Here is a 72,089-nt window from a genome sequence, read left to right on the forward strand (position 1 = left end):
TTAATATTTGTTTTACAACAAAATAAAAAGTCATAACGATTTGAAATAGAAAATTATTCATATAGCCTTAATTATTTAAATTGGTTCAGCAAACAAATTTATTTCTTAAATATCTTAGTTATTAATTTTCATAATATTATTAGATTAGTATTATTTTATTCTGAATAAGCTTCTTTAAACATAAATAATTGTTTTATGACAAAACAAAAAGGTTATAATGATTTTATCTATTTCAAATCGTTATTACCTTTTTTTTTTATCATAAACTAATTGTTTCTATTCATAAAAGCTTATTTGGAATAAAATAATACTAATTTATTAAAATTTCAAAAATTAATAAGTAAAAAATTAAAAAAATAAATCTATTTGCCTAGCAAGTTAAAATAGTCATGACTATTTAAACAATTATTTATTTCAAATCGTTATGATCTCTTGTTTGTCATAAAGCATATGTTTCTGTTCATACAAGTTTATTTGAAATAAAATAATACTAATTTATTAATATTCCAAAAATTAATAAGTTGAAAATTTAAAAAATAAATCTATTTACTGAATAAGTTCAAATAATCATGTCCATTGGAACTATTATCTATTTCAAATCGTTATGAAGTTTTGTTTACAAATTGTTTTTATTCATACAAAATTATTCAAAATAAAATAATACTAATTTATTGATATTTCAAAAATTAATAAGAGATTTAAAAACTAAACCTACTTCTTGAACCAATTCAAATAGTTATGACTATTTAAACAATTATTTATCTCAAATCATTATGATTTTTGTTTCGTCATAAAAAAATTGTTTCTGTTTATACAAGCTTATTTGGAGTAAAATATTGCTAAAATAATAATATTTTAAAAATTAATAACCAAGAGATTTAAAAAATAAATATGTTTGTAGAACTAGTTTAAATAGTTAAGATTATTTGAACAATTTTCTATTTCAAATTGTTATGGCCTTTTGTTTAGTCATAAAATAATTGTTTTAGTTCATATAGACTTATTTCAAATAAAATAATACTATTTTATTAACATTCAAAAAATTAATAAGCAAGAAATTAAAAAAAAAAAATCTATTTATTGAACATTGATTTTATCATAAAACAATTGTTTTAGTTCATAATAGCTTATCCAACATAAAATAATATTACTTTATTAATATTTCAAAAATTGAAAAGTTAGAGATTTAAAAAATAAATTAGTTTAAATAATTATAGCCATTTTGTTAGCCTTGAATTGATCCTTATTTTGAAATGAAAAAACATTAAAGATAAAAAAACTTGATCAAAATTTTGGAAAAGATTTATTTAGTACATATTTTTAAGTTTTATATTTTGGTACTAAATAAATAATATGATTTTTAAAGTTTAAACAAACCTTTCTTGGTTTCATATTTCTCAAACCAAATATCTCTTTAAAGATTATTTATTTGAGCTTAAATGAAAGTCCAATTGTTGTTTTTAAAGTGAATTTATTTATTTTGGACTTAATACAATTTTTATAAGATTGGTTTTGAGAAAAAGATTAACTTAAGAAAGCTGTTTTACCAGAACAAAGTTTTCCAACATTGAATTTATTTTATTTTTTTGTATTAATTCACAAAGTTTTAATATTTGAATTTTATATGGTTCGAAAGCTCTTTGAGTCTATTTTCTAATGGATTAAACAAAATCAAAAACCAAATTTTCTAAGAAAAGATTTTGAATTTTTAATAGACACTTAGCAGTTATTAGAAAAACTGCACAAGGGGTAACTTTGAAAATTCACTATAATTCGTACTCAATGAATTAGGTGGTGAATTTTATATGGATAGAAAACCCTTTAAATATAGTTTCTAAATCTTCAAACCTTTTATGATTAAGATTTATATAACTCAAGGTATGATCAAATTAGTAAGTAGAGTGCAAAATAGGAGATAACCACCCAGCCATTGATAGGATCGATCCCCTCATGGAAAGGATCGATCGGGTCGTGTTTTTTAAGCATGAAATGGCATAAAACTTGAACCAATTGATCCCCTTAAGGAAGAGATCAATCAGGTCTGGGCGGAATCACACCAATGGCTATTTTTTTCATGCATTCAATGGCTACTTTCACTTCCCAAGCTTCCCCAATGGCTACTTCTTCAATTTATCTATAAATTGGGCACTCCAACACACCAAGAGGATTGATAAATCAAGAGAGCAAGAGCCAACGAGCTATATTTGCATTCTATAAAAAAATCAAGAGTTTTTAGAGCTTCAAAGTCCATATCTTTGTATTTATTGTATCCAATTTTTATTTGTTGTTCATTCATCATTTTCTTATACTTAAACTTAGCAAACACTTAGCCTTAGAGAAGTTGTTCTATTGTTTGCAAAATTACCTTTGATATACAAGGGTGGAAGAGAACAAGAGGTGAGGTATCCTCTTGAGAGCTTTGTAGTGAGATTGGGTAAAATACTACAAAGGGTAGAGGTTTCTATCTTAAGCCTTAGAAAGAAAAAGATAGGTTGTATTTTCAATTCAAGAATAGTGGAGTGAAGCCTTGGTATACACAACCTAGAAGAGAGGACGTAGGTGCCTTGTGAAAAATGACCAAACCTTTATAAATCATTGTGTTTGATTTCTCTATCCCTATTTGTTTACAATTTATTATTGCTTATATTTGATTTTAGGTTCATTAATTGTTATTGTTTGCATTATATTTTCATCAAAAGTGCTTAGTGTTTTAATTTTCATTCAACTAAATTGAAATAATTGTTTGGGAAGAATTTGGAGATATCCAATTCACCCCCCTCTTGGTCATCATCTCACCTATAAACCTAACACATTTTAACAATTATCTATTTCAAACCATTATTAACTTTTGTTTTGTCATAAAACAATTGTTCTTCATCATACAAGCCAATTCAGAATAAAATAATACTAATTTATTAATATTTCAAAATTTTATATGTATGAGATTTAAAAAATAAATATGCTTATTGAACCAGTTCAAATAATTATAACTATTTAAAAAATTATATATTTCAAATAGTTATAATCTTTTGTTTCATCATAAAATAATTATTTATGTTCATACAAGTTTATTTGAAATAAAGTAATCTAATCTAATAATATTATGAAAATTAATAACTAAGAGATTTAACTGCCATGTGAACAATTCTCTATTTCAAATCGTTATGACCTTTTGTTTTATCATAAAATAAATGTTTTTATTCATATAAGTTTATTTATAATAAAATAATATGAATTTATTAATATTTTGATAATTAATAAGAGATTTAAAAAATAAATCTGTATAAAATTAGTTCAATTAGTTATAACAATTTGAACAATTATTTATTTCAAACTGTTATGACCATTTGTTTTGTCATAAAACAAATTTTCTATTGATAAAATCCTATTTGGAATAAAGTAATGCTAATTTATTAATATTCTAAAAATTAATAAATAATGGATTTAAAAAATGAATCTATTGGCATGACCGGTACAAATAGTTATAATTTTTTGAACAATTATCTATTTCAAATCATTATAACCTTTTGTTTTGTCACAAAACAATTGTTTTGTTCATACAATTGATTAGGAATAACATAATTTTAATTTATTAATATTTCAAAAATTAATAAGTAAGAGATTTAAAAACTAAATCTGTTTATCAAACAAGTTCAAATAGTTATGACTATTTAAATAGTTATCTATTTCAAATCACTATAACCTTTTGTTTTGTTATAAAATATTTTTTTTGTATTCATAAATGCTTGTTTCAATTAAAATAATACAAATTTATTAATAATTTGACAACTAATAAGTAAATGATTTAAAATATGAATTTGTTTATCAAATAAGTTTAAATAGTTATGACTATTTGAACAATTATATAATTCAAATCGTTATGACTTTTGTTTTGTCAAATAGTCATAACTATTTGAGCTTGCTCGATAAATAAATTTATTTTTTAAATCTTTTATTTATTAATATTTGGAATATTAGTAGATTAGTATTATTTTATATCAAATAAGTTTATATGAACAGAAATAATTGGTTTATGACAAAACAAAAAGTCATAGCTATTTGAAATAGATAATTGTTCAAATAGTTATAACTATTTGAATGTGTTCAGAAAATAGATTTATTTTTTAAATTTCTACTTAGTAATTTTTGAAATATTAATAAATTTATATTATTTTATTTGAAATAAGCTTGAATGAACAAAAACAATTGTTTTATGATAAAACAAAAGGTCATAATGATTTCAAATAGATAATTGTTCAATTAGTTATAACTATTTGAACTTGTACGGTAAATAGATTCATTTTTTAAATCTCTTACTAATTAATTTTGGGAATATTAATAAATTAGTATTATTTTATTTTGAATAAGTTTATATGAATTGATACAATTGTTTTATGGCAAAACAAAAGGTCGTAACGATTTGAAATAAATAATTACTCAAATAGTTGTGACTATTTAAACTTGTTTGGTAAACATATTTATTTAAAATTTTTTTCTTATTAATTGTCGAAATATTAATAAATTAATATTATTTTAATATGAATAAGCTTGTATGAACAAAAACAATTGTTATATGAGAAAACTAAAAGTCATAACGATTTAAAATAAATAATTATTAAATAATCATAACTGTTTAAACTTATTCGATAAATAGATCTATTTTTTAAATCTTTTACTTATTAATTGTTTAAATATTAATAGGCTAAAACACTAGGGACAGTTGCAAGGGTTGACGTAATAAGCATGAGAGAAATGTCCAGACTGCCCAGCTTGGACCAAGCTTGCAACATGCCCTCACTGCACCTAGGTGGACCCAGGGGAGATTGGCAGATCCAGAATCTTCTAGAGGCATCCAGGATCAGTAGCATTCAGTGGGAGGATCTGGTCAACCCTAAGAATCAAGAGAGGGTCCTTAGAATCAGGATTTTATCTGTGTATTAATGTGTAAATCCCTTAATTCTTGGAATCATATAATCTTTTGATTTTAGGAAGCAGCCATAATTAGTACTAGGGCCTCAACTATAAATAAAGTGTTACCCCACCCTTTGTTGTACATCATCAGACACATTTTGTCTACAGTAATATACAACATATTCCAACATTCTCTTATTTTCTCAAACTTGCATATTCTGCCTTTCTGTTTGGTTTAGTGCCCGCATGCTTGGTTCATAGGCTGGCTCAGACATAAGGAGCTCATTCCTAGTCTAAGGCTATATGGATTTTGGTTTAAAGGTCCAAGCCTATGATAGTTGGTATCAGAGTAGGTTCTGTGTAGGTTCTATTCGGTGATGTTTAGATCACACTCAAGGCATTTGCAAAAATGGCATCCCAAAGTAATGTTGCTAGCCAACAACCAAAGGCCTGGGAGTAAGGCTGTGGAAGGGGGAAGAAAGCTAGTTCGAAGGACATCTAGTCTACCATGGATAGGAGGCTGTCTAAGGTGGAGGTGACAGTGGGCGATGTGAAGGAGAAGCTTGACAAGGTTGAGACTCACATCGAGGCATTGGACTCTATGGAGGAAAAGCTCAAAAACGAGTTGCAAGTGGTTCTGAATGAGGCCGTTGACATGAACACTTAGAGGAATAAAGCCTTGGAGGCCCAGGTGGAGACCATGCACAAAGAGATAGAGGAGCCTAAAGGGGAGTTTGCTGCTTGCAAGATAGCCATTGGGAATGGCATGATTATTAGAGTGTCTAATACCTGTGTGGAGATTCCTAAGCCTAAGGAGTTCAAGGGGACTAAGATAGCCAAGAAAGTAGACAATTATCTATGGAGGATGAAGTAGTACTTCTAGGCCATGAGTATACAGGACGATGCTACTAAGGTAAGCACCATTTTGATGTATCTTACCGATGTTGCCTTATTAAGGTGGAGGCATAGGTGACACTGACCCTGAAGATGGATGGTTTGTTGAAGAAAGGGTAATGGCCTAGACATGAGCATGGACACCCTACACTTGTGCACTGTACATCTAAAATGGTCCATTAAGTGTGAGAAGAGGGTAAAGACCACATGGTGTAGAGAAGAGGGTAATGGCATTAAGCATAGAGGCGCTGCATGGTTCAACAAGGTAGGACCACAAAAGCCTATGTGATGCAAGTGCTGCATGCCCCAAAGGGCCAATTAAGCATGAAGAAAGGGTAATGACATGTCACCAACTAAGGCACTACTTAATTTGACAAGCATTGGTTTCATAGGAACCATATTGGGATTATGACCAGAATAAAGGATGACTATGATGTTGTACTAAGAACCATCATGTACTAAGAACCATTGTGTGCCAAAGACCATCAAGACGAGAATGGGACATCAATCTGATAAGTGCGAGAGAATGTCATGGTCTGCACACAAAGTCCTCAGCCAAGTTAGTTGATAGACTTAGCTTTTTCAAGTTGGTGTAGGTGAAAGACCTAGAAAGATTGAGACCAAGGTCTTAAGGGCACATACTAGGCTCAGTGAGCAAGCTAGGGCCTAGGCTAAGGTGCAAAAGTATGGTGAGGTGAGCAGCCTAGTACCGAGAATAGGGATTACTCATTAGAAAGATTTGGAATGCCTCAGAAGAATGGCATGAGAAGGTGGCACAAAAGGCTTTAGATTAACCTAAAGATAGGCTAGGCACAGAAGTGCAGAAAAGGCTAGAGAAGCCTAGAGGTAGGCCATGTACATAGCCATTAAAGGTTCTAGAAGGGCCATGTGTAGGAATAGCAATAGGTACTTTAGTGCCCAGATGAAGAAGTTTTGGAAGGCCCTAGCTCTAAGTAAAACAGTGATTAAATGGGAAATGTTCTAGAACCTCCTAGGCATGGGCACTCAACTAGTGTGCTCAGACATTTCCAAACATGAGGCTCAACAGGGAGCCTAGAACCAGCTAGATTTTACAAAGGCCTTAGCCAACCTAAGAAGTGTCGAAGGACTATACAATGGACTAAAGGCATATGATGGCCACACACTTGGATCAATAAAGGCCATAAGTGCTAAAGAGACTTAAGTATAAATAAGGGTCTTTCTTCTCATTTGTAAGAAGTTAGCAACAATAAGAAAGAAGTTAAAAGAACCAAGTTTTAAACTTAGCCATACATAGAGATTTAGGGATATACGTAGGAGTCATTGTAAGGACAATGAGTAATTCCTAGCTTTATCTCTCCTTCCTAGCTTTATCTCAAGCTATTAGAGAGCCAATGGAGTGATAGCATAAACGTTCAGCATAAAGTTGGAAAAAAAGGCAAACTTAGGTAGATGGAAGGTAGTTTCCAACCTAAGGTTGCACGGGTGCTAAACTTTAGCCCCCTACCCATGATACATGTATTAGCTTGGCTACGCTAAGGCATTTTTGTGGTTAATGAGAAGGGACCACGAGGTTGCCAAATACCCAAAAGACTTGGCTAGACCAAGCTTGCAACCACTACTTTTGCTTGCACCACCTTAAAAAGCCATTACCCATTTAGGGGCTTAGTCTAGGGTCTAGGGCAACATCAACTATAGGCATGGGTATGAACTTGGCAGAGCTAAGCCTGTTTCTCATGCATGCCAATCGATTAGGGTGATGGACAGTTACAGGTCACTGAAGCAATCGGTTACCTAACAACATAGCTAGAAGGCATGCATGGCTTGGATTTTACTCCAAAGATGTTGCCGTGGATGTATGCAATGACAATCTCATCACACACACCTTTTCCCTTCATGAGGAGGAGAAGGGGGCCTAAACAATCAACCTCTAAAAAGCATGAGAGATTTTACAAATATTTTGATAGTAGACATTAAAGTGTCTAAAATAGAGACACTTTTTCAAATAGGCATATCCTGCACTAAGGGTCCATAGGTGCCAATAGTGGTCGAGGCATGTGTTTGTACCAAGGCCTAGTATGTACCGATAGTGTTTGAGGTAACTGCTTGTACCAAGGGCCATCTTGTGCTGATGCTGATCGAGGTATATGTTTGTACCAAATCCAAATTATGCCAATGCTAATCGAGGAATGTGACTGCATCAAGGGCCGGATCGATGCATGTACCTATACTAAGGGCCAGCATGTGTCAATGGTGATCAAGGCAAGTGCCCATACCAAGGGCCAGCTTATGCTAATGGTGATCAAGGCAAGTGCCCGTAGTAATGGCTAACTTGTGCTGGTGATGGTTAAGGCATGTGCCCACACCATGCAGTAGCATGTGTTATTGATGGTTGAGGCCTTAGCCAAAGTTTGATTTTAGGCCATGATGCACATGTTAGGCTTAGGCATGTGATGGCACTACATTCTTTTGTCTATAACACCATCACTAAAGCATGATCAAAGAACTTGATCGGTGGCATAGGGGGTTTTAATAATTAGGGGTGGTAGGCTAGAAGGCGAGTGCATGATGTGTGATGGGTGCTGTTCGTAACCCTTATATTGGCCCCTTATCCCCCAAGGAACCTTGACAACTCTCCCCCCTTAATAAGCATAAGAGCTTTTACAAGTTCACATCTAATAACAATTCAAATGTTTGAAATGGGGATGTTTTTTTCAAATGGTCACAAAATCTTCCATATTTTGATTTTTTGGCTAAATTTTTTTGTAGATGCCAACAAAAATACAAAGATCATGTATACCAAAATTTGGGCCAAAACTCTTAAAATAATTTTAAAAAATCCTAAATCGTAAATAATTTTAAAAATCATGAAAAATAGAAAATGGTTCATTTTGCCATGAAACTTCCTATGAAGGCTTCGGAGACCATTATATGAATTTACAAGCCATAAAAATGGCATTGGCATGGCAAAAATATAAAGATGTGCATGAATCTACCTACTATCTGATCTTGGTTTATATGGTACATAGCCCAAGAAACTACCATCTACATGCCTAGCTATTGTGTGGCCTTAGGTAGGAAACATCATCCGTATGCCTAAGTCAGCCCTTAACTGACTCTTTGTGCTATGCACTTATGCTGAAACTCGACAAACCTCTCAGGAGTTTAGGAGAAAGCTAGGAAGGAAATGGTTAAGGCAAGAGTAATTTATTTACTTGATGGGGTATGTACACTTACTCTTAGAACATAGTCCTTATGTGTTCTCTACAAAGGCTCTCAAGGCCTAAGTCCCTAATGCTTTATACTCTTGCTTCTCTTATTGTTACTTGATTATGGCTTATGAACAAATTAGGGGGAGCTCACCTATTTATACTTAAGCCACCTTAGCATTTATGGTTAGAATGAATCCAAGTGTATGTCCATTAAAGGCCTTCTAGATAGTTATAGAGTGCCCAGGCTTTAATAAGGTTGACTAAGGCCTTTCTAGAGATCTGTTAATTTCAGTTTCCTTGTTAAGCCCCTTGGTTTGGAAAAGTTCAATCACTTTCCTTGAGTGCTCATACCTAGCTAGTTTTAGAGCCTTCTCTATTTGGTGCCACTCTACCTGCAACTAGAGCTTTCTAAAGGCTTCCTCATCTAGGCTCTATACTGCTCATCATTGTGCGTGTGCCTAATCCTTCTGAAACCTTTAGTGGCCTTACACCTTGCTTGCCTTCAAGCTTCTCTAGCCCTTTCATGCCCACCCATTTGACCTATCTCCAAGTTGATCTAAAAGATTCCATACACATAAGCCTAGCCTATCTCTAGGTGGTTCTAGGCCTTTTTGTGCCTGACTGCTTATGCCACATCTTAAGGCTTTCTAGAAACTTCCAATGAGTAGCCTTCATCCTTATCATTGTGCAACTTACCTTGAGTGCAGTCATACACTCTAGCTTTGGCTTGACCCATACACTTGGGTAAAGTAAGTGCCTTTACAACCTTTATTTCAATCCTTCCTAGTTCATTGCCCATATCATCATAAACAAGTCTCATCACATGACCCTCTTGGTCTTAAACTTTTGCGTGATCTGTGACACATGCATTAAGGGTCATTTGATGTTGATACTGGTTGAGGCATGTGCATGTGTCATGGTCTGCAAGGTAGTCTAGGTCCAAGGGTTCTCTTTGAGTAGATGAGCAGTCCCTATTCTTATAGGATGGGGTCTAATAGCCATGGGGACCAGGCCTTAAGGCTTAATGAGGCCTAAGTCATAAGGAACTAGCACAGAATAATGGTATGGGTAGTGTTCAAGACTCTAGAGGCTTAGGAATAATGTTCATGTATGACAAAATTGAGCCAGGCCTAAGTGTGGTTGCTAATGAGTGCTTATATAAATTTACAAGCCATAAAAATGGCATTGGCACAGTAGAAATATAAAGATGTGCTTGAACCCACCAACTGCTTGATCATGGTATGAAAGGTGCATGGCTTGGGTTTAGGATACTCTCACGTGGTGCATAACCCAACATGTGCTAGTGGTGGTCAAAACATATGCCGAGACCAATGGCTAACATGTCCCAACGGTGGTTAAGGCATGTGCATGTGTCACAGTCTACAAGCTGGTCTAGGCCTAAGGATTTTTTCTAAGTCATGGAACAGTTCTAGCTCTAACGAGATAGGTTTCGACAATTAAAAGGACCAAGCCTTGAGGCCTGTAGGAGGCACAAGTCATAGGGAACCAACCCAAAATAGTGGTATGGGTAGTGATCAAGACTCTGGAGGCTCGGGCATGGTGTTCATGTTTGGCAAAATTGAGCTTAGCCTTAGTGTGGGTATTGGTGAGTGCTTATATGAATTTACGAGCCATAAAAATGTCATTAGGATAGTAGAAATTTGAAGATATGCTTGATCCTACCTACTACCTGGTAATTATGCGCATGGTGCATGGCTTGGGCACAGGATAACCTTGCATAGTGCATAGCCCAGCATGTTGCAATTGTGTTTAAGTGAACTACCTACATAAAAGAGCAACATTTGTCATTGATGGTTGAAGCATGCACTAAGACCAAGGAACTAGCATAAAATAGTGGTATGAGTAGTGATCAAGACTCCAAAGGCTTATACACAGTGTTCAAATTTGGCAAAATTAAGCCATGCCCAAGTGCGGGCATTAATGAGCAATGCATAGGCACATAGTCAGAACCAGGTGCGGGCATTGATGATCGAGGTGTGAGTGCATGGTCAGGCCTAGGTGGGGGTGCATGGTCATACCTAGGTATGCATCCACTTGAACATAGTCGTAGGAGGATCATATTTGAGGGCTTCTAGAAGGCCTAACATAGCAACACAATCTTTGACAAGCTAGAATTATGTTGAGTACTTGAGTTTTGTAGGCTGACTTAGGTAGATGGGGTCAATTTGCATAGAGTTTAGCTTGAGATTGGAGCTTATAACCCATACACCAAGCATCATTTAGTGTCAATGGTAATCAAGGGGCAGACAAGTGCCTTGGGTGGGAGGTTTATGGTACACATGCTACACCAAGTGTCAGTATTTACCAAAGAGGTGTTTAAGGCAACAACCCACAACAAAGGCCCACTTATATCGATGATGGTTAAGGCAAGTGCCAACATCTAGCTTTGGTGTCTAAGGTAACATCTCACACCTAGGGCCTAGCAGCTGTAGATGGTGTTGGATGCGATTGCCTGCACCAACCAAGAGCTAAATGCTATTGATGGTCTCGAGGCAACAACTTGCATTGGGGCCAACATGTGCCAATGAAGGTCAAGGCAAGTGCCTGCACCAAAAGTGAGCCCATCACTGTAATAAATATCAAGAGCATTCAATTATTGTTTACTTGTATGCTCAAGGAAGGGACATCATCACCGGACTAAATCAATTGCAATAGAGAACACCATTCATCCTGAAACCTAGTAAGGTGTGGTGAAAAAAAAAAATAAAGTCAGAGGACTTCAGTGGCTATGGTGGGGGGAGGGGTGAATCAAAGCAACAAAAAGGTTGAATCTTAGTGGATCATGGCAACAAGGCCATTATGCCACTTACAACACCCTATCTTGTATTTAAGTCATCTACAAAGGATTTTTCCCACCATTCGATGGGCATTGAGCTCCAAGGAGGCCTATATGGCTTGTTTGCTATGTCATAGGTGCACCTATGACATGTGCCCTTCAAGGCATAGGCCTCTACTATTGGTCGATAGTTGGGCAATAGATGCATGTGTCTTTTCTAACCTAGATTCTAATGTAGAGGCATTCAATCATAATCAAATGCATGGTAGCTTCATGCCACTAGCTTTTCAACCAAGTGGGATAACCAAATGCACGAATCAACGATTCCTCTCGTATTAGGTTGAATTATTTTTGTGATGCTACCATTAGTATGGTAAAACTAACCTATCGCATGATGGTGTAAACCTAGGTCACATTCCTTCTTGGTGGGTGAACAATCCAACACTTGGTGAATTTTGCTTCACAATGATAGGAAGAGCCAACATTGAAGGATCAAAAAGCAACATAACTATGAACACTTGTCTATCATAAGCCAGTTATCCTTTTGATAACTTTTTTGACACCTCTAGCTTCAAATTATGAAGGTCTATAGGATTAACAAGCCACAATTTCATAGTTTATTCCTACTGGAAATCAAAATCAAATAAGCTTTTATCCTTTTGTTCCATATAAGATTTCTATTCTCATTGAGCTTATCTTAGGACACCTGCATTATCTTTTAATAGATGTGTTACCCCAGCCAAACTCCCCACCTGACAATGTCTTTTACCCTAATCGATCGATCAAAGTTGGCCTTAAGCCAAATAAAAGGGGTTATGCCCTACCTCTGATTCATGAATAAGTAAAATAATGTTAAAAGTTGTGGTATTTCAATTTTGACTTAGGGTTCCCACTTATCCTACACCTCTCAATTCATTTCAAAATGTTGGACTAAAGTCAAGCTGAATAGGGTTTTCTTTCCCTGTTGATTTTGCCAAGCTCATTCTTTTGATTGTGGTTTCATTGGATAGTAGATAGGGACAATGGGAATTGTGTTAATCCATTCATGTGCTCACTAATTAGATGACGAGGCATTTGGCTACCATAAGAGAGTCATAGCTAGTCCTGTCATTTACCCTCACTTCGTTGAGTTCTTCACTTTGACATTTAGAGCACTGGGTAGAAATCACATTACATAAGTATTTGTAGGGACCATTGTAATGCTTTGTTTAATTAAATAGTTAGATTCCCCTTATCCGTATCAATTCTAAGTCGACTATTCATTGCCTGGGGAAAGCCTTCAAGGAAGCCTTTCCAAGTCCATCCTTGATCAACACACAACGACCCATTGTTACCATGAGAGTAGCTCGAGTAGTGCATCAATAGCCAATGAGTTTGGGATTACGACCCCATGCTTGGCCTTCAAAGCCAGTCCATTTCTTGAGGTTATGGATCCATTTTGCTGACTTCCCTTGCCTATATTGTTCCATTGACTAAAGGTTGTTCTCTTTGGAGAGTGATGCGATTATGAATATGACCGGGCATGGAGAGCACTTAGTCTTCTAGATTTTTAAGGGTCACTGAGGGTACACCAAACATCATGTGACTTGTGATGCTCTTTCGATTTCTAGACCTTACCTCTGGCTGAGTCATTTCTAGGGTAGGCTGGCTATAAATAAAAAAGATAACTCTTTCCAAGGCTTTCTCCAACACCTTTAGACTACCTAATATTGCTGTCAGCCTATGGATCTTAGTTCAAGAATTTTACCTCAATTCCCTTTTAAAAGCTCACATTGGACGTATTATCGGATAGGCTTCCCCCATCTTTTAGGATTGACTAACCCATGTGCAAGTGCAATTCACATGGAACCTTTCCCCTTTTTAGCATTTAATGTTCTTATTTGAATATTTGTTACTACCACCAAGATTTGCACCGAGGCTACTCCATGGGGCTCATGCCCCTGGCTTTGTAGTAACCATCATGCCCTTCTACTCATTGGGGCCTGGTGTTTGCCTTTACTCTAATAGTTGCATATAGGTCACACATTTAAATGCCATCCATTTTTTAGGCTAGTTGATTCGATAAGTAAGTTGTTACACACTCAGTGGATTTTAACTTTCATGAACCCTATCCAACTATCTTAATCGACCAACACCCTTTATGGGTTCTAGGTCAGCATGCAGTTGGGCACCATAACTCAGCTTTCAGTTCATCCCTTATTGCCAGTTTTGTTTACCAAAAATGGCCCACTTAGAGCTCTCGATTCTGTGGCACGACTCAATGAAGTAGCTGCACCATCCTACCTATTTAAAGTTTGAGAGTATGTTGAAGGCATTGCACCCTTGATGCCTCTAATAATTAGCTTTACCCGATAGAACTTGCTAAAGGCTCTTACTATCTTAAGGTAAACTTCAGAGGGAACTAGCTACTAGATGGTTTGATTAGTCTTTCACCCTTAAACCCTAGTCAGATGAATGATTTGCATGTTAATATCACTGAAGGCCTCTATTAGATTTTTCTCTAACTTTACCCTACTCGAGCATAGTTCACCATTTTTCAGTGCCAATAGGCATGCTTACACTCGAACCCTTCTCAGAAGATCAAGGTCAGTCAGTGGTGCACTCATGAGGGATCTCACCAATTAGCTTTCTTGCACCTTATGGGTTATCTAGCTTGTTGACTTGCACACATGTCTGACTCTTTGGTTCATGTTTCAAGATAGGCCGGATGGGGAGCCTACGGGCCAATGTCAGGAGCATACGAGTGCCAAGGCACATTGAGATGACTTGTGTTGCATTCCACAATTACAAAAATGACATCTTCATAGGCATATCAAAAGCCTAGGCTTAGGTCACCACCATGACCCGCATTGGTCCATGCTTCGAGTCGATCTACAGATCTACTCTCGCCATTCCATGTCTAACCAAAGTGCATAGCCAACCCCCATTTACTTCCTTCATAACAATTTCAAGCACTATTTAAATCTCTTTTCAAAGACCTTTTCATCTTTCCTTTATGGTACTTTTTTGCTATTGGTCACTCACCTGCATTTAGCGTTGGATAAAATTTACTGCTCGATTTGGGTTGCATTCCCAAGCAACCTGACTTACAGACTGCACCTCATTATAGGATAGGGTCTAGGCATAATAGGGCTCTTACCTATTTTGGTGCCCCTTTTCAGGGGACTTAGGCCTCGTCTACCACTAAAGATGCTTCTCTAGACTACAATTTGGATACTAGGGGTGCCTGATTCTCAAGCTAGGCTCTTTCTAGTTTGCTTGCCATTACTAGGGGAATCCTGGTAAGTTTTTTTTCCACCACTTATTGATATGCTTAAACTCAATAGGTAATCTCACCTGACCTAGGGTGGTGATGCAAGCATTGACTGAGTGATGCAAGGGGCCTGATGGGGTCTAGATAGACAATGAGTGCATGTCATAGGAGATGAGGCAGATCAAGAGCTTTACCATTGATGGTTGGTGCTATCATTGCCAAAGACTCACTTTTGGGCCAACCATGATCGATGAGATCATGGGAGGCCATCTTCTATGCCTTCACCAAAAAGCCCAATGGGTAAGGGGTGTAAAGGCAACAATGCATGGCACCCAGGTAGACATGCCCTTGGCTTAATGGAATGGGAAGCAACTTGCATTCAAAGATTCAATGATTTATGGGATTCTGCAATTCACACCAAGTATCGCATTTTGCTATATTCTTCATTGATGAAAGAACCAATATATCTATTACAAATAGTCATTTTGGTTTTTCATGATAGAAAGAGTCATGGTGTCGCCCTCACAAACATCGCAAATGAGATGGCAATGGCACACATGCTTTTTTTCATTAGGGTTCCTTGGTGTGATTCATGTCAGGGGTTCATTATTCAGCCATAGGCAATGATACCAATCATGTCACCCACTTAGAAGGCAAAACGAATCAACCGCTACATATGCATGAGGCTAAAAGGGGTTTAGGGCATAAAGGCACCCTCATCCCTAGGTGTTTCATTAATGCGTTTGTATGTCATTCGATGAATAAGTTTCGACAATGATCCTTTTATAGTTTCACCTATGAAAACCTTGATATGACTTCTCCTTCCTCTAAATGATAATATTCAATAGACTTCTTACAACATCTTTGGCAACGAAGCATCCATATCACCATGATCCAAACACTTCACCAGACCATTCAATCGGTAAGAGCAATATGTGGTGTCTACAAAGGCAAGAACATAGTCAACATGAGTTGAATACTCATGCTTACTAGGAATTTCTTGTTGAAACTAACAATTGCAATGAACTATCCCCATCATGATGAAATTTCAAAGATTACCCGAGTGTGTCAACCAAGGCTATAGACTTGTTTAATACATCAGTGTAGTGTATGAGTAGCCTAGAACATCTATGGGTGTCATAGACCTGTTATTCCCTCAAACTTCCTTAGCCTAAACGGCCATAGTCCCTCTAAGAAGCTAGCCATGAAGAATCACCTCTGTGTTGCTAGTTAGTAGGTTGAGATCTTGTTCATTAATAGAATTAACTAGACAAATCACTCCACCAACTAAGAACGGCCATGCACCACCACCCATAGAATCAATAAAAAGCTCTCAATTTGTCAATCCTTACTATGTGTAGACTAGGTTAGTTTCCCTAGGTTGACTGAAATTAAGCTATAGGCTCTACTCCTAATGGTGCCCTTCTATCAATTTTTTTAAGTTTTAGCCCTATGACCATATTCCCTCTGAAACCCAAAGACTTTGATTTCTCATAAGGTACTAGTAGAGTCCTAAAAATAACATCTATTGATCCCTAGTTGGCATCATTTATGGTAGAGACTAGGATGGTATCTGATCATGTTTTAGCCCTTAACTTTCATTCTTGATTAATAAAAATATCAATGGTAAATGCTTTTGTAGTTGTTCATCTCTTATAAATCTAAGAATTTCACCTTGGACTATGAAATACAAATGTCCCTGATCATCTCTGTTAATCATTACTTTGATCTCGAAGGCCAATGCAATAAGACTAAAATCCTATGATGTTATCCCGTGCTAATGCATACAAGCAAGGGCCTGCTTTAAGCACTCTAGTTTCTTCAAAGTAGCAGTGTCAGAGGAATGACCCAGTAGTTAAGGCCAAGGGCACATTGCCAATGGTAGGGACAAGTAAATCGATGCATATTGTGAGGCAGACCAGATGACTTAACCCTAGCTCTAACTATGAGCTTTTTAACTGCAACAATTTAAATTTGTGCTATTGGAGCTAGAATTACTATGGCTATTGGCACTAGACTTGCCCTCGCTAAGGGATTTAGATTGTACTCATTCCAATTGCTAGACTCATAAAGCTCAATATTATTATTTATTGTCACTAACTCCCTATGTCAAGATTGGGTAATTTCTGCTCCTATTGCCTTCCTTGGATGTGGTAGCTATTTCTCAAGCTCCCTCTCCAGAATCAAACCCTAACTCTCTATCACCCATCACCACTATAATAGACCACAATCCTAGCATTGAAACTTCATAAGGCAAAAATTTGAATGATGTGTTGCTAGCACAGCACAAAGGCCATGCAATCCATGAAGTTATCATGAATCATCAAAATAATGGGCAAAGCTCGCGTCGACCTTTTATCTAATAAATGCATACCTTTTAGAAGTTGGGGTTTCTACACGTATTAGCTCTAGTATTACTATGGTTATCTGAGTAGTAGATACGATCAAATAAACTATAACTAATTTAATAAGCCATTCGCAGTTTCACAATATGAATTAGTTCATAACACCACATAGGCCTCAATGCACCAATTAAGCAGCAAAGAGAGCCAACATGGAGCACAAATGTCTTGCATGTTAAACACATAAAATGCATAGCATTAAATGAGCAAGGTCGAGAGCCCATGCCCACAAAATGTTCCACATCTAAGAGCATTATCGAACACCAGTGCATCAATATAGCCATGGCGGTTTGGGTGGCATAATTGGGTCACGAGGCATGATTGAGTTTTGACTCGTAGCCTCTAAGGACATACGATTGATGAGGGATGGCAAGACATCCTGTTTCCATTGATTTAGTATGCGGCATAGGATCCTAATAGCACCCCGAAGGTATGATGACCATAAAGGGATAGATTGAAATGGATGATGGGTCAATAGTTTGATGCATCAAGCTTGGAGCCTGCCAATATGCACAACCATAGCACCACTCTTATGCCTATTACTACAAGGTAGCATCCACACACACTAGTCTATAACCCACCCAATCGATTATTCAATGAGTAAGCAGATGAAACAAGGCACGAGGCCATGTCAAAATTGCTTGGCATGGGAAAAACACAAGCAATGTCCATGAGATTGCCCCTACTATCCAATAGGCAACAATGGCATAATTGGGTCATGAGTTATGATTAAGGTCTGACTCATAGCCCCTAATGACATAAGATTGATAAGGGATGACAAGATATTCGATTTCCATTAATTTCAGCATACGGCATAGAATCCTAATTGTACCCCCAAGTTATGATGACCATATAGGGGTAGATTGAAATGGATGATGCATAAAGCTCAAAGCTTGCCAACATGCACAACCATTGCACCACTTTTATGCCTATTACTACAAGTGGTAGCATCCATGCACGCTGGTCTATAACCACCCAATCAATTATTCGATGAGCGAGCAGATGAAACAACGTACGAGGCCATGGCACAATTGCTTGGCATGGGAAAAGCACAAGCAATGCCCATGAGATTGCCCCTGCCATCCAATAGGCAACAATGGCATGCATCCCTAATGCTTAGTCTGGCCAGGACTGTACACACAAGCTCTGTTGTCACCATCCAAAAAAGACATTGGTCGATTCATAAACTTGTTCCTAGGGCCTTGGGCAGCATCAGCTGCATGCATGGGCTCGATTAGGCCTAGGCATTTTTGTGATCGATGAAAAAAGACCATGATATTGCCAAAGACCTGATAGACTAGGCTAGACCAAGCCTGTAACCGTAGCTTCTGCTTGCACTAACCCAAAGTGCCATTACCTAATTCAAGGCTTGGTTTGGGGTTTAAGGTAGCATCAACTGTAGGCATAGGCTTGAGCTTGGCATAACTAAGCCTTTTTTACGTATGCATGCCAATCGATCGAGGCCATGGGTGCCTACGAGTCACCAAAGCAACCAATCATCAGACAACATGGCCAAAAGGCATGCATGGCCTAGATTTTCCTGTAAGGATGTTGCCGTAAATGTACATAATGATAGGCCCATCATGAACACCTAAAGAGCATGAGAGATTTTATAGATGTACTGGTAGTAAACATTAAAGGGTCTAAAATGGGGGCACTTTTTTCAAACAGGCATATCCTACACCAAAGGTCTGTATGTGCCGATGGTGGTCAAGGCATGTGCCTTCACCAAGGCCTAGCATATGCTAATGGTGTTTGAAGCAAGTGCTAGTAGCAAGGGCCAACATGTGTCGATGGTGTTTGAGGCAACTACCTACACTAAGGGCCATCTTCTACCAATGCCAATTAAGGCATGTGCTCACATTTGGTCCAGATTGTGCCAATGCTAATCAAGGTATATGCTTGCACCAAGGGTTGGCATGTGCTCACACTTAGAGCTAGCATGTGCCAATGGTGGTCGAGGTAATGCCCATACCAAAGGCCTCTAGCCAACTCTAGTGGAGCCATGCAATATAGGCCTTTAGCTAGTAGCTTAACTATTAGGAGAAGCTTAATCTCATGGTCCATTGATCTTCAAAGAGATAAAACCTTGGAAAATTGCTCTAGCATCACATTCTCAAACTTTTCCAATACTTTTTACACCCATCAAGTATCAATTCTAGCTTAATCCCATCATTGTAAATTTGTATGGCAACATAAAATGGCTTCTCTCTCTTTACCTTTTTCTTGAATTGTATGCTGAAATCATTTTCTTCCCACTCTTCCCACTTTTAGAGAAGATCGTGACTAGCATAATATGCGACCACTCCTCAAAGAATAATAAAAACCTAGCAGTGGGGATTGAGATTGCTTGAGCCAACATCATAAAGTCCAATCCTAGGACAACATCAAAGTCATCTATGAGGATACTATGAAGTCTACATTTCCTTTTTATAGCCTTAACTTGGTCATCACACTCTTAGAGCTTCCACTAATTGCAAAGGTTGGTGAGTTAACCACTTTCATTTGCCAATAGTCCTTATTAACCTTGAAACCACACCTTTTGTGCTTCCTCTAGTGTGATAAAGGTATTAGTTGCACCCTTATCTATCATGGCCTTTGTGGTTTTACCATCGAGTACTAGGTCCACATACATCAGACCTCTCTCAAGTTTTTTTTTTATCATGTTTAGTTGGGTACAATGAGCACTAAGAAACCATATTGAGCCCATCCTTATAGGTTCCTCTTTAACTTTTTTGATAGTTTTAGGCACTTTGAAAGACTTTTGAGAAAGGATCTTAGAGTATTAAAGGCATCTCTATATGGGCATTTAGCCACCAAATGTGGCCTTTGGCATAGGAAACAAGCTAGTGGTTGCTTCAACTTGAAATTCAATGAATTGTTTAACTTGGGTTGGGTATTGTCTCGACTAGGAGGCCTCTTATCTGATCCCCCATAGAAGGGTCAGTCCATTTTGGCCATCTTTCCCTTATTTCCAAAGTTAGAGTTACTACCACCTGATGGAAGGTTCATTCATTTTTAGGGCCCATTGTTACAGTCATTAAGATGTTTATTGGTAGCCATCACTATGGCCACATCTTGCACCTTTTGTGTTTGCAATTTTATCTTGGCCTAAGGTTTAAGGCCTTCAAGGAAATAAAACATCTTGTCTTTTTTAGAGATGTCTTTAATGTCCAACATTAGGGTAGGAAAGCTCCTCACAAACTCTTGTACCATTCTATTTACATAAATTCTTGAAGCTTCCTTTGGGCTATATACTTCACATTCTCAAGAAAGAATTGGTTTTTCAACTCTTGCTTAAGATCCACCCAAGTTTTGATAGGGCATTCATCATTTACAAATTTTGAATGCCAACATAGCTTGGCATCCCTATCAAGGTACATGAAGCCATTGCAACCTTATCCTCCTTTGATTTTATGTGTACATTTCAAAATTATTTTTCTATGTCAAATAGGAAGTTTGCAAGCTCTTTGGCATCTCTTGGCCCCTCATAACATCAAGGCTCCAACACTTTGGCCCTTTTCCCTTTCTCTATTGAGCTAGAACTTAACCTAGCCATAGCCATTTGTAGCACACTCACTTGGGCCCTAAGCTTCTCAAATTCTCTCTAAAGGAAACTCAAGGCATCTCTGGTCTCCTCACCCAATCTATGTAGAGTATTAGACAACTCCCATTGGGATGTCTCAATCTACCTCAGTCAACCATAAGTTACCACATTAGGTTTAAAGGTAACCATTGTGGCTTTAAGCTTTTCAATCCTTTGTCAGTCATTAAATCCACCACTTGTAGCCATCTCTAGCACTTTTCAATAGTGCTCTAATACCACATGTCATAGACTAAGCTTTCTCTCAATGAAGCAATAGACCATACAACACTTGGATGGATGTTTCCACACAAGTCAACCAAAGATAGTTCAATATCCTAGCCAATGATGTAGCCTAGTAATATGCCAACTGCTCACCCTCTTTAAAGAGCTTAAGAGATTTTATAGCTATGCTACCTCGAACCATTACAATGTTTGAAATGGGGACATTTTTCCTAGCACATGAAATCTAACCTCCTCTTTGGCACATCCTATGCTTGGTCATGGCCCTATATTTGGGTGGCTCATGACATCCTATGCCTAGTTATGGCCCTCTACAAGGTTGAATCATGACATACGAGCAGTGGTCAAGACTTTATAGGCTTAGGCACAGTGTTCAAGTTTGGTAAAAATGATCTAGGCCTATGTGCAGACGCTAGTGAGCACTAATATGAATTTACAAGCCATAAAAAAGGTACTGGCTTTGTAAAAATATGAAAATGCACTTGATCCCACCTATAGCTCAATCGTGGTGTACAATAAGGGGCTAGGATACCTATTCATGGTGCATGGCCTAGCATGTGCCAAAGGTGTTCAAGGGAACTACCGCACAAAGTGCCAGCATGTACCAATGGTGGTCAAAGCATATGTCAAGACCAAGGGCCAACAGGTCTTGATGGTGGTTGAGGCATGTGCATGTGTCATAGTCTACACACTGGTCTAGGCCTAGGGGTTCTCTTCGAGTTAAAGAGCCATTCTAGTTCTAGCAGGACAAGGTCCAACAGCTATTGAACCAGGCCTTAAGGCCTACTAGAGGCTCAAGTCATGGGGAACTAGCCCAAAATAGTGGTATGGGTAGCAATCAAGACTCCAAAGGTTCTGGCACATTATTCATGTTTAGTAGAATTGAGCCAGGCCCAAGTTTGAGCACTGGTGAACACTTTTATGAATTTACAAACCATAAAAATGGCATTAGCATGGCAAAAATATAACCTAAACCGACCTACAGCCTGGGCCCAAGATACCTGTGGTAGTGCACAGCCTATCATATGCTAATGGTCATTAAAACATGTGCCAAGACTAAGGGCCAACACGTCGTAACAGTGCTCGAGGCATGTGCATATGTCATGGTCTATAAGTTGGTCCAAGCCCTGAGGTTCTCTCTAACTTAATGAGCAATTCCAGCTCTAGCAAGACAAGGTTTGACAACCAAAAAGACCAGGCCTTGAAGCCTAGTAGAGGCCCAAGTCATGGGAAACTAGCTTAGAACAATGGTATGGGTAGTGATCAAGACTCTAGAGGCTTAGGCATGGTGTTCATGTTTGGCATAATTGAGCCAAGCCTAGGTGCAGGTACTGATGAACTCTTATATTAATTTACAAGCCATAAAAATAGCATTGGCATTGCAGAAATAAGAAGATGTGCCTAAACCCACCCATTACCAAGTTGTGGTAGACATGGTGTGTTGCCCGAGGCTGGGATACCCACGTGTGATGCACGGCTCAACATGTGCTGATGGTGGTCCAAGCATATGCCAAGACCAAGGGCCAACATGTCTCGATGATGGTCAAGGCATGTGCATATGTCACAGTCTACAAGTAGGTCTAGGCTTGAGGGTTTTTTCCAAGTTAAAAAATAGTTCTAGCTCTAGTGGGTTAAGGTCTAACAGCTATAAGGACTAGGCCTTGAGGCTTATTAGAGGCTTAGGTCTTAGGGGACTAGCCTAAAACAATGTTATGGGCAGTGATCAAGACTCTAAAGGCTCAAGCATGATGTTAAGGCTTGGCAGAATTGAGCCAGGACTATGTGTGGGCACTAGTGAGGGATGCGTGGGCACACAATCAGACCCAGGTGTTGGCACTAATGATCAAGGTGCAGGTGCATGGTCAAACCTAAATGCAGGCACTGATGACTAAGTCATGAGTGCACATTTAGAACCAAATGTGTGCACACCTGAACATAGTCTTGGGAGGATCACAGTTGTGGGCTTCTTGAAGGCCCAGTACTATAGCATAATTTTTCACAAGCTAGAATTATGCTAAGCACTAGAGTTTTGTAGGTTGAGTTTGGCAGATGAAATCAATTCCCTGTCCAAGGTCGCATAAAGTTTGACTTAAGACTAAAGCCAGTGACACATACACCAAGTGTCATTTGGTGCTGATGGTGATCGAGGGGTAGACAAGTGCCTTAGGTGAGAGGTTCATGGTACATATGCTGTACCAAATGCTAGCATCTACCAAAAAGGTGTCTGAGGCAACAATCCGTACGAAGGGCTTGCTTGTGCTAATAGTGGTTGAGGCAAGTGCTAGCATTTGGTGATGGTGTCTAAGGCAACATCCCACATTAAGGGGCCAGCATCTACTGATGGTGCTCAAGGCAACAATGGGCCAGCATTTGTTAATGGTGTTGGATGCAATTGCCTGCACCAACCAAGGGCCAGATGCTGTTGATGGTGTTTAAGGCAATAACCTAGACCAAGGGCTAGGGTGTGCCGATGGAGTTCAAGGTAAGTGCTTGCACCAAGGTAAGCCTGTCACTATAACAAATACCAAGGGCATTTAGTTATCATGTACTTAGATGCTTAAGATAGGAATGTCATCACCTGACTAAATCAGTTGCAATGGAGAACACCATTCATCCCTAACCTTAGAGGGATATGGTGTAAAACAATCAAGTGAGAGGACTTCAGTGAGTGTCATTGGGGGAGGGATGAATCAAAGTGACAAAGGGTTGAATCTTAATGGATTGTGGTTCCAAGGCCACTTGGCTGCTTACAACACCCCATCACATATTTAAGTCATTTGCGAAGACCACACTTTCTGTTCTAGTTGAGCTCATCTTAGGGCACTTGCATTATCTTTTAACAGATGTGCCACCCTAGCCAAACTCCCCACCTGATAATGTCTTTTGCCCATATTGATCAATTAAGGCTGATCTTGGGTCTAAAAGAAAAGGTTGTGCCAAGCCTTCGATTCATGAAATATGTAAAATAACATTAAAAGTAGTTGAATTTCAATTTTTCCTAAAGGATCCCATTTGTACTACACCTCTTAAGTCATTTAGAAAGTCATATTAGAGTCAAGCTCAATATGGTCTTCTCTTCTAGTAGATTTTTCCAAGCCCATTCCCTTGGCTGTGGCTTCACTGGATAGTAGATAGGGATAGTGGGAATCTTGTTAATCCATTCATGTATGTCACTAATTAGATGACAAGGCATTTGGCTACCTTAAAAGAGTCATAGTTACTCCCACCATTTAGCCACGTTTGGTTGAATTTCTTTGCTTTAACATTCATAGCATTAGGCAAAAATTACATTCTGTGAGCATCTACAGGGACCATCACAATGCTTTATTTTAATTAAGCAGTTAGATTCGCCTTGTCTATACTAGCTCTGAATCGATTATTTGTCATTCGATGAGCAGCTCAAGTAGTGCACCAGTAGTCACTAGGTTCGAGACTAGGACCCCTATGCCTAGCCCTCAGACCCAATCTTTTTCCCAAGGTTATGAATCCATTTTGCTGACTTCCCTTGCCTACATTATTCTAACTACCAAAGGTTGTTCACCTTGGAGACCTAATACTGTTATGAGTATGATAGGGCATGAATGGCACTTACTCCTTTGAATTTTCATGGGCCACCAATGGTGTACTAGACATTGCATGATGTTCAGTGCTCTTCTAGCTACTAGACCTTACCTTTGGTTGAGCTATTTTTAGGGTGGGTAGGTCATTAAATAAAAAAGATAACTCTTATCGAGGCCTCTACCAACATCTTTAAACTTTTTAACATTATTGTAAGCCATTGTGTCCCAATTCAAGAATTTTAACCTAATTCCCTTTCGAAGCTCGCACTAGACACGCTATCAAATGGGCTTCCCCATCTCTTAGGTTTGACTAACCGATGTGCAAGTGTTGTTCACTTGGAACCTTTCCCTTTTTTAGCCTTCAAAGTTCTCATTTGAATATTCACCACTACCACCAAGATCTGCACTGATGGCCACTCCATCTACACTTACACCTTGGGTTTTGTGATAGTTCTACCATCTTAATCAACCAACACCCTTTGTGGGTTCTAGGTTGGCATGCAATTAGGCACCATAACCTGGCTTTTGATTCATCCTGCATCGGCAATTTTGCTTACCAAAATTGGCTCCCTTTGAGCTCTCAATTTCATGGCATGGCTCAACGAAGCAGCCGTGCTATTCTACCTATTTAAAGTTTGAGAATATCTCAAGGGCATTATGCACCCGATGCCTCTAATCATTGGCTTTTCCCAATAGAATTCACTAAGGGCTTTAGCTATCTTGAGGGAAACTTTAGAGGGAAACAACTACTAGACAGTTTGATTAGTTTTTTGCCCCTATACTCAAGTTAGGTGAACAATTGACACGTTAATATCACTATGGGCCTCCATTAGAGTTTTCTTTGGCTTTGCCTTGCTCAAGCATAGTTCACCATCTTTTGGGTCCTAATAGGCATGTTCACACTCAAACCCTTCTCTGAAGATCAAGGTCAATTGGTAATGCACCCATAAGGGATCCTGCCAATCAACTTCCTTTGCCTTATAGGTTTTCTAGCCCATTGACTCACACACATATCAGACTTTTTAACTTGTGTTTCAAGATGGGCCAGATAGGGAGCTCATAGGCCAATGTCAAGAGCACATAGGTGATGAGGTATGTCAAGATAGTGCATGCTGCATTCCATGATCGTAGTGACAATGTCTTTGTGGGCATATCAAAACTCTGAGCTTAGGCCACCATCGTGACTTGCATTAGTCCACATTTAGAGCCAATCAGTGGACCAGCTCTTACCTTTCTACATCCAATTGGAGTGCATCACTAGTTCCTATCCATTTCCCTTTTAACAATTTCAAGCACTCTTTGACTCTTTTTCCAAAGTCCTTTTCATCTTTCCCTAATGGTACTTGTTTGCTATCGATCTCTCACCAATATTTAGCCTTGGATAAAATTTACTGCCTGATTAGGGTTGTAGTCCTAAATAACCCAACTCATTGACAATGCCTTATGGTACAATAAGGTCTAGGCACAACGAGGCTCTCACCCTCTCTGACATCCTTTTCCAAGGGAGTTAGGCCTAGTCCACTGGTGAGGATGGTTCTCTAGACTACAATTCGGATGTCGTGAGTGCCTAATTCTTAAGTTGGTCTTTTTCTGATTTGCTCTTCGTTTTTAGGAAAATCTTGGTAAATTTCTTCTCCTCTACTTATTGATATGCTTAAACTTACTGTGTAATCTTGCTTGACCTAGGGTCACAATACAAGCATTGATTGAGAGATATAGGTGGTCTAATGGGGTCAAATGGACAACAAGCACATGTCATTAGAGACAAGGCACCTCAAGAGCTTTACCATCGATGGTCACAGTGCTATCATTGTCGGGGACTTACTTTTGGGCCAACTATCACCGATGAGATCACGGAAGGCTATTTTTCACCCCTCTGACTGAAGCCCAATGGGTGAGGGGTTGGAAGGGGAGACGATGCATGACACCCAGGTAAACATGCTTTTAGCCTAATGGCTTGGGTGCAACTTGTGTTCAAAGACTTGATGGTTTACAAGATTCTATAATTAACTTCGAGTATCACATTTTCTTACATTTTTCATCAATGCAAAAGCTAAGATATCCATTACTAAGAGTCATTTTGGTTTTTTAGGACAAAAGGAGTCACGGTGTCACCTGCACACACATTATGAATAGGATGTTGATGGCATATGTTCTCTTTTTTGTTTCAATTTCATAGTGCGATTCGTGTTAAAGGTTTGTTATTCAGCTACAAGTGATGATACTGATCATTTCACCTACCTGAGAGGCTAAACAAATCAATCGTCATGCACGCCCAGGGTCAGAAGGGGCTTAAGGCACAAAGGCACCCTTGCCCCCTTAGTGTTTTGTTAATGCATTTGTGGGTTGTTCATTGAGCAAGTTTATACAATGATCTTTCCATAGGTTCACCTAAAGAAACCTTGTTATGACTTTTCCTTCCTCTAAATGATAAGGTTCAGTAGATTTCTTATAACATTATGAGCAATGAACCATCCACATAGCCATGATCCAAACACTTCACCGAACCATTCAATTAGTAAGAGTGATGGGTGATGTGAACAAAGGGTAAGGACATAGTCAACGTGAGCTAATGACTCACACTTACTAGGAATTCCTTGTTCAAGACCAACAATTACAATGATCTATCCCCATTATGATAATATTTCAAAGATTACCTCTCATTGAATACATTAGTCTAGCGTGAATGCAGCCCAAAACATCTAAGGGCAACACAAACCTATTATTGCCTCAAACTTTCTTGGCCTAAGTGGCCATAGTCATTCTAAGAAGCTATCCACAAAGGATCACCTTTATGTAGCTAGTTAGCAAGTTGAGGTCTCGTTCTTTAATGGAATTAACAAGACAAATCACTCTACCAACTAAGAATGGCCATGCAACACCACCCATTAAATTAAGAAAGATCTTTTGATCTATCAATCCTTGCTATGTATGGACCTAGTAAGTTTTTTTATGTTGAGTCAAATTAAGCTACAAGCTCCACTCTTGGTGGTGCCCTTCCATCAATTTCTTTAAGTTTTAGCCTTGCGAACATACTCCCTTCGAAACCCAAAGACTTTGATTTCTCATAAGGTGTCGGTAGAGTCCTAAAAGTAACATCCATCAACCCATAGTCAACATCATTTATGGTTGACACTAGGATGGTATTTGATCATCTTTAAGCTCCCAACTTTCATTCTTGATTAATGAAGACATCATTGGTAAATGCTTTCATAGTTGTTCATCTTTCATAAATCCAAGAATTTCACCTCTGACTGTGAAATATGAATGCCTCTGACTGTCCCTATTAATCATTACTCTGATCTCAAAGGCCAACATAATAGGATTGAAATCCTATGATGTTACCCTATGCTAATGTATACAAGTGTAGGCTTACTTGAGCACTTTGATTTTTTCAAAGTAACAGTGCCATAGGAATGACCCGGTCAAATAAGGCCAAGATCACATTATTGATAATAGGGATGAGTAAATCGTTGCTCATCGTGAGGCAAGCTAGATGACCTAACCCTAGTTTAGCTATAAGCTTTTTAACTACAACAACTTAAATATACACTATTGGAGCTAGAATTACCATAGCTGCTGGCATTAGACTTACCATCCAATAGATCCTCACTAAGGAATTTAGATTATACTCATTCTAATTGCCAAACTCATAGAGCCCAATATTGTTCTTTATTGTCTCTACCTCCCTATTTTTGAACACTTTGCCATAACATTTAATTGGTAGGAGCAACGAGTGATGTGTACAAAGGGTAGGGCTGTAGTCAATGCAAGGTGATGACTCATGATCACTAGGAATTCCCCATTGAAGACCAGCATTTACAATGATCTATCCCCATCATGATTAAATTTCAAGGATTACCTAGCTTGTTGGCCAATGCTATGGACTCGTTGGTGTAGCACACATGTGGCTTGGAACATCTAAGGGCATTGTAGACTATTATTGCCTCAAACTTCCTTGGCCTAAGTGACCATAGTCCCACTTGGAGCTCTCAATTTCGTGGCATGGCTCAACGAAGCAACCGTATCGTCCTACCTATTTAAAGTTTAAGAATAGATCAAGGGTGTTGCGCCCCCAATACCTTTAATCATTAGCTTTACCCGATAGAACTAGCTAGGGGCTCTAGCTATCCTAAGGGAAACTTCAGAAGGAACTAGATGCTAGACGATTTGATTAGTCTTTCACCCCTATACCCAAGTCAGACGAAAGATTTGCACATCAGTATCGCTGCGGGCCTTCACCAGAGTTTTCTCTGGCTTCACCCCGCTCAAGTATAGTTCACCATCTTTTGGGTCCCGACGAGCATGCTCACACTCAAACCCTTCTCAGAAGATCAAGGTCGATTAACGGTGCACCCGTGAGGGATCCCACCAATCAACTTCCTTACGCCTTACGGGTTTCCTGGCCCATTGACTCACACGCATGTTAGACTCTTTGGTCCGTGTTTCAAGACGAACTGGATGAGGAGCCTACAGGCTACCATCGGAAGCACATAGGTGTCGAGGCACGTCAAGATGACCCATGCTGCATTTCAAGATCGCGGAGACAACGTCTCCAAGGGCACATCAAAAGCTTGTGCTTGGGCTACCGTTGTGACCCATGTCGGTCCACAGCCCGAACGGATCGACGGACCAACTCTTGGCATTCCACATATGATCGGGATGCATCTTGGGCCCCTATCCGCTTCCTTCTTGGCAATTTCAAGCACTCTTTGATTATCTTTTCAAAGTCCTTTACATCTTTCCCTCATGGTACTTGTTTGCTATCGGTCTCTTGCCCGTATTCAGCCTTGGATGGAATTTACCGTCTGATTAGGGCTGCATTCCCAAACAACCCGACTCGCTGATAGCACCTCATGGTGCGACAAGATCCGGACACAACGGGGCTCTCACCCTCTTCGACTCCCCTTTCTAGGGGACTTGGGCCTGGTCCGTCACTGAAGACCTTTCTTCATACTACAATTCGAATGTTGGGGGCACCCGATTCTTAAGCTGGGCTCTTCTTAGTTTCCTTATCGTTACTAGGGGAATCCTAGTAAGTTTCTTTTCCTCTGCTTATTGATATGCTTAAACTCAGTAGGTGATCCCACCTGACTTGGGGTAGCGACGTGAGCATCGATCAAGCGATATGGGGGGTTTGACGAGGTTCGGATGGACAATGAGTGCTTGTCACCGAGGATGAGGCACGCTGAGAGCTCTACCACCGATGGTCACGGTGTTGTCATTGCTAGGGAATCACTTTTGGGCCAATCGTAACCGACGGGATCGCGAGAGGCCATCTTCCACCCGCCCCCTTCCCCTGAAGCCCAATGGGTAGGGGGCAGAGGGGGGCGACGGTGCATCACACCAAGGCAGGCGTGCCCTTGACCTAATAGCTTGGGGTACAACTTGCGTTCAAAGACTCGATGGTTCACGGAATTCTGCAATTTACACCAAGTATCATATTTCACTACGTTCTTCATCGATGCAAGAGCTGAGATATCCGTTACCGAGAGTCATTTCATTTTTTCATGATAAAAGAAGTCACGACATTGCCCACGCACGCACCGTGAACAGGATGTGACGGCCTGCGTGCTTTATTTTCGTTTCGGTTCCCTGGCTTGATTCTCGTCAAGGTTTGTTGTTCGACAGCAAGCGAGATGGCACCGATCATTTCGCCCGTCTGATAGGGGGTACAAAGCAACCGTCCTACCCGCTTGAGGCCGAAAGGGGCTCAAGGCATGGGGCACCCTCACCCCCTCAGTGTTTTGTTAACGCATCCGCAGGTCATCCTTCGAGTGGGGTTTCAACAATGATCTTTCCGCAAGTTCACCTACGGAAACCTTGTTATGACTTTTCCTTCTTCCCAATGATAAGGTTCAGTGGACTTCTCATGACGTCACGAGCGGTGAACCATCCACGTCGCAGTTATTTGAACACTTCACTAGACCATTAGTCGGTAGGAGCGACGACCAGTGTGTACAAAAGGTAGGGACATAGTCAACGTGAGCTGATGACTAGTGCTTACTAAAAATACCTTGTTGAAGACCAACAATTGCAATGATCTATCCCCATCACAATGAAATTTCAAAGATTACTCAAGCCTATCGGCCAAGGCTATAGACTCATTGAACACATCAGTGTAGCACGCGTTCAGCCCAGAACATCTAAGGGCATCACAGACCTGTTATTGCCTTAAACTTCCTTGGCCTAAGTGGCCATAGTCCCTCTAAGAAGCTAGCCACGAAGGATCACCTCTGCGTAGCTAGTTAACAGGATGAGGTCTCGTTCGGTAACGAAATTAACCAGACAAATCGCTCTACCAACTAAGAATGGTCATGTACCACCACCCATAGAATCAAGAAAAAGCTTTCAGTCTGTCAATCCTTACTATGTTTGGACTTGGTAAGTTACACCGTGTTGAGTCAAATTAAGCCGCAGTCTCTACTCCTGGTGATGCCTTTTCATCAATTTTTTTAAGTTTCAGCCTTCGACCATACTGCCTCTGGAACCCAAAGACTTTGATTTCTCATAAGGTGCCAGCAGAGTCCTAAAAGTAACATCCATCGATCCCTGGTCGGCATCGTTTATGGTTAAGACTAGGATGGTATCTAATCATCTTCGAGTCCCCAACTTTCATTCTTAATTAATGAAAACATCCTTGGCAAATGCTTTCGCAGTTGTTTGTCTTTCATAAATCTAAGAATTTCACCTCTGACTATGAAATACGAATGCCCTCGATTGTCCCTATTAATCATTACTCCGATCCCGAAGGCCAACATAATAGGACCAAAATCCTATGATGTTATCCCATGCTAATGTATACAACCGTAGGCTTGTTTTAAGCACTCTAATTTCTTCAAAGTAACAGCATCGGAGGAATGACCCAAGTAATTAAGTCTAGGAGTGCATCGTTGGCAGTAGGGACTAGCAGACCGATGCTCATCGTGAGACGAATCGGATGACCCAACCCTAGTTGTAACTACGAGCTTTTTAACTGCAAAAACTTAAATATATACTATTGGATCTAGAATTACCGTGGCTACTAGCACCAGACTTGCCTTCAATGGATCCTTGTTAAGGGATTTAGATTGCACTCATTTCAATTGCTAGACTCATAAAGCCCGGTATTGTTATTTATTGTCACTACCTCCCCATGTCAAGATTGGGTAATTTATGCGCCTACTGCCTTCCTTGGATCTGGTTGCCGTTACTCAGGCTCCCTCTTTGAAATCAAACCCTAATTCTCCGTTACTCATCACCACCATAGTAGGCAACTATCCTACCATCGAAAGTTGATAGGGTAGAAATTTGAATGATGCGTCGTCGGCACAAAAGCCATATGATCTGTCAAGTTATCATGAATCATCAGAGCAATGAGCATAGCCTGCATCGACCTTTTATCTAATAAATGCATCCATTCCAGAAGATGAGGTTTGTTACACGTATTAGCTCTGGAATTACTACGATTATTTAAGTAGTAGATACCATTAAACAAACTGTAACTAATTTAATGAGCCATTCATAGTTTTACAGTCTGAATTAGTTCATACTTACACATGCATGGCTTAATCTTTGAGACAAACATATGACTATTGGCTGGATCAACCAGGTAGCATTCCTTTGGGACGTTGGCACCGTGTGGGCCTTGATGCATCGATCGAGTGGCAGAGAGAGCCTAACGCAGAGTGCAAGCATCATACGTGTCGAGCACATGAAATGCATAACATTAAACGAATGGGGGTCGAAAGCTCAAGCTCGCTAAATGTTTCGCATCCAAGAGCATGATCGAACACCTGTGCACCAATGCAGCCATAGAAGATTGGGTGGCACACTTGGGACACTGGCCATGATTGACGTCTGACTCGTAACCCCTTGAGACACGAGATGGATGAGGGATGGTGAGACATCCGGTTTGCATCGATTCAGGTATGCAGCACAGGATCCTGATCGTGCCCCCAGGGTATGATAATCGCATGGGGGGAGATTGAAGAGGATGATGGGTTGACAGTTCGATGCATCAAGCACGGAGCTTGCCAACACGTACAACCATAGCACCACTCAGATGCCCATTGCGTACAAGTGGCAGCATCGATGCGCGTTGGTCCAAAACCCACCCGATCATTTACTCGACGAGCGAGCGAAGGAAATGACATGCGAGGCCATGCCATAATTGCTTGGCAAGGGACAAACACAAGCAAGGGCCACGAGATAGCCCCTACCATTCGACAGGCAACAATGACATGATACCACCAATCTTGGCCTGGCCAAGACCGTACACGTGAGCTCTGCTAACACCACCCCAGGGGGACGTTGCCCAATTTAGGGACTTGTTCCTGGGATCTTGGGCAGCATCGGTTGCATGCACAGCCTCGTCGAGGCCAAGGTATTTTTATGGTCGATGAAAAGGGACCACGAGACTGTCAAATATCGAGAGACTTGGCTAGGCCAAGCTCGCAACTATAGCTTCTACTCGTACCACCCCAAGGAGCTGTTGCCTGATTCATGGACTTGGTCTGAGGTCTAGGATAGTAACCGCTGCATGCACGGGCTCAACCTTGGCTTTCTTTTTTCGTATGCAGGCCAACCGATCAATGCCATGGGTGAGTGCTGGTCACCGGAGCAACTAGTCATCGGACAAAATGATCGAAAGGCATGCACGCCCTATATTTTGCTTAAGGAACATTGCCCTGGGTGTACGCAATGGTGGCCCATCACGCACACTTACTCCCTCCGTGGAGGGAAAAGAGGGTGCCAAACCACCACCCCCTAAAGAGTATTAGAGATTTTACAGATATGCTACCAGTAGACGTTAAAGTGTCTGAATCAGGGACACTTTTTCCAACACAGGCATATCCTGCATCAAGGGTGAGCAGGTGCCGATGGTGGTCGAGGCACGTGCCCGCACCAAGGGCCAGCACGTGTCGATGGTGTTCAATGCGATTGCCTACACCAAAGGCCATCTTTTGTTGATGCTAATCGACGTAGGTGCCCGCATCAGTTCCAGCTTGTGCACATGCTGATTGAGGCATGCATGCACTGATGACGGTTGAGGCATCTACCCACATCAAGGCCCAGCACATACTAATGGTGTTCGAGGCAACTGTCCACACCAGGGGCCATCTTTTATCGATGCTGGTTGAGGAATGGCACATTTTGATGGAGAACAAGGCAAGTGCCCGCACCAAGGGCCAGCTTGTGCCGATGGAGGTCGAGGCTTGTGCCCACACCAAGGCCCAGCATGTGTTAATGGTCGTCGAGGTAACCACTCACACCCATTCTAGGCATGTGCCTGTGTTACGCCCTAGGTGGGAGTGCCAGGCACATCAGGCGCACCAGCACACGAGCTAGAGGTTGAGACCTGCACACCAGGTGCACTGGCGGGTATTTACATGTAAGACTTAGGAGATAAGGCTAGAACACCGACCCAGCTTCCAACCAAATCTTTTAGAAGCTTACAAGATCAGCAAGAGCCTTCTGGTAGATTTGGTTGACCCTAGGATTCAGGAGTTAGAATCTTGATTGATTGTAATCTTTGTAATTCTTTGATTTTAGCCTTTGTTCAAGGGATATTGCCATTAAGTGTAGCTAGAGCCTCAACTATAAATAGAGGGCAGCTTCACCCTTATTTGTACACCATCAAACATTTCTGTTTCAGTGAATATAGAGCATATTTCCAGCATTTTGCCTTGTTATCCTATTTTTCTTTGACTTATGTAATCAGCCCTTTCCATTGTTCTAGTGCCTGTACGCTTGTGTTTTAGGCTGACTTAGGCATAAATGAGGAGATCCAAGCCTAAGGCCACACGAATTTTGAGTGTGAGGTTAGAGCCTGTGACAGTTGGTATCAGAGCAAGTTAGGTTTTACGTGTTTGTGTTGTGCAGGTTAGATCGTGATTGAAGAGATGGCATCCTAAAGCGACATTGCTAGCCAACAACCAGAGGCCCAGGAGCAGGGGTGTGGAAGAGGCAAGAAAGCTAGTTCAAGAGATATATGGTCTACCATAGAGGATAGGCTAACCAAGGTGGAGGTGACCATAGGTGACATAAGGGAGAAGCTTGAGGAAGTGGAGACTCACATTGCATCACTGGACTCCATGGGGAAAGAGATCCAATGTGAGCTACAAGCTGCTCTCAATAAAGGCATGGATGTGATAACCCAAAGGAATGAGGCCTTGGAGGCTGAAATGCTGACCTTACGTAATGCCATGGAGGCCATATGCTAGCGGATGGAGGAGCTTGCCAGCGAGCTCACTGCTTGCAAGACTGCCATTTGGAATGGCATGTTTGCTAGAGTGTCAAAGTCTAGGATGGATGTCCCCAAGCCTAAAGAGTTCAAGGGAACTAGGGCAGCCAAAGAAGTAGACAACTACCTATGGGGTATGAAGCAGTATTTCCAGGCTTTGGGCATACGAGATGAGACAATAAAGGTAAGCACCACTATTATGTATCTCACTGATGTAGCCTTATTCTGGTGAAGGCATAGGTGTGATGATATTAGGTGTGGGAGTGCCAAGATTGGAACCTAGGCAGAGTTTCAAAAGGAGTCCAGAGAGCAATTTTACCAGTAGTATGCTGATGATGAGGCATAAGCAAAGCTACGTAAGTTGAGCCAGCAAGGGGACATAAGGGAGTATGTTTAGAAATTCTCTGAATTGATGCTACAGATCTTAAATCTAGGTGAGAAGGATGCCTTATTTACTTTCATGGATGGGTTAAAGCTATGGGTGAAGCATGAGCTACAATGGAGGGGAGTTCATGACTTTGCTAAAGCCATGACTAGTGCTGAGTCCTATATAGAGTTTAAGCCTCTGAACAAATTCAAGTCCTCCAAGCCCAAGGGTAATGGCAGGGACAAGAGGGACCAGAAGAAACAGTCCAAGGGGAAGGAACGTGACCGGGAGTCCAAGGATGGGGACGAGACCGTTCAACCAAGGATGGTGAAAATAAGCCATCAGCAAGTAAATGGAAAGCAAAAGGGGATCGAGAGCCACTAGCATGCTACCTATGTAGAGGGAGCCACATAGCGTGTAATTACCCACAGAAGGGCAAGTTGGTTACTATAGGCAAAGAGTTTGATGAAGAGCCAGAGACAAGGGCAACAAAGCTTGGGTCACTGGTGCTTAATGCTGTCTAGAGTAAGGGGAACCATAAGCTAAAGGGCTTGATGTTTACAGATTTGATGGTTACGGGTTAGAAGGTGAGCACACTAATGGACACAGATGCCTCACATCTTTTTATTTCAGGTGATGGAGCCTAGAAGCTCAAACTAAAGGTGTAGAAAGGGATTGGTACCATTAAAACGGTGAACTCTAAAGAGGTTTCAGCCATTGGAGTAGCACGGGGAGTGGAGTTACAACTTGGAGACTGGAAAGGCAAGGAGACTATAGAGGTAATACCCTTTGACAACTATGAGTTTGTGATTGGGTTAGATTTCCTTGTTCAGATAAATGCCCTCCTTGTGCCTTTTACCAATTGCATTTTCATCTCGGATGCACGGTGCCAATGCCTAGTACCTTTAAGGAGAGGATCTGGAGTTGGGTCACGGGTGGTGTCAGCCATCCAATTTGCCAAGGCGGTAAGCAGAGAAGAAGACATTTTCTTGGTAGCCCTGAAGTATGATGAGCCAAGGGAAAAAAAGACTGAGTCACCCTTGGAGGTGCTGAAGGTGCTAAAGACCTTTAGTGATGTAATGCTTGGAAAGTTGCCTAGCCAGCTACCACCTAAGAGGGAGGTAGACCACAAGATCGAGCTGGTGTCGAGGCCAAGTAATCAACTAGAACCTCCTTACCGAATGTCCCCATCAGAGTTGGAGGAGTTAAGGAAGGAGCTCAAAGAGTTAGTTGATGTTGGCTTTATCAGGCCATCGAAAGCACCATATGGTGCACCGATTCTATTCCAGGCAAGCATGATAGGTCGTTGTGGTTGTGCATAGACTACCGGGCTTTGAACAAGCTGACCATCAAGAACAAGTACCCTGTCCCACTTATTACGGACTTGTTCGACAAACTTGGGAGTGCAAAGTGGTTCACTAAACTGGATTTGAGGTTGGGTTACTACCAAGTCATAATCGTAGAGGGAGATGAGCCAAAGATAGCATGTGTCACTAGTATGGTTCATATGAGTTCTTGGTGATGCCTTTCAAACTCACGAATGCCCCAGTAACATTTTGCACCCTTATGAACAAGGTACTTCAGTCGTTCTTTGATCGATTTATTATGGTTTATTCAGATGACATTATGATCTACAGCCAGACTTTGGGAGAGCATGTAGACCACTTGAGACAGGTGTTCGAGGTGTTACGGGTGCACAAGCTATTTGTCAAAAGGGAAAAATGCTCATTCACCCAACAGGAGATCCCATTCTTAGGCCACATAGTGGGAGATGGCAGGATACACATGGATGAAGGCAAGGTGCATGCCATCTTAGAGTGGGAACCACCAGCCAAGGTTATTGAGTTGAGGTCATTCTTTGGGCTAGTTAACTACTACAGGGGCCTACAAGATCAGTTGGTGCCTCCTGGCAGATTTGGTTGACCCTACGATTCAAGAGTTAGAATCCTGATTGATTGTAATCTTTGTAATTCCTTGATTTTAGCCTTTATTCTAGGGATATTGCCATGAAGTGTAGCTGAAGCCTCAACTATAAATAGAGGGCTGCTCCACCCTCATTTGTACACCATCAAACACATCTGTTTCAGTGAATACAGAGCATATTTCTAGTATTTACCTTGTTAACCTGTTTCTCCTTAACTTGTGTAATCAACCATTCCTATTGTTCTAGTGCCCACACACTTGTGTTTTAAGCTGACTTAGGCATAAAGGAGGAGATTCCAAGCCTAAGGCCACATGAATTCTGAGTCTGAGGTCAGAGCTCGTGACAGTTGGTATCAGAGCAAGTTCAATTTTATGTGTTTGTGTTGTGTAGGTTAGATCATGATTGAGGAGATGGCATCCCAAAGTGACGTTGCTAGCCAATAACCAGAGGCCCAGAAGCAGAGGCGTGAAAGTGGCAAGAAAGCCAGTTCAAGAGATATATGGTCTACCATGGACGGTAGCCTAGCCAAGGTGGAGGTGACCATGGGCGATATGGGGGAGAAGCTTGAGGTAGTGGAGACTTACATTGCATCGCGAGACACCATGGGGGAGGAGATCCAAGGTGAGCTACAAGCTGCTCTCAATAAAGGCATGGACATGATCACCTAAAGGAATGAGGCCTTGGAGGCTGAAGTGCTGACCTTGCGTGATGGCATGAAAGCCATGCGCCAGTGGATGGAAGAGCTTGCCAGCTTGCTCACTACTTGCAAGACTGCCATTGGGAATGGCATGTTTACTGGATTGTTTAAATCCAGGATGGATGTCCCCAAGCCTAAAGAGTTCAAGGGAACTAGGGTGGCCAAGGAAGTAAACAACTACTTATGAGGTATGAAGTAGTATTTCCAGGCCATGGGCATGCAAGACGAGACAATAAAGGTAAGCACCATTGTTATGTATCTCACTGATGTAGCCTTATTGTGATGGAGGTGCAGGTGTGATGATATTATGTGTGGGAGTGCTGAGATTGGAACCCGGGCAAAGTTTCAAAAAGAGTTCAGAGAGTAATTTTACCTGTAGTATGCTGATGATGAGGTACGAGCATAGTTACGTAAGTTGAGCCAGCTAGGGGACATAAGGGAGTATGCCAAAAAATCTCTAAACTAACATTACAGATCTCAGATCTAGGTGAGAAGGATGCCTTATTTACTTTCATGGATGGGCTGAAGCTATGGGTGAAGCATGAGCTACAACGGAGGGGAGTTCATGACTTGGCTAAAGCCACGACTAGTGCTGAGTCCTTGATAGAGTTTAAACCTCTGAACAAGTTTGAGTCCTCCAAGCCCAAGGGTAAGGGTAGGGACGAGAGGGACTGAAAGAAACAGTTCAAGGGGAAGGACCATGACCTAGAGTCCAAGGATGGGGACCGAGACCATTCAACCAAGGATGGTGAGAGGAAGCCACTAGCAAGCAAGTGGAAAGCAAAGGGGGACCGAGAGCCACTAGCATGCTACCTATGTGGAGGGAGCCACATAGCACGTAATTACCCACAGAAGAGTAAGTTGGCTGCTATAGACAAGGACTCTGACGAAGAGCCAGAGATAAAGGCAACAAAGCTTGGGTCATTGGTGCTTAATGCTGTCTAGAGTAAGGGGAGCCGCAAGCCAAAGGGCTTGATGTTTATGGATCTAATGGTTACGAGTTAGAAGGTGAGTGCACTGGTGGACACAGGTGCCTCACATCTTTTTATTTCAGGTGATGGAGCCCAAAAGCTTAGACTAAAGGTGCAGCAAGGGACTGGTACCATTAAAATGATGAACTCCAAGGAGGCATTGGAGTAGCGCGGGGAGTGGAGTTGTAGCTTGGAGATTGGAAAGGTAAGGAGACCATAGAGGTAATACCCTTTGATGACTATGAGTTTGTGATTGGGTTGGATTTTCTTATTCGGATTAACACCCTTATTGTGCCTTTTACCAATTACATTTGCATTTTGGATGCACAGTGCCAATGCTTAGTACCTTTGAGGAGAGGGTCTAGAGTTAGGTCAAGGGTGGTGTCAGCCATCCAATTTGCCAAGGTGGTAAGCAAAGAAGAAAACACCTTTTTGGCAACCCTGAAGTATGATGAGCCAAGGGAGAAAGAGACCGAGTCACCCTTGAAGGTGCTAAAGGTCCTAAAGACCTTTAGTGATTTAATGCCCGCAAAACTATCTAGCTAGCTACCACCTAAGAGGGAGGTGGACCACAAGATCAAGCTGGTGTCCAAGGTTAAGCCACCAGCTAGAGCCTCTTAGCGAATGTCCCCACCAGAGTTGGAGGAGTTAAAGAAGTAGCTCAATGAGTTAGTTGATGCTGGCTTCATCAGGCCATCGAAGGCACCATATAGTACACCGATTCTATTCTAGCACAAGCATGATGGGTCGTTATGGCTGTGCATAGACTACCGGGCTTTGAACAAGCTGACCATTAAGAACAAGTACCTTATCCCACTCCTTGTGGACTTGTTCGACCAACTTGGGAGCGTAAGGTGGTTCACCAAGCTGGATTTGAGGTCAGGTTACTACCAAGTTAGGATCACAGAGGGAGATGAGCCAAAGACAGCATGTGTCACTTGATATGGTTCGTATGAGTTCTTGGTGATGCCTTTCGGACTCACGAATGCCCCAGTAACATTCTGCACCCTTATGAACAAGGTACTTCAGTCGTTCTTTGATCGATTTGTTATGGTTTATTTAGATGACATTGTGATCTATAGCCAGACTTTAGGAGAGCATGTAGACCACTTGAGATAGCTGTTTAAGGTGTTATGGGTGCACAAGCTATTTGTCAAGAGGGAGAAGTGCTCATTCACCCAGTAGGAGATCTCATTCCTAGGCCACATAGTGAGAGGTGGTAGGATACACATGGATGAAAGCAAGGTGCATGCCATCCTGGAGTGGAAATCGCCAGCCAAGGTCACTGAGTTGAGGTCATTTCTTGGGCTGGTTAACTAATACAGGCACTTCATCAAAGGTCACTCAGCTATAGCCATGCCATTAACTGACTTGCTCGAGAAAGGGAGAGCATGGGAGTGGAGCACAGGGTGCCAGGAAGCCTTTGACAGGTTGAAACAGGTTATGATCGAAGAGCCAGTCTTAGCCTTGCTAGACCATGCCAAGCCATATGAGGTGCATACAGATGCATCAGACTTTGGCATAGGGGGCATGTTAATGTAGGAGGGACATCCAGTAACGTTCGAGAGTAGGAAGCTAAACGAGACTAAGCATAAGTACACAGTCTAGAAGAATGAGATGATTACAGTGGTGCACTGCTTGCACACTTGACGCCATTACCTGTTGAGGTCAAGGTTCATGGTTAGGATGGACAATATGGCAACCAGCTACTTCCAGACACAGAAGAAGCTGTCCCTCAAGCAGGCGAGATGGCAAGATTTTCTTACGAAATTTAATTTTTAGATGAAGTACTAGCCAGGGCGGGTGAACCTGGTGGCAGATGCCCTGAGCAAGAAGGCTAACCTTGCTGCCATTAGCCAACCAGAAGGGTCACTATTACCGCACATCAAGGAGGTACTTGTGCATAATCCTACAATCAAGGCTCTTTATGGAGTATGCCCAGTAAGGTAAGACTAGGTGATTTTGGGTGCAAGATGGTTTGTTGTACACCAGGGGCAGTAGACTATTTGTGCCGTAGCATGGGAAGCTCTGCAAGGAAGTTTTGCAATAGTGCCATGATTCAAGGTGGGTTGGACATCAGGAGTGAGTCGTACCTTGGTGCTGATCGAGGATCGGTACTACTAGCCGTACATGAGGGACAATGTGGAGGCATATGTGAAGACTTGTCTTGTGTGCCAACAGGACAAGGTAGAGCTTAAGAAACCAGGCAATCTCTTGGAGTGATTGCGAGTGCCAAAGTGACCATAAGAGAGTGTTTCTCTTGACTTTATAGTCTATCTACCTGGAGCAGAGGGGTTTGGAAGCATCATGGTAATGGTGGACAGGTTTTCCAAATATGGAATCTTCATTCCAGTAACTAAGAAGTGCCCACTCGAGGAGGCAGCTTGATTGTTCCTGAAGAACATGGTTAAGTACTGAGGAGTGCCAAAGACCAATGTTAGTGGTCGGGATGGGCATTTCACAGGCAGGTTCTAGACTAAGTTGATCAAGCTGTTAGGGTTAGACTTGAACTTTTCCACCAACATGCATCCACAGACTGATGGGTAGACTAAACGTGTGAATGGACTATTGGAGGTCTACCTCAGGCATTATGTGAGTGCCACACAAAAGGACTGGCCAAAGCTACTAGATGTTGTACAGTTTTCCTACAATTGCAAAGGAACGAGGCAACAAACCAGAGCCCATTTGAGGTTGTGATAGGGCAACAACCACTAACACCCGATTCGATTGCTATAAGTTATACAGGGCCAAAACCAGTAGAATACAAGTTTGCCAAGGCATGGCAAGAGCAGACTGACTTGGCCAGAGTCTATCTACACAAGGCGACAAAGAGGTCAAAGAAATGGGTAGACCAAAATAGGTAGGACGTGCAATTACAGGTTGGAGACTTAGGGTTGGTTAAGCTGCATCCCACTGTGCACTATAGGGGGCTACACAAAGGCCTAGTTCAGAGGTATAAAAGACCTTTTTGAGTAGTTAAGAGGGTAGACAAGGTTGCCTACAAGCTAGATATGCCACCCAAGTCGATGGTACACCCGATGTTTCATGTAAGCATGCTCAAACCATTCTATGAGGATGAGGGAGATCCAGGATGGGCAGAGTCAAAGCGTGCACCATTGGGAGCAAGGGCCTCATATGAGAAGGAGGTCCATAGCATCATAGCTGACCGAGAGGTGAGACAAAAAAACTATCAACCAAGACAAGAGTACTTGGTGCACTGGAAGGGACTTCCAAATAGTGAGGCGAGCTGGGAACTAGCAGAGGACTTATGGTAGTTCGATGACCAGATCAGGTAGTACAATGCAGAGGATACAACAAGGACATTGCGTAATCAGGTGGGGGAGAATGTTACCCCTGGGCGGATGTACCAAGCACATCAGGTGCACCAGCAAGCGAGCCAGATGTTGAGGCCAGCACACCAGGCACACTGGCAGGTATTTGTATGCAAGGCGTAAGAGAGAAGGCTAGAATGCCCGCCCAGCTTGCAGGTTAACCTGTGAGGCTAAGGCTTGGCCTACAGGCTGTTCGTACCACATCCAGAGGGGTCCAAGGTGGGAGATACATAAGTGAATCTTCTGAAAGCTTGCAGGATCAGCAAGAGCCTCCTGGCAGATTTGGTTGACCCTACGATTCAGGAGTTAGAATCCTGATTGATTGTAATCTTTGTAATTCCTTGATTTTAGCCTTTATTCTAGGGATATTGCCATTAAGTGTAGCTAGAGCCTCAACTATAAATAGAAGGCTGCTACACCCTCATTTGTACACCATCAAACACTTCTGTTTCAGTGAATACAGAGCATATTTCCAGCATTCTGCCTTGTTATCCTATTTCTTTTTAACTTGCATAATCAGTCCTTCCCATTGTTCTAGTGCCCGCACGCTTGTGTTTTAGGCTGACTTAGGCATAAAGAAGGAGATTCCAAGCCTAAAGCCACATAGATTCTGAGTCTGAAGTCAGAGCCCGTGACAGTTGGTATCAGAGCAAGTTCAGTTTTACGTGTTTGTGTCATGCAGGTTAGATCATGATTGAGGAGATGGCATCCCAAAGTGACGTTGCTAGCTAACAACCAGAAGCCCAGGAGTAGGGGTGTGGAAGAGGTAAGAAAGCAAGTTCAAGAGATATATGGTCTACCATGGATGGTAGGCTGGCTAAGGTAGAGGTGACCATGGGTGACATAAAAGAGAAGCTTGAGAAAGTGGAGACTCACATTGCATCGCTAGACTCCATGGGGGAGGAGATCCAAGGTGAGCGACAAGCTACTCTCAATAAAGGCATGGACGTGATCACCCAAAAGAATGAGACCTTAGAGGCTGAAGTCGTGACCTTGCGCGATGGCATGGAGGCCATGCACCAACGGATGGAGGAGCCTGCCAGTGAGCTCATTGCTTGCAAGACTGCCATTGGGAATGGCATGTTTGTTGAAGTGTCTAAGTCCAAGATGGATGTCCCTAAGCCTAAAGAGTTTAAGGGAACTAGGGTGGCCAAGGAAGTAAACAACTACCTATAGGGTATGGGGCAATATTTCCTGGCCATGGGCATTCAAGACAAGACAATAAAGGAAAGCACCGCTGCTACGTATCTCATTGATGTAGCCTTATTATGGTAAAGATGCAGGGGTGATTATGTTAGGCATGGGAGCGCGAAGATTGGAACCTGGGCAGAGTTCCAAAAAGAGCACAGGGAGTAATTTTACCCAAAGTATGCTGATGATGAGGCACGGGTAAAGTTGCATAGGCTGAGCCAGCAAAAGGACATAAGGGAGTATGTCCAAAAATTATCTGAACTAATGCTACAGATCTCAGATCTAAGAGAAAAGGATGCCTTATTTGCTTTCATGGATGGGCTGAAATCATGGGTGAAGCATGAGCTACAACGAAAGGGAGTTCATGACTTGGCTAAAGCCATAACTACTGCTGAGTCCATGATAGAGTTTAAGCTTTAAGCCTCTGAACAAGTTCGAGTCCTCTAAGCCCGATGGTAAGGGCAGGGACAATAGGGTCCAGAATAAGCAATCCAAAGGGAAGGAACATGATCGGGAGTCCAAGGTTGGGGATCGAGACCCTTTAACCAATGATGGCGAGAGGAAGCCATCAGCAAGCAAGTCGAAAGCAAGGGGTACTAAGAGCCACTAGCATGCTACCTTTTATGGAGAGAGCCACATAGCCTGCAATTACCCACAAAAGGGCAAGCTGGCTGCTGTAGACAAGGAGTCTGACGAGGAGCCAAAGTCAGAGACAGCAAAGCTTGGGTCATTGGTGCTCAATGCTATCTAGTGTAAGGGGAGCCGTAAGCCAAAGGGCTTGATGTTTATGGATTTGATGGTTGTGGGTTAGAAGGTGAGCGCACTGGTGGACACAGGTGCCTCACATCTTTTTATTTCAAGTGATGGAGTCTAGAAACTCAAACTAAAGGTGTAGAAAGGGATTGGTACTATTAAAATGGTGAACTCCAAAGAGGTTCTAGCCATTGGAGTAGTATGAGGAATGAAGTTACAGCTTGGAGATTGGAAAGGCAAGGAGACCATAGAGGTAATACCCTTTGACCACTATGAATTTGATTAGGTTGGATTTCTTTGTTCAGATTAACACCTTCTTTACGCCTTTTGCCAATTGCATTTACATCTTGGGTGCACGGTGCCAATGCATAGTGCCATTAAAAAGAGGGTCTAAAGTTAGGTCACGGGTGGTGTCAGCCATCCAATTTGCCAAGATGGTAAGCAGAGAAGAAAAAACCTTCTTGGTAGCCCTGAAGTATGACGAGCCAAGGGAGAAGGAGATCGAGTCACCCTTGGAGGTGCTAAAGGTACTGAAGACCTTTAGTGATGTAATGCCCGTAAAACTACCTAGCCAGCTACCACCTAAGAGAGAGGTGGACCACAAGATTGAGCTAGTGTCTGAGGTCGAGCCACCAGTTAGAGCCCCTTACCAAATGCCCTTACCAGAGTTGGAAGAGTTAAGGAAGTAGCTCAAAGAGTTAGTTGATGCTGGTTTTATCAGGCCATTGATGGCACCATATGGTGCATCGGTTCTATTCCAGTGTAAGCATGATGGGTCGTTGTGGTTATGCATAGACTATCATGCTTTGAACAAGCTGACCATCAAGAACAAGTATCCTATCCCACTCATTATGGACTTGTTTGACCAACTTAGGAGCGCAAGGTGGTTCACCAAGCTGGATTTGAGGTTGGGCTACTACCAAGTCAGGATCACGAAGGGAGATGAGCCAAAGACAGCATGTGTCACTCCGGTATGGTTCGTATGAGTTCTTGGTCATGCCATTCAGACTCATGAATGCCCTAGCAACGTTCTGCATCCTTATGAACAAGGTGCTTCAATCATTCTTTGATCGGTTTGTTGTGGTTTATTTGGATGACATTGTGATCTATAGCCAGACTTTGGAAGAGTATGTAGACCACTTGAGACAAGTGTTCAAGGTGTTACGGGTGCACAAGCTATTTTTTAAGAGGGAGAAGTGCTCATTCACCCAGTAGGAGATCCCATTCTTAGGCCACATAGTGGGAGGTGGCAGGATACGTATGGATGAAGGCAAGGTGCACGCCATCCTGGAGTGGGAACCGCCAGCCAAGGTCATTGAACTAAGGTCATTCCTTGGGCTAGTTAACTACTACAAGTGCTTCATCAAAGGTCACTTAGCAATAGCCACGCCACTGACTGACTTGCTCAAAAAAGTGAGAGCATGGGAGTAGAGCGCAGGGTGCCAGGAAGCCTCTAATAAGTTGAAGCAGGTTATGATCGAAGAGCCAGTCTTGGCCTTGCCAGACCATGCCAAGCCGTATGAGGTGCATACGGATGCATTAGACTTTGCCATAGGGGGTGCGTTAATGTAGGAGGAATATCCAGTCACGTTTAAGAGTAAGAAGCTGAATGAGACTGAGCGTAAGTACACGATCCAAGAGAAAGAGATAATTACAGTGGTGCACTACTTGCGCACTTGGCACCATTACCTGTTGGGGTTGAGGTTCGTGGTTAGGATGGACAATGTGGCAACCAGCTACTTCTAGACGTAGAAGAAGCTGTCCCCCATGCAGGCAAGATGGCAAGATTTTCTTGCAAAATTTGATTTCCAGATGGAGTACAAGCTGGGGTGCCCTGAGCGAAAAGGTAACCTTGCTGCCATTAGCCAACCAGAGGTGTCACTGGTGCCATGCATCAAAGAGAGACTTACGTATGATCCTACAGCCAAGGCTCTTATGGAGTACGCCCAGCAAGGTAAAACTAGGTGGTTTAGGGTGCAAGATGGTTTGTTGTACACTAGGGGTAGTAGACTATTTGTGTCGTAGCATGGGAAGCTCTGCAAGGAAGTTTTGCAAGAGTGCCATGAATCAAGGTAGGCTGGACACCCAGGAGTGAGCCATACCTTGGTGTTGCTAGAGGACCGATACTACTAGTCGCACATGAGGGACGATGTGGAAGACTATGTGAAGACTTGTCTTGTGTGCCAACAAGACAAGATGGAGCTCAAGAAACCAGGTGGTCTCTTAGAGCCATTGCCAGTGCCAGAGTGACCATGAAAAAGTGTTTCTTCGGACTTTATAGTCAGTCTACCCAAAGAAGAGGGGTTTGAAAGCATCGTGGTAGTGGTGGACAGGTTTTCCAAGTATGGAATCTTCATTCCAGCAACTCTTCATCCCAATAACCAAGGAGCGCCTACTTGTGGAGGCAGCTCGATTGTTCCTGAAGAACATGGTTAAGTACTGGGGAGTGTCGAGAACCATTGTTAGTGATTGGGACAGGTGTTTCACGGGCAGGTTCTGGACTGAGGAACTTTTCAACCAGCATGCATCCACAGATTGATGGGCAGACTGAGTGTGTGAATGGACTATTGGAGGTCTACCTCAGGCACTATGTGATTGCCACACAAAGGGACTGGCCAAAGCTACTAGATGTTGCACAGTTTTCCTACAACTTGCAAAAGAGCGAGGTAACAAACCAGAGCCCATTTGAGGTTGTGACAGGGCAACAACCACTAACACCTAGTTTGATTGCTACAGATTATAGAGGGTTGAATCCAGCAGCATACAAGTTTGCCAAGGCATGGCAAGAGCAAACTGACTTAGCTAGAGTCTGTCTACACAAGGTGGCAAAGAGGTCGAAAAAGTGGGCAAACCAGAATAGGCGAGACATGTAGTTCCAGGTTGGAGACTTGGTGTTGGTGTAGCTGCATCCCATTATGCACCACAAGGGGCTGTACAAAGGCCTAGTCCAGAGGTATGAGGGACCTTTCTGAGTAGTCAAGAGGGTAGGCAAGGTTGCCTACAAGCTGGATATGCCACCCAAGCTGAGGGTACACCCGATGTTTCATGTAAGCATGTTTAAGCCGTTCCATAAAGATGAGAGGGATCCAAGATAAGAAAGTCAAAGCATGCACCATTGGGAGCAAGGACCTCATATGAGAAGGAGGTCCATAGCATCATAGCTGATCGAGAGGTGAGACTGAAAAACTACCAACCAAGACAATAGTACTTAGTGCACTAGAAGGGACTTCTAGATAGTAAGGCGAGTTGGGAACCAGCAGAGGACTTATGGTAGTTCAGGCACCAGATCAGGCAGTACCATGTAGATGATGTAACAAGGGCATTGCACAATCGATGGGAGAAAATGTCACAACTTGGACGGGTGCACCAAGCACATCAGGCGCACCAACATGCGAGCCAGAGGTTGAGGCCCGCACACAAGACGCGCTGGTGGGTATTTATGTGCAAGGCCTAGGAGACAAGGCCATAATGCCTGCCTAGCTTGCAAGCCAGCCCGTGAGGCCAAGGCTTAGCCTGCAGGCTGATCGCACCACATCCAGAGGGGCCCAAGGTGGGAGATACACAAGTGAATCTTCTAGAAGCTTGCAGGATCAGCAGGAACCTCTGGTAAATTTGATTGACCCTAGAATTCAGGAGTTTGAATCTTGATTGATTGTAATCTTTGTAATTCCTTGATTTTAACCTTTATTCTAGGGATATTGCCATTAAGTGTAGCTGGAGCCTCAGCTATAAATAGAAGGCTACTCCACTCTCATTTGTACACCATCAAGCACTTCTTTTTCAGTAAATACAGAGCATATTTCCAGCATTCTGCCTTGTTATCCTGTTTCTCTTTAACTTGCGTAATTAGCCCTTCCTATTGTTCTAGTGCCTACACACTTGTGTTTTAGGCTGACTTATGCATAAAGGAGAAGATTCCAAGCCTAAGGTCGCACGTATTCTGAGTCTAAGGTCAGAGCCCATGACACCCACACCAATGCCCAACAAGTGCCGATGGTGCTCAAAGCAACCACCCGCACCAAGGGCCATCTTCTGTCGATGCTCATCAGGGCATGCATGTGTCGATGGTGGTCAAGGCAAGTGCCTGTACTAAGGGCCAACATGTGCCGATGGCGGTCGAGGTAAGTGCCCGTACCAAAGGGCAACCTGTGCCGATGATGGTCGATGCATGTGCCATCACCATGCGGCATCATGTGCCATTGATGGTCGAGGCCTTGGTCGAAATTTGATTTTGAGCCACAGTGCAAATTTTGGTCTAGGGCATGTGCTGGTGCTGCATTTTTTTTGCCCGGGGCAACATCTTTGGAGCATCGCCAGAGAACCTGACCGACGACATCGGAGGTTCCTGCAATATGGGGGGACGGGGGGTGTGCGCACATGATGTGCGATGGGTGCTGGTACTTGGCCTTTATATTGGCCCTTATCTCTCAACAAACCTTGAGAACTCACACCCTCTTAAACAGCATATGAGATTTTACAGGTTTACTGCCAGTAGCCATTCAAGTATCTGAAATGGGGACTTTTTCTCAAATGGTCACAACATTTTCTACACTTAGAGTTTTTAGCTGAATTTTTTTGTGCATGCCAACAAAAATACGATGATCACATATACCAAATTTGGGGCCAAAACTCTTTTTAAAAAATCCTGAATCATAAAAAATTTTGAAAATCGTGAAAAATAGAAAACGAGTCATCTTGCCATGAAACTTCACATGACGGCTTCGAGGACCATTATGTGAATTTACAAGCCATAAAATTGGCATTGGCATGGCAAAAATATGAAGATGTGCCTAAACCCACCTATCACCCGATCGTGGCATGCATGGTGCTTGGCCCAGGTTTTGGACACTCGCACATGGTGTGCGGGCACTGGCGAGTGCTCATGTGAATTCATAGGCCATAAAAATGATATTGGCATGGCAGAAATATCAAGATGTGCCTAAACCCACCTACCACCAAATCGTGGCACCCATTGGTGCTCGGCTCAGGCTCAGGCTCAGGCACCTGTGCGTGGTGCACGGGCATTGGGGAGGGCTCATATGAATTCATGGGCCACAAAAATGGCTTTGGCATACATATTTTATTCCCAGTCTAAGCTCTGATCGGACCAAGGGTTGTGGTAGCAAGAGCCGCAGCAGGATCGATAGCATGCAAAGGGGAACCCGATCGATCCTCAGCTTACGCATCCTACCTCTCTGGCCGACGCAGTGCCTGCCCACTTGTTTCGTAGGTTGACATAGGCATACGAAGTTCATTCCTAGCTTAAGCTCAGACCAGACCAAGGGTTGTGACAGTAGGACCCGCATCAGGATCGACAGCACGTAGAGTGGGATTGAGTTGATCCTTAGCTTACGCATCCTACCTCTCTGGCTGGCTCAGTGCTCGCACGCTCATTTCATAGGTTGACTTAGGCATATAGAGTTCATTCCCAGTTTAAGCATATGAAGTTCATTCCCAGTCTAAGCTCAGACCGGACTGATGGTTGTGTAGCAAGACCCGCAAGAGGATCGATAACACGTAGAGGGGGACCGGGTCAATCTTCAGCTTGCGTATTCTACCTCTCTGGCCGGCTCAGTGCTCGCATGCTCATTTCATGGGTTGACTTAGGCATACGGAGTTCATTCCCAGTCTAAGCCCCAGCCAGACCAAGGGACTTGCAGTAACATCCGTAGCACGTAGAAGGGGATCAGGTCGATCCATAGCTTGCACATCTTAGCTTGCACATCTTAGCTCTCTGACCGGCTCAACGCTCGCATGTTTGTTTCATGGGTTGACATAGGCATACGGAGTTCATTCCTAGTCTAAGCCCCAGCTAGATTGAGGGACCCGCAACAGGATTTGTAGCACGTAGAGGGGGACCAAGTCGATCCTCGGCTTATGTATCCTACCTCTTTGGTCGGTTCAGTGCCCATACACTCATTTTATGGGTTGACTTAGGCATACAAAGTTCATTTCCAATCTAAGCCCCAGCCGAACCAAGGGACCACAGTAGGATCCACAGTACATCGAGAGGGATTGGGTTAATCCCTAGCTTGCACATTCTGTCTCTCTGGCCAGCTTAGTGCTCGCATGTTCGTTTCATGGGTTAACATAGGCATACATAGTGCATTCCCAGTCTTGACCAACCAAGGGCCAGATGCTATCGACAGCATTTGTGGCAACCACCGAGAGGGACCTATAGTGAGATCTTTGGCTTGTGCATCCTGCTTTCGTGGTTGGTTTAGTGCCCGCACGCTCATTTCATGGGTCGATTGGGGTGAGCGGAGTTCATTCTCGATCAGGATCAAGGGACGGAGGGCCCCGGGTCATGTGTAACCCTAGAGGAGGGCAGCGTGAAAAGAAGGAAGGTTGATAGGGGAAGGGCGGGAGGGACAAATCGAAGTGACAAAAAGCTAATTCTTAGTGGATCGTGGCAGCAAGGCCACTTAGCCACTTACAATACCCCGTCATGTATTTAAGGAGTCTACAAAGGATTCTACCCATTGCTCGGTGGGAATTGAGCTCCAAGGTGGCTCATGTGGCTCGTCCACAGCGGGGGTTACACCTATGACACGTTCTCTTAGGGGCTATGGGCCCCTATTATGGGTCGAAAATCAGGTAACGAGCGCGTGCGTTGCTTCTAGCTCAGATTATGACTTAGAGGTGTTCAGTCATAATCCAGCGCACGGTAGCTTCACACCATTGGCTTTTCAACCAAGCGTGATGACCAATTGTATGAATCAACGATTCCTCTCATACTAGGTTGAAATACTATGGATCTCTCTGATCCTCATGGAATGGCTTGAGCATGCTTACATGGAACATCGGGTGTACCTTCAGCTTGGGTGGCATATCCAGCTTGTAGGCAACCTTGCCTACCATCTGGACTACTCGAAAAGGTCCCTCATACCTTTGGACTAGGCCTTTGTGCAGCCCCCTGTGGTGTACAATGGGATGCAACTTTACCAACAACAAGTCTCCAACCTAAAACTATACGTCCCGTCTATTCTGATCTGCCCACTTCTTTGACCTCTTTGCTGTCTTGTGTAGACAGACTCTGGCCAAGTAAGTTTGCTCCTACCACACCTTGGCAAATTGTATGCTGCTAGATTTGGCCCTATATAACTTACGGCAATCGAACCGGGTGTTAGTGGTTGTTGACCTATCAAAACCTCGAATGGGCTCTGGTTCATTGCCTTGCTCTTTTGCGAGTTGTAAGAAAACTGCATAACATCTAGTAGCTTTGGCCAGTCCCTTTGTGTGGCACTCACATAGTGCTTGAGGTAGACCTCCAATAGTCCATTCACATGCTCTATCTGTCCATCGGTCTATGGATGCATGCTGGTGGAAAAGTTCAAGTCTGACCCTAATAGCTTGAACAACTCAGTCTAGAACCTGCCCGTGAAACGCCCATCCCGATCACTAACAATGGTCATTGGCACTCCACAGTACTTAACCATGTTCTTCAGGAACAATCGAGCTACCTCCTCGGTCGGGCACTCCTTGGTTGCTAGAATGAAGATTCCATACTTGGAAAACCTATCCACCACAACCATGATGCTTCCAAACCCCTCTACTTTGGGTAAACTGACTATAAAGTCCAGAGAAACACTCTCCCATGGTTGCTCTAGCACTGGCAATGGCTCCAAGAAACCGCTTGGTTTCTTGAGCTCTACCTTATCCTGTTGGCATATAAGATAAGTCTTCACATCGTCCTTCATGTGCGGCCAGTAGTACCGGTCCTCTAGCAATGCCAAGGTGTGGCTCACTCCTGGGTGTCCAGCATACCTTGAATCATGGCACTCTTGCAAAACTTCCTTATGGAGCTTCCCATGCTACGGCATAAATAGTTTACTACCCCTAGTGTACAACAAACCATCTTGAACCTAGAATCGCCTAGTTTTACCTTACTGGGCGTACTCCATAAGAGCCTTGGCTATAGGATCATGCGTAAGTCCCTCCTTGATACGCACCAGTGACCCCTCTGGTTGGCTAATGGCAGTAAAGTTAGCCTTCATGCTCAGGGCATCTGCCACCAGGTTCGCCTACCTCGGTTTGTATTTCATTTGGAAATCAAATTTTGTAAGAAAATCTTACCATCTCGCCTACTTGAGGGATAGCTTCTTCTGCGTCTAGAAGTAGTTGGTCACCACATTGTCCATCCTAACTACGAACCTCAACCCCAACAGGTAATGACATCAAGTGTGCAAACAGTGCACCACTGCAGTCATCTTTTTCTCTTGGACCGTGTACTTACGCTCAGTCTTGTTTAGCTTCCTACTTTTGAACATGACTGAATGTCCCTCCTGCATCAACACGCCCCCTATGGCAAAGTTTGATGCATCTGTATGTACATCATATGGCTTGGCATGGTCTGGCAAGGCCAAGACTGGCTCTTCGGTCATAGCCGACTTCAACCTATCAAAGGCTTCTTGGCACCTTTCACTCCACTCCCATGCTCTCCCTTTCTTTAGCAAGTCAGTCAATGGCATGGCTATTGCTAAGTGACCTTTGATGAAGTGCCTGTAGTAGTTAACTAGCCCAAGGAATGACCTTAACTTAGTGACCTTAGATGGCGGTTCCCACTCCAAGATGGCATGCACTTTGCCTTCATCCATGCGTATCTTGCCATCTCTCACTATGTGGCCTAGGAACGAGATCTCTTGCTGGGTGAATGAGCACTTCTCCCTCTTGACAAATAGCTTATGCACCCACAACACCTCGAACACCTATCTCAAGTGGTCTACATGCTTTCCCAAAGTCTGGCTGTAGATCACAATGTCATCCAAATAAACCACAACAAATCGATCAAGGAATGATGAAGTACCTTGTTCATAAAGGTGCAAAATGTTGCTAGGGCATTCATGAGTTTGAAGGGCATAACCAGGAACTCATATGAACCATACCGAGTGAAAAATGCTATCTTTGGCTCATCTCCCTCCGTAATCCTAACTTGGTAGTAGCCCGACCTCAAATCCAACTTGGTGAACCACCTTGCGCTCCCAAGTTAGTCGAACAAGTCTGCAATGAGTGGGATAGGGTACTTGTTCTTGATGGTCAACTTGTTCAAAGCCTAATAGTCTATGCACAGCCACAATGACCCATCATGCTTGCGCTGGAATAGAACTGATACACCATTTGGTACCTTCGATGGCCTGATGAAGCCAGCATCAACTAACTTTTTGAGCTGCTACCTTAACTCTTTCAACTTTGGTGGGGACATTCGATAAGGGGCTCTAGCTGGTGACTTGGCCTCGAACACCAGCTCGATCTTGCGGTCCACCTTCTTCTTAGGTGGTAGCTGACTAGGTAGCTTTATGGGTATCACATCACTAAAGGTCTTTAACACCTTTAGCACCTCTAAAGGTGACTCAATCTCCTTCTCCCTTGGCTCCTCATACTTCAGGGCTGCCAAGAACGTGTCTTCTTCTCTACTTACTACCTTGGCAAATTGGATGGCTGACACCACCTGGAACCCAACTTTGGACCCTTTCCTCAATGGTATTAGGCATTGGCACCGTGCATCCAAGATACAAATACAATTGGCAAAAGGCACAAAAAGGTGTTAATCCGAACAAGAAAATCCAACCCAATCACAAACTCATAGTCATCAAGGTGTATTACCTCTATGGTTTCCTTGCCTTTCTAGTTTCCAAGCTGCAACTCCACTCCCTGTGTTACTCCAATGGTTGGAATCTCTTTAGAGTTCATTGATTTAATGGTACCAATCCCTTTCTGCACCTTTAGTCTGAGCTTCCGAGCTCCATCACTAGAAATAAAAAGATGTGAGGCACTAGTGTCCACCAGTGTGCTCACCTTCTGATCCGAAACCATCAGATCTGCAAACATCAAGCCTTTTAGCTTATGGCTCCCCTTACTTTGGATAGCATTGAGCACCAATGACCCAAGCTTTGTTGCCCCTGACTCTAGATTCTCGTCAGAATCCTTGTTTATAGCAGCCAGCTTACCCTTTTGTGGGTAATTACACATTATGTGGCTCCCTCCACATAGGTAGCATGCTAGTGGCTCTCAGTCCCCTTTTGTTTTCCACTTACCTGCTGGTGGCTTCCTCTTGCCATCCTTAGTTGAATGATCTCGATCTCCTTCCTTAGACTTCAGATCACGGTCCATCCTCTTGGACTGTTTCTTTTGATCCCTATCATCCTTGCCTTTACCCTTGGGCTTGGAAGACTCAAACTTGTTCAGAAGCTTAAACTCTATCAAGGACTCAACAGTAGTCATGGCTTTAGCCAAGTCATGAACTCCCCTCTGTTGTAGCTTATGCCTCACCCATAACTTCAGCCTATCCATGAAAGCAAATAAGGCATCATTCTTACCTAGATCCAAGATCTGTAGCATCAGTTCAGAGAATTTTTGGACATACTCCCTTATGTCCCCTTGCTGGCTCAGCCTATGTAACTTTGCCCATGCCTCATCATCGGTATACTCCAGGTAAAATTGCTCTCTGAACTCTTTTTGGAACTCTGCCTAGGTTGCAATCTTGGTGCTCCCATGCCTAACATCATCACATGTGCGCCTCCACCACAACAAGGCTACATCAGTGTGATACATAGTAGCGGTGCTTACCTTTATTGCCTCATCTTGCATGCCCATGGCCTGGAAATACTTCTTCATACCCCATAGGTAGTTGTCTATTTACTTCCTTAGCCACCCTAGTTCCCTTAAACTCTTTAGGCTTGGGGACATCCATCTTGGACTTGGACACTCCAACAAACATGCCATTCCTAATGGTAGTCTTGCAAGCAACGAGCTCGCTGGCAAGCTCCTCCATCTGGTGACGCATGGCCTCCATGCCATTGCACAAGGTTAGCACTTCAGCCTTCAAGGCCTCATTCCTTTAGTTGATCAAGTCCATGCTTTATTAAGAGTAGCTTGTAGCTTACCTTGGATCTCCTCCCCTATGGAGTCTAGCAATGCAATGTGAGTCTCCATTTCCTTAAGTTCTCTTTCATATCGCCCAGGGTGACCTCCACCTTGGCCAGCCTACCGTCCATGGTAGACCATATATCTCTTAAACTGGCTTTCTTGCCTCTTCCACACCCCTGCTCTTAGGCCTCTGGTTGTTGGCTAGCAATGTCACTTTGGGATGCCATCTCCTCAATCATGATCTAACCTGCACAACACAAATACGCAGAACCAAACTTGCTCTAATACCAACTATCATAGGCTCTGACTTTAGACTCAGAATCCATGTAGCTTTAGGCTTGGATCTCCTTTTTTATGCCTAAGTTAGCCAAAACACAAGCATGCAGACACTAGAACAATGGGAAGGGCTGATTACGCAAGTTAAAGAGAAATAGGATAACAAGGCAAAATGCTAGAAATATGCTTTGTATTCACTGAAACAGAAGTGTTTGATGGTGTACAAATGAGGGTGGAGCAGCCCTCTATTTATAGTTAAGGCTCTAGCTACACTTAATGGCAATATCCCTAGAATAAAGGCTAAAATCAAGGGATTACAAAGATTACAATCAATCAGGATTCAAACTCCTAAATTCTAGGGATAACCAAATCTGCTAGGAGGCTCCTACTGATCCTGCAAGCTTACAGAAGATTCACTTGCGTATCTCTCACCTTGGGCCCCTCTGGATATGGTGTGGGCAGCCTGTAAGCCAGGCCTTGGCCTCACAGGCTAGCCTACAAGCTAGGCGGGCGTTCTGGCTTCGTCTCCTAGGCCTTGTGCGTAAATGCCTGCCAACACTCCTGGTGTGCGAGCCTTAACCTCTGGCTCACCTGTTGGTGCACTTGATGTGCCTGGCGCATCCACCCAGGGTGTGACACCTGTACCAAGGGCCAGCTAGTGCCGATGGTGGTCGAGGCAAGTGCCCGTACCAAAGGGCAGCCTGTGCCGATCATGGTCGATGCATGCGCCATCACCATACGCCATCATGTGCCGTTGATGGTCGAGGCCTTGGTCGAAGTTCAATTTTGAGCCACGATGCACATGCTAGGCTTAGGCATGTGCTGATGACACATTTTTTTTGCTCAGAGCGCCTTCTTCAAAGCATTGCCAGAGAACCTGACTGACGACAATAACGGTTTCGATGATTGGGGGGGTCGGGGGGTGTGCGCACATGATGTGCGCTGGGTGCTGGTACTTGGCCCTTATATTGGCCCCTTATCCCTTAACAAACCTTGAGAACTCACACCCCCTTAATGAGCATATGAGATTTTATAGGTTTGCTGCCAGTAGCCATTCAAGTGTCTGAAATGGGGACACTTTTTTCAAATGGTCACAAAATCTTCTACACTTTGAGTTTTTAGCTAAATTTTTTTGTGCATGCCAAAAAAAATACAAGGATCACATCTACCAAATTTAGGGCCAAACTCCTAAAAAAATTTTAAAAAATCCCAAACCGTAAAAACTTTTGAAAATCATGAAAAATAAAAAACGAGTCATCTTGCCATGAAACATCAAATGAAGGCTTAGGGGACCATTGTAAGACTTTACAAGCCATAAAAATGGCATTGGCATGGCAGAAATATGAAGATGTACCTAAAACCACCTATCGCCTGATCATGGCATGCATGGTACTCGGTCTAGGCTCAAGACACCCGTGCATGGTGTGCGGGTGCTAGGGAGTGCTCATGTGAATTCACAGGCCATAAAAATGGTATTGGCATGGTAGAAATATGAAGATGTGCCTAAACCCACCTACCACCCGGTCATGGCGTGCATTGGTGCTCGGCCTGGGCTTAAGACACCTGCGCGTGGTGCGCGAGCATTGGGGAGGGCTCATATGAATTCATGGGCCATAAAAATGGCTTCAGCATACAGAGTTAATTTCCAGTCTAAGCTCTGACCGAACCAAGGGTTGTGGTAGTAGGACCCACAATAGGATTGGCAGCACGCAGAAGGGAACCTGGCCGATCCTCAGCTTGCGCATCCTACCTTTTTGGCCAACGTAATGCCTGCCTGTTTATTTCATAGGTCAACTTAGGCATACGGAGTTCATTCCCAGTCTAAGATCAGATCAGACCGAGGGTTGTGGCAGTACGCAGTGGGGGACCAGACTGATCCTTAGCTTGTGCATCTTGCCTCTCTGGCCGGTTCAGTGCCCACATGAAGTTTTGTAGGTTGACTTAGGCATACAGAGTTCATTCCCAGTCTATGAATATGGAGTTCATTTCCAGTCTAAGTTCAGACTAGATTGAGGGTTGGGGCAGCAGGACCCGCAGCAAGATCGGTAGTATGCAGAGGGGGATTGGGCTGATCCTCGGCTTGAACATCCTACCTCTCTGGTCGACTTAGTGTCTGCACGCTCGTTTCATGGGTTAACTTAGGCATACAGAGTTCATTCCTAGTCTAAGCCCCAGTTAGACAAAGAGACCTACAGTAGGATTGATAGCACGCAGAGGGGGATCGGGTTGATCCTTGACTAATGCATTTTACCTCTCTGGTCGACTCAGCGTCCGGATGCTCGTTTCGTGGGTTGACTTAGGCATACGGAGTTCATTCCCAGTCTAAGTCCCAATCGAACTGAGGGACCCATAGCAGGATCCACAGCACATCGAGGGGGATCGGGTCTATCCCTAGCTTGCGCATTCTGGCTCTCCGATCGGCTCAATGCCCGCACACTTGTTTCATGGGTTGGCTTAGGCATACGTAGTGCATTCCCAGTCTTGACCAACCAAGGGCTAAATGCTATCGATGGCGTTTGGGGCAACAACTAAAGGGAACCTGTAGCGGGATCCTTAGCTCATGCATCTTGCCCTCGTGGTTGGTTTAGTGCCCGTACACTCGTTTCATGGGCCGATTGGGGTGAACAAAGTTCGTTCCTGATCAGGACCGAGGGATGGAAGGCCTCGGGTCATGCCCAACCTCGGAGGGAGGCGATGTGAAAAGAAGGAAGGTAGGTGGAAGAAGGGGAGGGAGGGACGAATCGAAGCGACAAAGGGCTGAATCTCAGTGAATCGTGGCAGCAAGGCCACTCTACCACTTACAATATGCCCTCATGTATTTAAGTCATTTGCAAAGGATTCTACCCATTGCTCGATGGGAATTAAGCTCAAAGGAAGCCCGTGCGGCTCGTCCACCCCGAGGGCTGCACCTACGACACCTGTCCTTGAGGGCCATGGGCCCCTACTGTGGGTTGGCAATCAGGCGACGGGCGTGCGCGTCGCTTCTAGCCCAGATTTTGACTTAGAGGCGTTCAATCCTAATCCAGTGCATGATAGCTTCAGCCACTAGCTTTTCAACCAAGCACGATGACCAATTGTGCGAATCAATGGTTCCTCTCGTACTAGGTTGAATTACTATCGTGACGTTGCCATCAGTAGGGTAAAACTAACCTATCTCATGACGGTCTAAACCCAGCTCACGTCTCTATTGGTGGGTGAACAATCCAACACTTGGTGAATTCTGCTTCACAATGATAGGAAGAGTCGACATCGAAGGATCAAAAAGTAACATCGCTATGAACGCTTGGCTGCCACAAGCCAGTTATCCCTATGGTAACATTTTTGACACCTCTAGTTTCAAATCTTGAAGGTCTAAAGGATCGATAGGCCACACTTTCAAGGTTTATATTCATACTAGAAATCAGAATCAAATGAGCTTTTACCCTTTTGTTCCAGACGAGATTTCTATTCTCATTAAGCTCATCTTAGGACATCGGTGTTATCTTTTAATAGATGTGCCGCCCTAGCCAAACTCTCCACCTGACAATGTCTTCTACCCAGATCAACCGATCGAGGCTAAGCTTGGGCCCAAAAGAATGGGTCATGCCCTGCCTCCGATTCACGAAATGAGTAAAATAACATTAAAAGTAGTGGTATTTCAATTTCACTCGGGGGCTCCCACTTATCTTACACCTTTCAAGTCATTTCACAAAGTCGGACTAGAGTTAAGCTCAACAGGGTCTTCTTTCCCTGTTGATTCCGCCAAGCCCGTTCCCTTGGCTGTGGTTTCATTTGATAGTAGACAAGGACAGTGGGAATCTCATTAATCCATTCATGCGCCTCACTAATTAGATGGAGAGGCATTTAGCTACCTTAAGAGAGTCATAGTTACTCATGTCGTTTACCCATGCTTGGTTGAATTTCTTCACTTTGATATTCAGAGCACTAGGTAGAAATCACATTGCGTGAGCATCCGTAGGGACCATCGCAATCCTTTGTTTTAATTAAATAGTCAGATTACCCTTGTCCGTACCAGTTTTGAGTCGATTGTTCATCACCCAAGGAAGGCCCTCGAGGGAGCTATTCCTAGTTCATCCCTCAACCGGCACGCAGTGACCCACTCTCACCGTAGGAGCAACTTGAGCAATGCACTGATAGCTGATGGGTTTGGGACTGGGACCCCCATGCCTAGCCTTCAGAGCCAATCATTTTCCTGAGGTTATGGATCCATTTTGCTGACTTTTCTTGCCTACATTGTTCCATTGACTAGAGGCTATAGACCTTGGAGACCTGATGTGGTTATGAGTTCGACCAGGCGCAGATGGCACTCGGTCCTCTAAATTTTCAAGGGCCACCAAGGGTGCACCAGACACGACATGACGTGCGATGATCTTCTGACCACTGGACCCTACCTCTAGCTGACCCATTTCCAGGGTGGATGGGCCGTTAAACAGAAAAGATAACTCTTCCTGAGGCCTTCATTGACGTCTCTGGACTCTCTAATGTTGCTATCAGCCATTGTGTCCCGATTCAAGAATTTTAACCCGATTCCTTTTTGAAGTTCACGTGAGACATGCTGTCGGATGGGCTTTCCTTGTCTCTCAGGATCAACTAACCCATGTGCAAGTGCCGTTCACATAGAATCTTTCCCTTTTTCGACCTTCAAAGTTCTCATTTAAATATTTGCTACTACCACCAAGATCTACACCGACGTTGGGTTTTGCGACGAATGTCATGCCCTCCTACTCATTGGGGCCTAGCCTTACCCCGACGGTCGAGTATAGGTCGTGCGCTTAAGTGCCATCCATTTTTGGGGCTAGTTGATTCGACAGGTGAGTTGTTACACACTCTTTAGTGGATTTCAATTTTCGTGACCACCATCCTGCTGTCTTAATCGACTAACACCCTTTGTGGGTTTTGGGTTAGCAGGTAGTTGGGCACCATAACCTAGCTTTCAGTTCATCCTGCATCTCCAGTTCTGTGTACCAAAAATGGCCCACTTGAAGCTCTCAATTCTGTGGTGTGACTCAATGAAGCAATCGTGTCATCTTACCTATTTAAAGTTTGAGAATAGGTCGAGGGCGTTACACCCCTGATGCCTCTAATCATTGGCTTTACCCGATAAAACTCATCAAGGGCTCCAGCTATCCTGATGAAAACTTCAGAGGGAACCAACTACTAGATGATTCGATTAGTCTTTCACCCCTATACCCAAGTCAGACATATGATTTGCACGTCAGTATCACTGCAGGCCTCTATCAGAGTTTCCTTTCTGGCGTGGTTCACCATCTTTTAGGTCTCGACGGGCATGCTCGCACTCGAACCCTTTTCAAAAGATCAAGCTCGATCGACGGTGCACCCATGAGAGATCTCGTCAATCAACTTCCTTATACCTTACCGCTTTTCTGGCTCATTGACTCGTACGCATGTCAGACTCCTTGGTTTGTGTTTCAAGCAGGCCGAATGGGGAGCCTGCAGGCCGATGCCTAGAGCATGCTAGTGTCATGGCACGTCGAGATGGCGCATGCTGCATTTCGCGATCACGGTGATGACGTCTCTGCAGGCACATCGAAAGCCCAGGCTTGTGTCACCATCGCGACCCTCATCGGCCCACGCCCTGAGCTGATCTATGGATCGACTCTCGCTGTTCCACATCTGACTGAGGTGCATCGTCGGCACCAATCCACTTCCCTCCCAATAATTTCAAGCACTTTTTGACTCTTTTTTCAAAGTCCTTTTCATCTTTCCCCCGCAGTACTTGTTCGCTATCAGTCTCTCGCCCGTAATCAACCTTGGATGAAATTTATCGCTCGATTGGGGCTATATTCCCAAACAATCTGACTCACGGACAGCACCTCATGGTGTAGTAGGGTCTGGGCATAATAGGGCTCTCACCCTCTTCGGTGCCCCTTTTTAGGGGACTTAGGCTCGGCCCACCACTAAGGACACTTCTACAGATTACAATTCAAACATTAAGGGCACTCGATTCTCAAGATGCGCTGTTCCTGGTTCGCTCGTCGTTACTAGGGGAATCTTGGTAAGTTTCTTTTACTCCACTTATTGATATCCTTAAACTCAGCGGGTGATCTTGCCTAACCTGGGGTCATGATGCAAGCATCGATCGAGAGATACGGGGGTTCCAATGGGGTTTGGGTGGACAATGAGCACACGTCATTGGGGACAAGGCACCTCGAGAGCTCTACCACTGATGGTCACGGTGCTATCGTTACCAGGGACTCACTTTTGGGCCAACCACGACCGACGGCATCACGGGAGGCCATCTTTCGCTTGCCCCTTTCCCCTGGAACCCGATGGGCGGGGGGTCAGAGGGGGCGACGGTGCATGACACCAAGGCAGGCATACCTTCAACCTAATGGCTTGGGGCACAACTTGCGTTCAAAGACTCGATGGTTTACAGGATTCTGCAATTCACACCAAGTATTGCATTTCACTGCTTTCTTCATCGATGCGAGAGCAGAGATATCCATTATCGAGAGTCATTTCATTTTTTGTGACAAAAAGAATCGCGATGCCACCCGTGCATGCACCGTGAATGGGATGGTGACCGTGCATGCGCTCCATTTTCATTTCAGTTTCTTGGTGCGATTCGCGTCGGGGGTTCGTTGTTCGACAACGAGCGAGACGACGTCGATTGTTTTGCCCACCCAGTAAGGGGCACGAAATGATTGTCACACCCGTCCAGGGCCAAAAAGGGCTTGGGCACGGAGGCACCCTTGCCCCCTCGGTGTTTCGTTAACGCATCCGCGGGTCATCTATCGAGTGGGGTTTCGACAATGATCCTTCCGCAGGTTCACCTACGGAAACCTTGTTATGACTTTTCCTTCCTCTAAATGATAAGGTTCAGTGGACTTCTTATGACGTCACGGGTGGCAAACCATCCATGTCGCCAATCCAAACACTTCATTGGACCATTCAATCGGTAGAAGCGACGAGCGATGTGTACAAAGGGTAGTGACATAGTCAACAGGAGTTGATGACTCGTTCTTTCTAAGAATTCCTTGTTGAAGACCAATAATTGCAATGATCTATCCCCATCACGATAAAATTTCAAAGATTACTCGGGCCTGTCGACCAAGGCTATAGACTTGTTGAATACATCAATGTAGCGTGCATGTGGCCCAGAACATCTAAGGGCATCACAGACCTATTATTGCCTCAAACTTCCTTGGCCTAAGCGGACATAGTCCCTCTAAGAAGCTAGCCACAAAGGATCACCTCCGTATAGCTAGTTAGCAGGCTGAGGTCTCATTCGTTAATAGAATTAACCAGACAAATCGCTCCACCAATTAAGAACGACCATGCACCACCACCCATAGAATCAAGAAAGAGCTCTCAATCTATCAATCCTTACTATGTCTAGACTTGGAAAGTTTCCCCGTGTTGAGTCAAATTAAGCCGCAGGCTCCACTTCTAGTGGTGCCTTTTTGTCAATTCCTTTAAGTTTTAGCGTTGCAACCATACTCCCTCTGCAACCCAAAGACTTTGATTTCTCATAAGGTGCCGGCAGAGTCCTAAAAGTAACAACCATCAATCCCTGGTCGGCATCATTTATGGTTGAGACTAAGACGGTATCTGATCATCTTCGAGCCTCCAAGTTTCATTCTTGATTAATGAAAACATCCTTGGCAAATGCTTTCGTAGTTGTTCATCTTTCATAAATCCAAGAATTTCACCTCTGACTATGAAATACGAATGCCCCTGACTGTCCCTATTAATCATTACTCTGATCTCGAAGGCCAACACAATAGGATCGAAATCCTATGATGTTATCCCATGCTAATGTATACAAGCGTAGGCCTATTTTGAGTACTCTAATTTTTTCAAAGTAATAGCGCTAGAGGAATGTCCCAGGTAATTAAGTCCAGTAGCGCATCGTAGGTAGTAGGGATGAGTAGATCGGTGCTCATCGTGAGGCGGACCGGATGACCTAACCCTAGTTCCAACTATGAGCTTTTTAATTGCAACAACTTAAATATACGCTATTGGAGCTAGAATTACCGTGACTGTTGGCACCAGACTTGCCCTCTAATGGATCCTCATTAAGGGATTTAGATTGTACTCATTCCAATTACCAGACTTATAGAGCCTGGTATTGTTATTTATTGTCACTACCTCTCTGTGTCAGGATTGGGTAATTTACGCGTCTGCTGCCTTCCTTGGATGTGGTAGCCGTTTCTCAAGCTCCTTCTTCGAAATTGAACCCTAATTCTCCATCACCCATCACCACTATAGTAGGCCACTATCCTACCATCAAAAGTTGATAGGGCAAAAATTTGAATGATGCATCACCGACACAAAGGTTGTGCGATCCGTCAAGTTATCATGAATCATTAGAACAACGAGCATAGCCCGCATTGACCTTTTATCTAATAAATGCATCCCTTCTAGAAACGTATTAGCTCTAGAATTACTACGGTTATCCGAGTAGTAGATACCATCAAACAAATTATAATTGATTTAATGAGCCATTCATAGTGTCTCAGTCTGAATTAGTTTATACTTACACATGCATGGCTTAATCTTTGAGACAAGCATATGACTACTGGCAAGATCAACCATGTAGCATTTCTTCGTGATGTTGGCACTGGTGGGCCTTGACGCACTGATCGAGCAACGGAGAGAGCCCAATACGGAGCGTAAGCATCATACATGTCGGGCACGTAAAATGCATAACATCGGACGAATGAGGGCCGAAAGCTCACGTCGGTTAAATGTTTCACATCTGAGAGCACAATCGAATACCGATGCACCAATGCGGCCACAGAGGATTGGATGGTGTGCATGGGACACCGACCATGATTGACGTCTGACCCGTAGCCCCTCAAGACATGAGATGGATGAAGGATGGTGACACATCCGATTTCTATCGATTTAGGTATACAGTACAGGATCCCGATCGTGCCCTCTGGGTACGACGATTGCATGAGGGGAGATTGAAGAGGATGACGTGTCGATAGTTTGATGCATCTAGCACGAAGCCTACCAACATGCATAACCATAACACCACTCATATGCCATGCGTACAAGTGGTAACATCCATACGCGTTGATCCACAACCCACCCGATCGATTACTCAATGTGTGAGCAAAAGAAACGATGTGTGAGGCCATGCCACAACTACTTGGCATGAGAAAAACACAAGCAAGGGCCATGAGACTGCCCTTGCCATCCGATAGGTAACAACGGCATGATACCACCAATGCTTGGCCTGGCCGGGATTGCATGCATGAGCTCCGTTGACACCACCCCAGGGGGACGTTGCCTGATTCAGAGACTTGTTCCTAGGGTCTTGGGTAGCATTGGTTGCATGCACGGCCTCGTCAAGGCCAAGGCATTTTTGTGGTTGACAAGAAGGCATCGTGAGACCGTCAAATACCAAGAGACTTGGCTGAGCCAAGCCCACAATTACAGCTTCTACTCACACCACCCCAGGGAGCCATTGCCCAATTTAGGGACTTGGTCTATGGTCTAGGGTAGCATCCGCCACATGCACGGGCTCGAGCTTGACTTCCCTTTTTTGTATACACGCCAACCGTTAAGGCCATGGGCGTCTGCTGGTCACCGAAGCAACCGGTCGTCATACAAAATAGCCAGAAAGCATGCATGCCTTGTATTTCACTCTAGGGATGTTACCTTGGGTGTACGCAATAGGAGGCCCATCATGCACACCTACTCCCCCTTGAGGGGGAGAGGGTGCCGGACCACCACCCCATAAAGAGCATTAGAGATTTTATAGATATGCTACTAGTAGATGTTAAAGTATCTGAAATGGGGACACTTTTTCCAACACAAGCATATCCCACACCGAGAGTGAGTAGGTGCTGATGGTGGTCGAGACATGAGCCCACACCAAGGGCTAGCGCGTGTCAATGGTGTTCGATGGGACTACCTACACCAAGGGCCATCTTTTATCGATGCTGATCGAGGCAGGTGCTCGCATCGATTCCAGCTTGTGCGCATGCTGATTGAGGCATGCATGCATCGATGGTGGTCAAGGCATCTGCCCGTACTAAGGCCCAGCATGTGTCGATGGTGTTCGAGGCAACCGCACGCAGTAGGGACCATCTTCTATCGATGCTTATCAAGGCATGGCATATTCCAATGGTGGTCGAGGCAAGTGCTTGTACCAATGGCCAGCTTGTGACGATGGTGGTCGAGGCATGTGCCCACACCAAGGCCTAACACGTGCCGATGGTGCTCGAGGCAACCGCCTGCACCAAGGGCCATCTTCTACCGATGCTCATCGAGGCATGCATATGTCGATGGTGCTCGAGGCAAGTTCCTCTGACTGAGCCATTTCTAGGGTGGGTGGGCCATTAAACAAAAAAGATAACTCTTTCTAAGGCCCCTGCAGACGTCTCCAGACTCCCTAACGTTGCCTTCAGTCGTCACGTCTCAATTTAAGAATTTTAACCTGATTTCTTTTTAAAGCTCGCACGAGACGCACTATCGAACGGGCTTCCCCCGTCTCTTAGGATCGACTAACCCATGTGTAAGTGCCGTTCACATGGAACCTTTCCCTTCTACGACCTTTAAAGTTTTCATTAGAATATTTGCTACTACCATCAAGATCTATACCGACGGTCGCTTCTCCTGGGCTTGCGCCCTGGGTTTTACGATGACCACCACGCCGTCCTACTCATCGGGGCTTGGCCCTTGCCCTGACGATCAGGTATAGGTCGTGCGCTTAAGCGCCATCCATTTTTGGGGCTAGTTGATTTGGCAAGTGAGTTGTTACACACTCTTTAGCGGATTTTGACTTCCATGACCACCGTCTTGTTGTCTTAATCGACCAACACCTTTTGTGGGTTCTGGATTAGTGTGTAGTTGGGCACCGTAACCTGACTTTCAGTTCATCTTGCATCACTAGTTCTACTTACCAAAAATGGCTCACTTGGAGCTCTTGATTCCATGACACCGTTCAATGAAGCAGCTGCATCATCCTACCTATTTAAAGTTTGAGAATAGGTCGAGGGCATTACGCTCCCAATGCCTCTAATCATTGGCTTTACCAGATAGAACTCATCAGGGGCTTTAACTATCCTAAGGGAAACTTCAGAGGGAACTAGCTACTAGATGGTTCGATTAGTCTTTCACCCTTATACCCAAGTCAGATGAACGATTTGCATGTCAGTATCACTGTGGGCCTCCACCAGAGTTTTCTTTGGCTTCACCCCACTCAGGCATAATTCACCATCTTTCGGGTCCCGACGGGCATTCTCGCACTTGAACCCTTTTCAGAAGATCAAGGTCGATCGGTGGTACACCTCTGTGAGATCCTGCCAATCAACTTCCTTGCACCTTACGGGTTTTCTGGATCGTTGACTCACATGCATGTCAGACTCTTTGGTTTGTGTTTCAAGATGGGTCGGATGGTGAGCTCGCAGGCTGACACCGGGAGCACGCTGGTGCCGTGGCACATCGAGACGATGCTTGATACTTTCCATGATCACGACAATGAAGTCCTTACAAGCACATCAAAAGCTCGGGCTTGGGTCGCTGTCGCTACCCATGTCGATCCATAACCCTAGCCGATCAGCAGACCAGCTCTTGCCGTTCCACATCCGACCGGGGTGCATCATCGACCTCCATCTGTTCCCTCCTGACAATTTCAAGCACTCTTTGACTCTTTTTTCAAAGTCCTTTTCATCTTTCCCTCACGGTACTTGTTTGCAATCGATCTCTCTCTCATATTTAGCCTTGGATGAAATCTACCACTTGATTGGGGCTGCATTCCCAAAAAACCTGACTCGCAGACAATGCTTCATGGTACGATAGGGTCCAGGCACAACAGGGCTCTCACCCTCTTTGACACCTCTTTCCAGGTGACTTGGGCTCGGTCCACTAATGAGGATGCTTCTCCAGACTACAATACGGATGCCAGGGGTGCTCGATTCTTAAGCTGGGCTCTTTTCGGTTCACTCGTTGTTACTAAGGGAATCCTGGTAAGTTTTTTTTCCTTCGGTTATTGATATGCTTAAACTCAAAGGGTGATCCTACCTGACCTGAGGTCATGATGCGAGCATCGATCGAGCGATGCGGGGGTTCGATGGGGTCCAGGTGGACAACGAGCACACGTCTCCAGGGACGAGGCACGCCGAGAGCTCTACCACTGACGGTCATGGCACTATCATTGTCAGGGACTCATTTTTGGGCCAATCATGACTGACGAGATCATGGAAGGCCATGTTTGACCTGCCCCCTTCCCTCAGAGCCCAATGGGCTGAGGGTCAGAGGGGGGGTGACGGTGCATGACACCCAGGCAAACGTGCTCTTGGCCTAATGGCTTGGGTCGCAACTTGTGTTCAGAGACTCGATGGTTCATGGGATTCTGCAATTCACACCAAGTATCACATTTCGCTATGTTCTTCATCGATGTGAGAGCTTAGATATCCGTTGCGGAGATTCGTTTCATTTTTTCATGACAAAAGGAGTCGCGATGCCACCCACACATGCACTGTGAACAGGATGGTGATGGCGCGCGCGCTCCATTTTCATTTTGGTTCCCTGGCATGATTTTCGTTGGGGGTTCATTGTTCGACAGCGAACAAGATGACACCGATCATTCTACCCGCCTAGAAGGGGGCACGAAGCGACTGTCGCACCCATCCAAGGTCGGAAGGGGCTCAGGGCACAGGGGTACCCTTGAATATATCAGCGTAGCACGTGTGCGGCCTAGAACATCTAAGATGGGCCAGATGGTGAGCTCGCAGGCTAACATCGGGAGCACGCTGGTGCCATGGCACATCGAGACGGTGCTTGATACTTTCCATGATCACGGCAATGAAGTCCTTGCGAGCACATCAAAAGCTTGGGCTTAGGTCGCTGTCGCTACCCATGTCGATCCACAACCCTAGCCGATCAGCGGACCAGCTCTTGCCGTTCCACATTTGACCAGGGTGCATCATCGACCTCCATCTGCTTCCCTCCCGACAATTTCAAGCACTCTTTGACTTTTTTTTCAAAGTCCTTTTCATCTTTCCCTCACGGTACTTGTTTGCAATCGATCTCTCTCCCATATTTAGCCTTGGATGAAATTTACCGCTTGATTGGGGCTGCATTCCCAAAAACCCTGACTCGCAGACAACGCTTCATGGTACGATTGGGTCCAGGCACAACAGGGCTCTCACCCTTTTTGACACCTCTTTCCAGGGGACTTGGGCTCGGTCCACTACTGAGGATGCTTCTCCAGACTATAATACAGATGCCAGGGGTGCTCGATTCTCAAGCTGGGCTCTTTTCGGTTCACTCGTTGTTACTAAGGGAATCCTAGTAAGTTTTTTTTCCTTCGGTTATTGATATGCTTAAACTCAAAAGGTGATCCTACTTGACCTGAGGTCATGACGCGAGCATCGATCGAGCGATGCGGGGGGTCCGATGGGGTCCAGGTGGACAACGAGCACACGTCTCCAGGGACGAGGCACGCCGAGAGCTCTACCACTGACGGTCATGGCACTATCGTTGTCAGGGACTCATTTTTGGGCCAATCACGACTGACGAGATCATGGAAGGCCATGTTTGACCTGCCCCCTTCCCTCAGAGCCCAATGGCCTGAGGGTCAGAGGGGGGGTGACGGTGCATGACACCTAGGCAAACGTGCTCTTGGCCTAATGGCTTGGGTCGCAACTTGTGTTCAGAGACTCGATGGTTCATGGGATTCTGCAATTCACACCAAGTATCACATTTCGCTATGTTCTTCATCGATGTGAGAGCTTAGATATCCGTTGCAGAGATTCGTTTCATTTTTTCATGACAAAAGGAGTCGCGATGCCACCCACACATGCACTGTGAACAGAATGGTGATGGCGCGCGCGCTCCATTTTCATTTTGGTTCCCTGGCATGATTTTCGTTGGGGGTTCATTGTTCGACAGCGAACAAGATGACACCAATCATTTCACCCACCTAGAAGGGGGCACGAAGCGACTGTCGCACCCGTCCAAGGTCGGAAGGGGCTCAGGGCACAGGGGCACCCTTGAATATATCAGCGTAGCACGTGTGCGGCCTAGAACATCTAAGATGGGCCAGATGGTGAGCTCGCAGGCTGACACCGGGAGCACGCTGGTGCCATGGCACATCAGGACGGTGCTTGATACTTTCCATGATCACGGTAATGAAGTCCTTGCGAGCACATCAAAAACTCGGGCTTGGGTCGCTGTCGCTACCCATGTCGATCCACAACCCTAGCCGATCAGCGGACCAGCTCTTGCCGTTCCACATCCGACCGGGGTGCATCATTGACCTCTATCTGCTTCCCTCCCGACAATTTCAAGCACTCTTTGACTCTTTTTTCAAAGTCCTTTTCATTTTTCCCTCACGGTACTTGTTTGCAATCGATCTCTCTCCCATATTTAGCCTTGGATGAAATTTACCGCTTGATTGGGGCTGCATTCCCAAAAAACCTGACTCACAGACAACGCTTCATGGTACGATAGGGTCCACGCACAACAGGGCTCTCACCCTCTTTGACACCTCTTTCCAGGGGACTTGGGCTCGGTCCACTACTGAGGATGCTTCTCCAGACTACAATACGGATGCCAGGGGTGCTCGATTCTCAAGCTGGGCTCTTTTCGGTTCACTCGTTGTTACTAAGGGAATCCTGGTAAGTTTTTTTTCCTTCGGTTATTGATATGCTTAAACTCAAAGGGTGATCCTACCTGACCAGAGGTCATGACGCGAGCATCGATCGAGCGATGCGGGGGGTTCGATGGGGTTCGGGTGGACAACGAGCACACGTCTCCAGGGACGAGGCACGTCGAGAGCTCTACCACTGACGGTCATGGCACTATCGTTGTCAGAGACTCATTTTTGGGCCAATCACGACTGACGAGATCATGGAAGGCCATGTTTGACCTGCCTCCTTCCCTCAGAGCCCAATGGGCTGAGGGTCAGAGGGGGGTGACGGTGCATGACACCCAGGCAAATGTGCTCTTGGCCTAATGGCTTGGGTCGCAACTTGTGTTCAGAGACTCGATGGTTCATGGGATTTTGCAATTCACACCAAGTATCACATTTTGCTATGTTCTTCATCGATGTGAGAGCTTAGATATCCGTTGCGGAGATTCGTTTCATTTTTTCATGACAAAAGGAGTCGCGATGCCACCCACACATGCACTGTGAACAGGATAGTGATGGCACACGCGCTCTATTTTCATTTTGGTTCCCTGGCATGATTTTCGTCGGGGGTTCATTGTTATACAGCGAACAAGATGACACCGATCATTTCACCCACCTAGAAGGGGGCACGAAGCGACTGTCGCACCCGCCCAAGGTCGGAAGGGGCTCAGGGCACAGGGGCACCCTTGAATATATCAACGTAGCACGTGTGCGTCCCAGAACATCTAAAGGCATCACAGACCTATTATTGCCTCAAACTTCCTTGGCCTAAGTGGTCATAGTCCCTCTAAGAAGCTAGCCACGAAGGATCACCTCCACATAGCTAGTTAGCAGGCTGAGGTCTCGTTCATTAATGAAATTAACCAAACAAATCGCTCCACCAACTAAGAATGGCCATGCACCATCACCCATAGAATCAAGAAAGAGCTCTCAGTCTATCAATTCTTACTATATCTGGACCTAGTAAGTTTCCCCATGTTGAGTCAAATTAAGCCGCAGGCTTCATTCCTGGTGGTGCCCTTCCATCAATTCCTTTAAGTTTTAGCCTTATGACCATACTACCCCCGAAACCTAAAGACTTTGATTTCTCATAAGGTGCTGACGGAGTCTTAAAAGTAACATCTATCGATCCCTGGTCGACATTGTTTATGGTTGAGATTAGGATGGTATCTGATCATCTTCGAGCCTTCAACTTTCATTCTTGATTAATGAAAACATCCTTGGTAAATGCTTTCGCAGTTGTTCATCTGTCATAAATCCAAGAATTTCACCTCTGACTATGAAATATGAATGCCCTCGACTGGTCCTGTTAATCATTACTCCGATCCCAAAGGCCAACACAATAGGATCAAAATCCTATGATGTTATCCCATGCTAATGTATACAAGCGTAGGCCTGCTTTAAGCACTCTAATTTCTTCAAAGTAATAGCGTCAAAGGAATGACCTGGGCAATTAAGTCTAGAAGCGCATCACCGGCAGCAGAGATGAGTAGACCGATGCTCATCGTGAGATGGACTGAATGACCCAATGCTAGTTCTAACTACGAGCTTTTTAACTGCAACAACTTAAATATACGTTATTGGAGCTGAAATTACTGCGGCTATTGGCACCAGACTTACCCTCCAATGGATCCTCGTTAAGGGATTTAGATTGTACTCATTCCAATCACCTCTACCTTGGCCAGCCTACCGTCCATGGTAGATCATATATCTCTTGAACTGGCTTTTCTGCCTCTTCCATGCCTTTGCTCCTGGGTGTCTGGTTGTTGGCTAGCAATGTTGCTTTGATATGCCATCTCCTCAATCACGATCTAACCTGCACATCACAAACACGCATAACCAAACTTGCTCTGATACCAACTGTCATAGGCTTTGACCTTAGACTCAAAATTCGTACAGCCTTAGGCTTGGAATCTCCTTCTTTATGCCTAAGTCAACCAAAAACACAAGTGTGCGGGCACTAAAACAATGGGAAAGGCTGATTATGCAAGTTAAAGAGAAATAGGATAACAAGGTAAAATGCTAGAAATATGCTCTGT

The 72,089-nt window shown here is 43.7% G+C and overlaps 8 non-coding genes and 7 pseudogenes across 8 annotated transcripts; all 15 read right to left on the minus strand.

The window, feature by feature from the left end:
* Positions 1–11,765: 11,765 nt before the first annotated feature.
* Positions 11,766–15,143, minus strand: LOC149519414 (25S ribosomal RNA). The gene has a single exon (XR_016341215.1). It is a non-coding gene; the product is annotated as a 25S ribosomal RNA (ribosomal RNA).
* A 229-nt stretch (positions 15,144–15,372) lies between these two features.
* On the minus strand, positions 15,373–15,528 carry LOC149519415 (5.8S ribosomal RNA). Its single transcript, XR_016341265.1, has one exon. It is a non-coding gene; the product is annotated as a 5.8S ribosomal RNA (ribosomal RNA).
* A 290-nt stretch (positions 15,529–15,818) lies between these two features.
* LOC149519416 (18S ribosomal RNA) lies at positions 15,819–17,616 on the minus strand (annotated as a pseudogene).
* Positions 17,617–24,798: 7,182 nt separating this feature from the next.
* Positions 24,799–26,502, minus strand: LOC149519417 (25S ribosomal RNA; annotated as a pseudogene).
* A 254-nt stretch (positions 26,503–26,756) lies between these two features.
* On the minus strand, positions 26,757–26,911 carry LOC149519418 (5.8S ribosomal RNA; annotated as a pseudogene).
* A 291-nt stretch (positions 26,912–27,202) lies between these two features.
* Positions 27,203–28,628, minus strand: LOC149519419 (18S ribosomal RNA; annotated as a pseudogene).
* Positions 28,629–30,175: 1,547 nt separating this feature from the next.
* On the minus strand, positions 30,176–30,331 carry LOC149519420 (5.8S ribosomal RNA). The gene has a single exon (XR_016341193.1). It is a non-coding gene; the product is annotated as a 5.8S ribosomal RNA (ribosomal RNA).
* A 292-nt stretch (positions 30,332–30,623) lies between these two features.
* On the minus strand, positions 30,624–32,428 carry LOC149519421 (18S ribosomal RNA; annotated as a pseudogene).
* Positions 32,429–58,172: 25,744 nt separating this feature from the next.
* On the minus strand, positions 58,173–61,521 carry LOC149519422 (25S ribosomal RNA). Its single transcript, XR_016341210.1, has one exon. It is a non-coding gene; the product is annotated as a 25S ribosomal RNA (ribosomal RNA).
* Positions 61,522–61,758: 237 nt separating this feature from the next.
* LOC149519423 (5.8S ribosomal RNA) lies at positions 61,759–61,914 on the minus strand. The gene has a single exon (XR_016341217.1). It is a non-coding gene; the product is annotated as a 5.8S ribosomal RNA (ribosomal RNA).
* Positions 61,915–62,207: 293 nt separating this feature from the next.
* LOC149519424 (18S ribosomal RNA) lies at positions 62,208–63,998 on the minus strand (annotated as a pseudogene).
* Positions 63,999–66,000: 2,002 nt separating this feature from the next.
* LOC149519425 (25S ribosomal RNA) lies at positions 66,001–66,787 on the minus strand (annotated as a pseudogene; the record flags this gene model as incomplete).
* A 901-nt stretch (positions 66,788–67,688) lies between these two features.
* On the minus strand, positions 67,689–67,844 carry LOC149519426 (5.8S ribosomal RNA). Its single transcript, XR_016341230.1, has one exon. It is a non-coding gene; the product is annotated as a 5.8S ribosomal RNA (ribosomal RNA).
* A 1,172-nt stretch (positions 67,845–69,016) lies between these two features.
* Positions 69,017–69,172, minus strand: LOC149519427 (5.8S ribosomal RNA). Its single transcript, XR_016341240.1, has one exon. It is a non-coding gene; the product is annotated as a 5.8S ribosomal RNA (ribosomal RNA).
* Positions 69,173–70,343: 1,171 nt separating this feature from the next.
* Positions 70,344–70,499, minus strand: LOC149519428 (5.8S ribosomal RNA). Its single transcript, XR_016341251.1, has one exon. It is a non-coding gene; the product is annotated as a 5.8S ribosomal RNA (ribosomal RNA).
* Positions 70,500–72,089: the final 1,590 nt, after the last annotated feature.

Source organism: Durio zibethinus, chromosome 3 (assembly GCF_047325235.1).
Source record: "Durio zibethinus cultivar Kanyao isolate XHJ-2024 chromosome 3, ASM4732523v1, whole genome shotgun sequence".
Lineage (NCBI taxonomy): Eukaryota > Viridiplantae > Streptophyta > Magnoliopsida > Malvales > Malvaceae > Durio > Durio zibethinus.